Here is a 72,089-nt window from a genome sequence, read left to right on the forward strand (position 1 = left end):
TATACGCCCTCAGCTCTCAGGAGCAGTGAGGATGGATGGGGAATGCCAACACGATTCGATGTATTATGTTAGGGCCTGACACCCTGAGACCAATGCATAACTAAAGTCTCTCGGGGCTTCGCTGAAATTATAAACAATCTTCAGCACAGTAAGAGACTCTCGCAGCTCACAGTCAAGTGAACCATTTAACTGCTTTCCTGCAATGAATGCAGGCGTGGCTGCCTAACACCGAGGATTGCAGTTCACTGCCATTCCCCTTCACGTTGGACCAACATTTGTCTTCTTCTGGCAGGGAGTGACCATCAGGCTCTATTGCATTTGACCAACAACCAATACCTCCAGGGAGCAGTTGGTTACTAATGCATCTTTGGCCAGGCTCTCCTTCTATCCCATCAGCTCTAGAGGTTCAACAATTATGTTAGGTGGGACTTTCTCTCCCCACTGCGCCCTTCTGGGTAGCTTCTGTCAGTCTCCTGCCTGGGACTTAACCAGGTGTAGTTTGACCAGTTTCCTTACTACCCCCATCAGTGTCTGGGCTGTTAAAGAAGTTGATTGAGAATTAACAAGGTTGGCTCACCCCGAGTGCATCTCTTGCGGCTTTATTATCATCCCAGATCTGTTGAGGAATAGGTTGTCAAGTTGCAGTTGCCAAGAGAAACAGGACATAGAAGGACACAAGATATAAATGGAAGGGCACGAGCTGGTAGATCTCTAACAGTTTTTCAACCCACAGAAGACAGAGCATACATTCTATTCTAGGCTTCATCATATGTGTTCAAATATAGATATGTTCCTGATGGATAAACAATGTTTAGTTGGGGATGAATGTAATGGTTTGGGTATTCTGCTGTGCAAACTTTCTCCTTGGTGTGTTAGATTGGGTGGCCTCAACTTTGATGGAAGATGAACCCTAAGTTGTTAAGACAAGAGCAATTTATGGAAAAAATAATCTAATTTATGAAGGAATTAATTTAATTTGGTGAGGGGACTGTTGGGTAGTGCATTCTGTGTGATTCTTTAAAGGCACTCAGAAGGGGGCCCTTCTATATTACTGTACTAGGTACCACAGGAAGGCAAGCAATGTTAACCCGAGGATTCACTATATGTAAAAACTTCCTAGCAAGTGTGCGGTGAGTGTGTTGATCATCTTGGAACCCTTGAGGAGCTGCTGTGACTTGTTACCAGGAGTGTGTTTTCACCTTCTACTGTTAGAGGAGGAGGAGTCCGTCTAACAAAACACTGCCTACACACGCGAAGTGTCATGGAGTGCGGTGAGTGTGTTGATCGTGTTGCTTGGGGTGCGCCGGCGTACGCTGCATGAGTCCCCCTAAGCCCCCTAGACGCATGCTGGTTCAATACCAGCAGCCTTCTGAGAGCGAAATTACGCACTCAATGCGCTCCATGGACGCGATGGGCCCCAGCACCTAGGGCCTCGGCGCAAATGATGAGGTCTTTCATATTCAACATATGGGAGTGGATGGAGGAGCCCACCCGCTCAAACGGCGGCAACGTCGATTCCTGGCCGCAGGTGGCAGAGACCTGTCTGAGCCTTGTGTGGCTCCTTTGGTAAGTGCCCGTACCTCACGGAAACAAACTTGTCTGTCTACCATTTCCATAAACTCTGACATCTTTTTCGATCGTCTTTCCCCAACATTCTCCCGGTTAACCACTCCTATAGTAATGGAAGTGTTACACAGAGGGGCGGTCGGGGAGACTGATAATGGGATGTTGATCGGTAAACAAGCCCTTGAGTGTCCGAGCGTTAATAAAGTTACAGACGCTAGGAACTTAGAAGTGCCCGAAACGGACTTGCATGATGAACATATGCGCCCCGAAAATGTAGAGATGCGATCGATCGTCTTGACAAATTTCACAGTCTCAGACGATCTAGGAGATGATATATCGACCGTCAAGACCCTGCAATCTCTAGCTGCACAAACCTCACTAGCTTTGACACACACAAATGACCACCTAGAGACCCCAGTAGTTCATAGAAACAAGCTACCATGTGGAAAACTCACCCCAGGCCGTAGCAACCGGAATATAACCAGTCAAGGAACTGAAGCGAGCCATGAGTCAACTGACAATCCTCCACTTGAAGATGACGACAGCTCTTGTGTACCAAGGGGAAAACTAGCGACAGGCCCTGAAACAAACGCTAAAATAAGGGCTGACTGGGCAAGCCTGAACAGCTTACCTGTTAAGCCAACTAGCAGTGTGGTAAGCACAGGTAGGCGCAGCTCAATTGTGGCTGTAGATAAGGTCCTAATAGACCTAAGGGAACTGAATGCAAGATTTGGATATCAGCAAACCCCGGTTCACCTGGTCGAAACACCAGTGGATGAAGATCGACAAGAGCAGCCCCCATGGGCCTTCGGGTCTAAGCAAAAGAACTGGTCTCACCCACAGACCTCTGAAATATCGCATGATGATGCAAAAATGATTGTGTAATCTTGCACATAGCATCGAAAATCATTTGTGATTAATTATTGAATAGCGCTATGATCTTGAACTCCCTAGGGTTCGACATTAACGAAATTTGCGAAATCAAGTGGCAAGATAAGACCAAGAGTTGTGTTTTAACATCTGAACCTGAAGCAGTAACTCACATCGACACCCCCAATCAAGTGAGAGGAACCAGGGCTACCCGCAACTCAAGTACACGCAATGATCAGATCACTAGTAAAGGGCGGGTTCCTGAAACCGAACAGATTAAAATAACGATTGCCAAGGCTGACAGTGCAGTTCAGACGGAGATGACCAAGATTGGACTTGGGTTGCTCAAACCATCAACAGTCACAAAGAGAGCTAATGCCTAAAGCCCCGTGAACCAGGAATGAGTTGCATTGCCTCCTGCAACACAAGAGGTCATCTGATTTAGCGGACGTAGACATTTTATGTCTACAAGAGACATGGCTTATGAACACGCCAATAGCGGACGGCTTCGAAACCGCCTACAATCAAGCTATCAAAGGAACTAAAGGACGTCCAATATCCGGTTTTCTGACTCTTGTAAAAATTGGAAGTGGCTTACGTATTTTAGCAGCAAAAAACATATCGCCATACATACAAGTGTTAAAATCAAACTCTCGATACAGCCACCCAAAGTGGAGAACGTGTTAATGCTGATCAACATCTATTGGCATCATGCTGCAACACAACTTGGTAACTTTATGGAGCCAATCTCAGAAACAATATGTGATATCAAAGAAAATGAGAAGGAGGCTAATATTCTGATCTGTGGTGATCTCAATATAAACTGTCTTGAAAATGGGAAGAGCAGTAGCAACCCAGCAGCCATAACATGACTGAATGAAATGAAAGTGTGGAATCTAAAGATACTGAACGGCGATACTCCTGGTGACACCCCAGTGCATTTCACCTGGCAAAGAAACCAACAACAATCCATCATTGATTACATGTTCGTAACTGGAATAATGAAACAGGAGGTTGCATGCTTAAAAATCATTGAAATGAAAGCAAGTGACCATTGCATGCTAAAAATGTATCTGAACACACACCTACCAACACAGAAAGTAGTCATTGCATGTAATGATCTTGTTGTTGTACCAGGTCGCAACCGGTTACGGCTAAATCAAAACAAGATAAAAATCTCTGTTAACATCGATGGAAGAAAGACTGGTCAATGAAAAAATCGATTACACAACACTCTTAGAAACATATTGAGAGAAGCAAACTGCAAGGTCGAGATCTGATTTCATAAAAGCACACGCATGGGACTTCGAGATTACTGCTAAGAAGAAAGAAATGAACAAAGCCATAAGAAAATTGAAAAAAAAACCACCAATGTAACTGCGAAAAAGAGAATAAATTACTAAAACAAACATACAAAAACTGTCTGATCAGTCACAAACATGTAATGTTGCAACGAGATGCGGAAGCAATGATGATAACACTTGCAAAAAGAAATACTAATGCCTTCTGGGCCTACGTAAACAACGTATCGACACCGCAAGAGGCTGTGATAAAAAACATGGTTTCGGAGAAATCTTGGGTGGAACATTACTCAGATACATTCTATAACAAAAACACAAAGCCTAGTAAACCATCAAATCCGGGAAGTCAGTGGTCAATAATAATCGACAAAGTAGACATATATAAAAACATCTTAAGACTCAGCACGTCGAGAGCCCCAGAACCCGATGGGCTAACAAACCAAGTTCTAAAAGAGCAACCAGAGTTATGGACGGACTTTTGCCATTCTTTATTTCTTGCGCTTTTGCAAGAGATGAAGATCCCTACCACCTGGCGGAGGGCCATCATTGTGCCAATTTTTAAAAAGGGAAAACGCACAGACCCTAAGAACTTTCACCCGATAGCTCTACTTGATGTAGTAGGGAAAATCTTCGCCACTCAGCTTCATGGGAAACTGCTAAAATGGATTCAAGAATCAGGGCGATATGATCCTCGGCAAGCAGGCTTTGTTAAGGGTGTCGGTTGTGGCTTCAACCTTACAATCATAAACTTCCTAAAAATGGAAGCAATACGGCAAAATAAAACATCGCGCTTGTCGATTTATCAAGTGCATTCGACACAGTTGATCGCAAAATTCTCTGGGACAAAATGAGGAAATGGAACTCCCCGGAAAGCTTATTAGATCCCATCAAAGAACTTCACACTGACACCGAAATCCAGATCAGACTGGATGCCGGTGGAACTCTCAGCAAGCCAATCACGACAAATCAAGGTGTAAAGCAGGGATGCCCATTGGCAGCAACCCTGTTTGGCCTGCTCTTGTCTGACATTGAAGAATCCATAGAAGCAGTACATATTCATCCTCCACGAATAAATGGCATGAGTGTAAATTGGTTGCTATATGCGGATGACATCGCATTGCTTGACCTAACACCAATTGGTCTAGCAAGAAAGCTAAAGGCCCTGGAAGGATACATGCTAAAAAACAAACTGAGCATTAATCCTGCAAAATCCGAAGTAATGATCCTCCAAGACCTTGCCCGAACTAAACAACAAGCCAAAAAAAACAAGCCAACATGGAGACTGAATAACGAAAACCTTAGTTGTGTCAAAAAGATCAAATATCTCGGAATGTGGATGAACAGCAACATAAACGATGCCCCGAGGGCCGAGAATGCCAAACAAAAATGCAAACAACTAGCATGTCAGGGAATGATTATAAACAAAAGTATTGAAAGTTCTCCCTGCTACCTACTCTGGCCCACTATTATCAAAAATCAGTGCCAACTATAATTTATGGGGCAGAATGTGCTTTAGGAGTAGCTTGGAATCTCTGGAGTCAACTGGAAAACCAATATTGGAGAAGTGTTCTTCAGCTTCAAAAAGGCATTCCTAGTGCGTGTCTACGATACAAACTAAATATAATATCTATGAATGTGCGTGTGCTGTGGAACATGCTGTCTGAAATTTATCATCAAGGACTGTACACCCCAATTCGTCATACTCCGGGATGCGGTGAAAGGAAATCGGGAATCCCTTTTGATAAAATGGGCAAATGAATGCAAAAACCATCTTGCTGAGATATGTACTGATCTAGAAACCCTAAAAACCAACCAAAACTATGTCAAAAACAAGCTATGGGGACGAGATTGGTGTGCAACGGTAGACGATAGAAAGCGTTATAAGCTGATGGAAGATGCAGCAAGTGAAAGGAAAAACCGAAAAAAACAGCTGCAATATCTGGTGAAAACAGCGAATGACAGGCATCGAAGGATGCTTCTGAAATTCAGACTTAATCTGTTTGACACAAAAAAAAGCCTAGCCTTGAGACACCGCAGACCGACCGAGACAGATAACTGCCGATTCTGCAAGCAAACACCTTGAGACCTTAAAACATCTTGCGTTGTACTGCTCCGGTCTAAAAGACCTGAGAACTCTGCATTTGGGTCAAGTAGTCAGCCAATATGCCACCTTATCTGGAGAGGAGCTATAGCTAGAATTTGCCAATCCAAGAGAAAAGGATGACTTTGGTCTAACAAATTTCCTGCAGGAAATAGAAAATAAGTTAGCAATCTGAGATCTAATGAGGCCAGTTCAGGATACGGGATTTACCTGAGAGGAAGAGTCGTTGAACAAGCGAACTGCGAAGTGAAGCCAAGGGACACCATCCTGAAGAAATTCAAACGCCTGAGAGCCAACCCAAAACTGCCGGGACGACTGTGCTGGCGTTTGCATGCAGTGGTTCGCTTCGATGGGTGGTTTGATCACTTGTTAAGTGCTTCGCACCATTGCCTTTCTTCTTCTCTGCCTTTGTAAGATGATGTAAGATGTGTATAATGGGATCACAAAGTTTTTTCAAAAAGTTTGTATAAACTAAATGAAATAAAAATAAATAAAAAAAACAAAAACTTTCTAGCAAGAAAATTCATGTTTGGTGTGTGAAGCGAGCCATACTGAAGTAGTTATGACCAGGCTGGAGACAGAGAAAACAGAACTGTGATTTGTATTTATTCTTAGCTAGTGTTGAAGAAAGAGTATATGAGGTTGGTGAAAAAATTGGTACGTAATCTGTCGCAACAAAAAGCTGTATATAGTAAAGTTCCATTGGTAATGGGGACTGATGGGCAGTCAATCACATCTCCAGATGCAATTAGTCAATATCACCAGACGTAATTAGTCAGGAATGTATGTCTTGGCACCCTAGTTTTCTTTCAAAGGATCAGGCCTGGTCTGATGTAATTGATGACCAAGAATGCTACTGTAACTGAAGAGGTCCAGATTAGGCCCCCACCCACTTTTACTGTGAAGGAGAATTTGACAGCACTAGAAATGTTGACTACTGGTAAAAGTTCTGGAGAGGACCGCTTTGCCAGTGATTTTTATAAAAGTCTAGGGAGTATCCTTAGTCACTTTTTATTTAAGGTTATGGTGGAGGTGATGTTGCTTTGTCATGGTAACATTGTATTATGATCATCTTCAAGAAAAGGGGAAAGACCTGAGTCTTTTGCCTTCATTCCGATCAATCTCACTTTTGAATGGAGATAATACAATATTTTCAAAGATTATTGCTGCCCTCATATCACGAGTTATTGGCTCGATAATACATCAGGGTCAACATGGGTTCAACCCAGGGCAGCTTATGATGAATATAGCAACTTGACCCTCATGTTCATCGATGATACAGCCCAGAGCAGGTCCCCTCTATTGTCCATCTATCTCAATGCAAAAAAAAGCATTTCAAATGGTTAGATGGTGCTGTCTCTGATCTACTGTTGGAGCCCTGGGTTTTCCCTCAAATATGGCACATTTTTGAGAGTCCCTATACATATTTGTATATATTGGTGGTGGTTGATGGGCAGCAATCTACCTCATTCCCAGGTACAAAAGGCACTCATCAATGCTGTCTCATGACTCGGCTGCTTTTCATAGCCTAGATCAACCATTGTACACAGAAGATTCAATTAGATCAAAAAATCATGCCATATTGCTAATCTGGGGACTAGAGGTGAATCTAAAATTTGAAGCAGATAATATAGTAGTTAATTAATTGTTTAGTTTATTCATTGGATCCAGTCTGGTCTATATCCGTACTTTTGGAATTTGCAGAATAATTTGGGGTACATGGTTCACCATTTTTGAATATACGTGTTTCATAAAGCATTCGAAAACAGGATTTAGTGATCTGCCTGCACATGAGGTGAAAAGTTTGTCAAAGAAATCAAAATTACCATAGCAGGCATGGAGAGTTTTGAGACACAAGGATAAGTAGTATCGGAGATGGGAAGGATAGCTTCGATTCAAAATGGAAAGGAGCAGTGTGAAAGCCGTGGCCGGGTGAGGGGATACTGCCAGCCTAGAGCTGTAAGAGCCGGGTTGCAGAGATGGGGCATAGAGCAGGTAGATTATGGATTCCATGAAATGGAGCAGCGTGATGGACAGGAAGACAGGGCTGCAAGTAGGCACTCAGCTATGGTGTGCTAGGGGGAGAGTATCAGAGCTAAATACAGCTGCACTTATGATATAATGGAACGTGCCCTGGTGATAAATTTGATCAGGAAGCAATGTCTTAGAAAATAACAGACCCTAGTGGTATGTGAGGTTCACCTCACCTTGGCGGGCAGACTTGGGGATGCACATATCTGTATCCCGCTACCTAAGAACAGGGGGCAGGAAGTTCACTACGAGTGCCTTCCCGTTCAGGAATTCAAAGAAATGATGGTAATTAGACTTTAGATCTCATAAGAAGGCTTGACTGGGTGTAAACCCTCATTAGAGATCCCGAGCACGTGGTGGGCCTGAAATGAGGGGTGTACGTGAAGACACTGAGGATTGGTTTCCCAGCTGCATTACCCCTCCTTCTTACTAAAAAACAGTTTTCTGGTAAATACTGGCATTTGACCTCCCCTGGGGTGGCAGGTCAGGATTAACCCCCATTCTGACCTTTTCGTATTTGAAACTTTGAGTGCCTGTTGGGTGTCCAGGGAGAACATCATCTGTGCCTCTCTGATGGGACATTTAGATACCCTATGTGCTGATCATGGTACCCCCTGTTTTGTCTTACAAGAGTAGCTGACATTGGGACGTTGTAGGTGATTGACTAGGGTACTAACATTCTGGCAGATTTGCCCCCGCCTGTATTAATGTCTGTTTCATCTTCCCTGGTCGGCAGATCAGAGGTAAACCCTTCAATCTGCCCAGTGTAGGTAAAAGTGTGTATTTTGTTGGTGAGTTGGAAGGGCTTTTACTGGGCCGCCCGTTCCTCACCCACACTGGATCATTGCTGATATAGCGATAATGCCAGCTCTAGGCTGTAAAAGGAAAAGTGTCATCTTTCCAACACTGACTCACAAAGATCGAGCACTGTTCCAAATAGAGCAATGCCACAAAATTAAACATGTGTCTTTCCAGCTGGAGCTGAATGGAATAGCTCCAGCAAAGTTCTGGGGTGCTTTGGGGTTCAGCACACCACTGAAATCCTGACATCACCTGTCGAGTCGGCCTTGTCATGGAGTGGCAGTGTAAGGGATTTATGCTGACATGTCCAGGACTCTGCACGCACTCAAGGTTGAGCACTGTAAAAGCAAACTTTTTAACATGGAAGTTCACAAACCTAGCTGTTTGTTTGGCTGTTTATCCACAATATCTCGTCCAAACAGATCTCGTCCAACAAGCAATCCACTAAACTAACCTATCCTGGCTGGACTATAGTGGCCAGCACCCTGGCCTTGAATTAATTTCTTACATTCCACACATCCTAACACAACTTTGTAATACAACTATTGGTTTACTTGACAAACAAGCCCAAGCTATATAGGCCTTAAGGTTAGGAGACAATGCCCATAGCAGATGAGGGCTACACCCGCATTAACACCACACTCGCTAGTTTTTTAGGAAAACATTCATTTGTAATGTGTTGCGATCCCACAGTTGGTATGTTTCCGTTTTTTTAATTTATGTATGCATCTGTTTTATATTTTGGAGAATGTTAACTTGGTTTTACAACACTCCAATGACTTGTGGTTAAGTTCTGCACTTTAGAAAGTATACAAATACGCAAATATTAAGTACATTAGATAATAAGTAACATTTTTAAATGTATTTGTATTTTACTGTTTAAAGCACAGACTTAGCTTGAGAGCTAGCAGATCGCTGTCCAGGGTGTGTACAGCCAGTGTTTGCACTGGCATCATTAGCACCTTGTTGTGAGTTTCTGTCTCTGCGTGTCTGTCCGTCCATTGGGGGACACTTTCCGTTTTACTGATTTCACAGACATCAGCAAGCAAATGCTGCATACTGCCTCCCCAGGCCTGTCACCAAAGCCAAACCGATGTGATGGATGTCTGTTTAATGCCACCACATTGCCACAGATTTGTTGGAAAGCATAGAAAGCAAAAACAAATAAACAGGGTCAATTACAACAAACAAAAATCATTTGAACTGCTATGATTTTTCCAGCCTCTCTTTCAATTCCCAATTTGGAGCATGTTGTTAACCAGGCGGAAAACTAAAAGCAAACAAACTGGCATGCATTCAACTGGTGAGAAATGTGGCATCAGCTCTCGTTCGGATTATGTCCTGGATCCATGGCTTCATTTGTAGGGCTGCCCATTCCCAGCGCCCATCAATGAACATATTTTATAATTAAGGTTGCGTCGCTGCTGAATACTGATGTGCACAGGAGCTGAATGTTAATGCGCCCCCGAGGAGAGCGCCAGCATTTCCTGGCAATGCATTTCCTACTTATAACACATGGTCAACAATCTAGAAAAGTTAATTTAAAAAGTCAATTGAGTGCATGTAAAATGTAAATAACAAAAATGAAAAATCATCCAGCTGAAAAGCGCGCACTGAATTACAGGGCTGCACAGACTTTTATGTAGTGTAGTCGCAGCCATTCGCAGAGACCTTCGCATTTGCGCGCAGAAAGATTTTTTGGCCTGCTGGGAGAGATTTTCTGCTACAAGGACAATGGGCCTCATTACGACCGTGGTGGTAGCCGTGCCTGTATGGCAGGCACGGCTACCGCCATGCTCGCTACCGACACCGGTGCCCCCGATTGGCAAATAAAAGGCCCATTACTAGTTGAATGGGCCGGTACTTACCCATTCGCAGGTGGCGGTAATGCCGGGCTCCCGATCTCAATTCTGCCCCATGGGTCAGAATGTGGGTGGGGAGCATGGATTCGCCGGCAGCCTTGCTAACGGTGTCAGCGCAATTAGGAGTTATGGGCAAGGGTGCTGCACAGTCCGCCAGGTAAGACCTGCCGCGCTGTCAAGCACCCACGAGCATAACTCTTAATTCAGCGGGATGGTATGAATGGGGCCGGTGCCTTACCGGCACCGTTCATACCATCACCACCAGGGTCGTAATGAGGCCCAATGGCTTCATGCTGAGTTTGCCGGGCCGGAAATAAGGGTGCCGGTAAGCTCACTGGCCCCCTTGTTTCCAGACTGGAAAACTATGGGATTGTCTGCCGGAGCTTCTGTGCCCAACAGGTCTGACCCTGCTGGGCACAACGGTCATGGTAGACAAAGCCGTCACGGAAGCACCGGCACGTTAACAACAGTGCCTGTGCTTCTGTGCCCCACTCCCACAGAGTCCAATGGGACTCTATGAGAATTACCGGCACCTGAATTTCCGGCCGCCGGACTTGTACTAGGCAGTAATTTTTTACGGGTCTGGCGGCAACACGCCGGTAGCACCGGAAGGGTTACCACCTGACCCGTAATGATGCCCAATATGTCCCTTTGCTGCCGGAGAGTGCTTTTCCGTCACTCAGGAACACTATTCTGGGACTTCCCAGGAAGAGATGGAGGGGCCGCGTGACAACCTCCCCTGCTTACCTCCAGTTGCACCAGAAACACACATATATCCCTTATACTCTGTGCACGTTGACTTGGCCATAGTTTTATGTTATAATGCCACCATTTGAATGCCGCTGTCAACTTACACCATTGGCAGCATTTCCCTTTTTTCGCCCTCCCATCCCTTCCTCCTTAAATCTCTGTGTAGGATGCATTCCATGGGTGGCACATTTACCTAATACGGTTTGAGCCTGATACCTTCAGGCAAGACAGGGCTCCACTGAATTTGCAAGAGTTATATTGGGCCTTTGGGTAACCTGTGGGTCCTCAATCTTGCAAGTCTTTCCTGCCTTGAGATTACTAAAACTCATTCCAACACACGGACGTTTCTCACCACACATATCGATGTCTGGCGAGACTGGATGCTCCCAGAATGGCTGATTGCTTTCGGTCCACCGGTTCCATGTGGCAGGTGTGTTGGCCGCTCTTTTTTCAATCCCTGCAGCCAAACTGTAGAATTATCTTCCACCTACGCTCAGGGCTGAAGAAAACCATCTCCAGTTTAGGCATTTGTTAAAAACGTATTTATTCTAGCCTGCCTTCTTGTGGCTCCTGCTCTGTTTGTTTGTATTTTTAGCGCCAAGTTGCCTATGGTGTTTGTGCGCTCTATAAATGTATATAACATAACATAACACATATCCATGTAGAGAACGTGACACAGAGGGAAACTGTAAATACATAACATGCAAGCTAATGTATTGCACGGTGCAATTCCCGGATTGGTACTGTCTGGGTTGGTGCCGAGGTGCAAGGATACAAGCGAATGTGGTAGCTAAGTGCCTGGTGGGGAAGAGATGATAATAGAGGGAGAGGAGCTGGACATCAAAGAAGAGCGCGCTATAATCCCTGGCCAAGACCATGGTGATGAAATGGTGAACAACATAATGGATTCATTACTATTTTCCACACATTTTTTTATGAACGATAATTAATTCATTTTATTTATTGTATTTATTGTTTGCTTGTTAGGCGCTTATCCAATAAGAATATACTGTTTCAAAGCGCCCACAGGGCAGGGAGAGAGGGAGGGTACGTTATAGCACATAATTAAGAGCTGAGGGGAAGAGGAAGAGGGACAAACCTACTATGCCTTGTGAGCATTCAGAACGTGCAAGTGCAGAAAGGAAGAGGGAAGAGGGGGTAAGTGCTCATGGGAGAGCAATGGAGGAAGTGCTAGGAATGTTGGGTGCTACACGGCCAGAGCCGAGGGAGCTGTAAGTGCGAGTCTCCAAAGCGGAGGGTGTGCAGATGCAAAGTGCCGTGGACAGACAGGAGCTGGGAGTAATCAGTGAGGGAGGTCAAGGCCCCGAAGATGGATAAGGGCCAAGGACACTGATTGAGCAACTGTGGGACTAGCAGAGGAGAGAAGGTGGGAAGGAGGAGGAAAAGCAGAAAGTCTTAAGTAGCTTCTGGAATTTGAGAAGGCCCTGATAAAGGTGCAGTGGGAGGGGAAGGCTATTCCAAAGGAGGGAGCCCACAGGGAAAGTGAGCGACCCCCCGGCCCCCTTTTTAGCAAAACGCTTGACACACAAAGAGTTGGTGCCAGAGGAGTGAAGAGGTCAAGTGGAAGAGTATATAGTGAGATAGAGTTGAAGATAGTGTGGTCCCCGGGCCCAGACAGCCTTGTGGATGATGCAGAGGTACTTGAATTTAATCTGTGCAGCAACCAGGAACCAGTGAAGACGTTTTAGTCCAGGAGAGATGTGGTCCCTGGGTTTAAGGCCAAGGATAAGTCTTGCTGCTCTAATCTGGGTAAACTGAAGGGGTCACAGAGGGGAGGAAGAAAGATTCAGGAGAAGGCTATTACAGTAGTCAAGTCTAGAGAGAACTAGGGCTTGGGCCACATTGAGCATGTGCGGAAAAGTGAGAAAATGTAGAATTCCTTTGAGAATGAAGAGCTGGTAGTTGGACTTCTTGGCAATATCATGAGTGTGAGGGAGGACGGAGAGAGTGGAGTCGAGAGAGGAGTCGAAGATGACCCCAAGGTTTCTGGCTTCAGTTGAAGGGGCAGAGGGAGAACCCAAGGAGGAAGGCCAAAGTGAAGGCAAGAAAGAGGGAGCAGGTGTCACAATGAGAAGTATCTCAGATTTACAGGCGTTGAGGCAGAGTTTACTGGAGGCACACCAGGACTGGATGGCAGAAAAGCAGTCAGGGATGATGGAGAATACAAGAGGGTCAGCAGGGAGTCTGAAGATGAGCTGTGTGTCATCTGCGTAACACTGGAAGTTGGAGGAGAAGGAAGAAATGAGACATGCAAGGAAAGCAAGGTAGATGTTAAAGAGCCAGGGGGAGAGGATGGAACCCTGGGGGATGCCACAGGTGCAGATGGAAGTAGGAGAGGAGAATGGGCCCAGAATGATTTGGGAAGAGCGGTTAGTGAGGAAAGAAGACAGACAATCTTAGTGGATAAGGACCGCTGGGAAGTTTGAGTCAAGAAAGACAAGCAGTTCTTCACGGGTGTTCATAAGAGCAGTCTCTGTGCCTCTGGATGCTCAGAATCCAGATTGATAGTGATGGAAGCCACCAACAAGTTCAGTGTGAGAGTTAAGTTGGGGCAAGGCTAGCTTCTCGGGGGTGATGGAAATAGGTCGATAGCTGGCAGGGCAGGTAGGGACAGAGGAAGGTTTTTTCAGAAGTGGGCGCACAAGGGAGTGCTTTAGGGGAGCGGGGTAAGATCCTGTGATAAAAGAGTGATTGCAGATCTCAGCGAGAGCAGGGGCAAGAGAGACAATGTTATCCTTGATGGTCCTGGATGTGCAAGGGGAGACCTGTTTAGTAGAGACCGTCATGGAGCGGACAACTCAGGAGTGACAAGTGAGAAAGAAGGAAAGGAGGAAGCAGGGATGTGGGGGAGGGGTATGGATGGGTTGTGGGATGGGATGTGGGGGAGTGTAGAAAGGGAAGTCCGAATGTCCTGTGTTTTGGTGGCAAAGTGTGAGGTCAATGCATTGCAGAAGGCCTGTGAAGGAGAAGGAGAGGAGGAGAATGCAGAGGGGTTGGCTAGTTCCCTGCAGAGTTTGAAAAGTTCAGCCGAGTTATTGGATGTGCCGGAGACCCGTGCCTGAATGTGGGCTCTTTTCTTTGCACAGATGGAGAGTCTGTAGTGCCTTTGGAGCAGGCATCAGGCCAGATTGTCAGAAGATGAGCCTGAGGGTAGCAACTTCTGTTCTGCTGCCCTGAAATTTCGTTTCAGGGCTGCGAGTTCAGAGTCATACCAATCGTTACGCTTTGAGGCAGGTTTCAGATGACTCCTCATGACTGGGGCAAGCATGTAAAGGGTGTTGGTGATGGACAGGTGTAGGTTGCTGAGGGCAGAGTCTGATGTAGGGTCAGAGGTGGGAGGGTGAGGGGGTAGGTAGGTGGAGGCAAAGGCAGCCGCAGTCACTCGTTTTACCAGGCGGGTGTCACTGAACGAGGTTGGTGTGACATTTTGGGTGCAGTAAGGGGGCCAATGGGACCCAGGGGAGAGGAGAGAGTGGTCGGACCAGGATAGAGGGGTGACTAATGGAGGGAGAGAGAGAGGTCTGTGTGTATGAGGGCATCCAGAGTGTGTCCAGCTGTGTGGGTTGGCCCAGAAAGAAGAATGGAGAGGGAAAGCGAGAAGCAGAGATCAGTGACTAGCGTGGGCGAGGTGCCAGCTGAGTCCAATTGAATGTTGAAGTAACCCAGGAGGAGAAGGTTAGAAGTGGAAGCAAGTGAAGAAGTAATTCAACATTGGGTACTCCCAGTTTTTTGTTATCAGGGGGACGACACTATCAATGGGAGACTGATACACTGAAAGCAAAGGATAATAGGTCGACTACCCCTACCTTAAGACTCTGAGTCGCACAAGGTTAGATCCAAGGTAATCTCATGCAATTTTAAGATTACTTATACCACACATAATTAACAAAAATATTTTTCTTTTTATTGTTAAGACAACATATGCCTAAAAAGGCTTTCTAACGCTTAAATCTTTAAAAACAAACTGTGCTACTCACTTACAATCTAACTGGTGTGGACACACCAGACCTTTCAAGATGCCAAATTACATAGGGAAAGGAAGAACAGTGTACATTACTGCAAACATGGATGCATTTAATCTCGAGCAAGAATCAAATATATTAGAGCCTCCCAACTATAAATGTATGCCTCAAAGGTTTTTTAACGAGAGCGGACAATCTAGTTCTGTGTTTTATTTATTACCTACTCTATTCTAATTAACCTACGTTGTTGTAGGTTAACTGCGGGTTACTTAATACACACCAGCTACCCTTTCACAAATTACTGAAATGAGAGATAGGAATCAGAGAAGTGAAAAAGTTCCTATTAGCAAGTCGACATATGTTTCGGCCTTTCTGACTCATACCGGACTCTCTCTTCGTGGCGTTGGTTCTGATGAAACCCCCAACGCCTAGTTGGAAGCATTATTATTATCAACCACTGGGCCACCAATTTAATTCTACTGAGTCTTGATGTTGTCATTGACTACCTACGGCCAACCACTATGCTTGTTCCCACTCACTCCATGTCTCAATTGAAACAAAACAAAGTGACAAGCAACGTTCTAGTTGATGGAGTGGGGTGTGTTCCTGATGTAATATGGTTACCATGCAGACACAGAACATCTAACAGATAAGAGGGCTGAAACATTAGGTTTCACATCGGAGGAAGAAGACACTAATTAAAATCTGATTAGGGATGCCAATACATTTGTACCTAGTAGTGACTGCTTGAAGAAAATCAGCAAACTTGAATATTTGATTTGAAAAGATGTTAACAGAAAGCTGCATGCTGTTACTCTTATTACGTATTACAGAATCCAACATTTACCCAGAGGTCTACATATTCCTTTGAGACCCAAACTCTGAAAGAGTTTGTAAACAGTGGAAGCAGATTTCAAACAAATGTTCTATTTATCTAATATTGCTCACTATACAATATTTAACTAAAAACACTGATTCTATCAATCAAGACATTCAGAACAAATTGAGTACACTTCTTAGTAAAGAAGAATTAGATTGTACACTACAAGACATCAACTCTAAATTGGAACTATAAAGAAATGAGTTAGAGCAGAAAAAATAAGATTCAGAGGGGATCATTAAGATTATAGCAATGATGATGTTAGACCATGGATGGACAACTTAAAACCCTCCACAAAGACATGCTCAAATAGTACTTACTCTAATTTCTCTAGCTGGGACTCCGAGACTTACTCAAACATAGACACTCAAACACAACACAAATTAGAAAGGACAATTCACTTGAAATGCCTTCTCAGTACATACACAATAGCCACCCATCTACCTCATAAACTATTTTAGGAAAAGGAGGAGGAAGAAAAGAAAGTATTGCAGGGGGAGAAAATACTTGCAACCCAAGAATTGTAGCTCGGTTACAACACAAGAAAACTCAGTTGTCAATCTTTTAGACAGACATTTGAATCAGAAAGACTTAAATATGCTTCAAATGGGCTTTAATTTTGGTCCAACATTTAGCACCATGAAATACAGAACAGAACTAAACACATACACAAGGGGAATTATTTTGTTTATTCGCAAACTAAAGCTAAGAGGTTTTTTTTGCAGAAACGTCTAATGACCAGAGCGACCCTTCACCTCAACAGAGGAGAACATTATTGCATTTAGGTCTAGGAGCATTTTCATGCCACCGATCCATGTTTCTTTGATAGATATTTTTCAGAAGGCAAGCTTAAAGGATTTAAATCAGATATCCTGGAGACTGCCTAAATGAATCCATGCGTACAGAGACACGAACATCACTATCTATCCAGAAGATAAAGGAGAGCCCTTATCATCTAAATAGAGTTGTTTATGGCAAGGAATGTAACTGACAATTGATGATCATGGCATAAATGGTAAACCTAGTATAGACCCAACACACCAGATCTGACTGATTTTAAGGAATTGTTGCATTTGGATGAAGAACATGCGTGGATCAATTGCAACAGTAGAACATTTATTTACATAACACATCTGAGAATCCCAATGTTTTACCTCCTTCCTGAAATTCGTAAGAAGCCATCTAATCCTTCAGGCAGAATGTTTGTAGCAACCACTAACATCATGCATCTACTTCTTGGTATATACTTTGATTCCTTTTTGCAAATTCTGATAAAGATGACACACACAAATATCAAGGAAACTACAAACCTTCTACAAATATTAAAGGTGTAACATACCACAAGAACAATATACTGTTCACCATAGATGTTAGAAGTAGGTATGCATCTATATCCCATAACTTGGGAATAGAACCTGTTGAATGGTTACTCCTACAAGAAGGTCATGTATGGACATCAAAGGAATTCTTGCTAGCTTTACTTACTTTCAATACACAGAATTCTTATCTTTATCTTAGATTTGGTAAGAAATAGTGCTTACAAAGTCCTTACCACTAATATTTTTCACAAATCAACTGATAGGAACAACCTTTTGCACCGTCACAGTTTTCACCCTTATAGTCTTATCATCAATCTTGCTTACTACTTCAGAAAATGAAAAGAATTGTTAGCTACATAGTCAATGCAAGAAAGAGTTTATGTTGAAAAAATTCACAAATCGTAATTGGTCTATATACATAATGGATAAGTTACAGGACTTGGCAGAGGAAGATGTACTATACAATCAAAAAGAAAGAAACCAACCCTCATTGATCTACATTTCAAAATACTCTATTTAGCGTGAACATATCAAATCTTATAAACATTTGCACATTCTGAAATGTGATACACGAATAGAGAACCTATTTGTGAATTGCCAGTATTCTCTTACACACACAGCTTAAAGTTAACAGACTGGATTGTCAAAACAAGAAAGCAAAATCATAAACACGGTACCTTTCTGTGCATGCACTGCACTAATTATAGTTTTTTTTCACAAAGCAGAACACTGTATTTCATCCAACATCAGGGGAAAAATGACTTTGCATGATCTTACAACATGTGTTACATCTAATGTTTAGAAAAAAGAGGGGGTGAGGCGCGTACTCTAGTTCCCAGATTTGTGTACCTTCTGCAGTTCAGTTGCTCTTCTCCTCCAAGCACTTTCATGCCTCTTGCAATCTTCAGGGAGGCAGTCTGTTCAGGTGTTGCTGATTAGTACCAATTTTGGCCTCAGGGAATTCTGGTAGCTGTAGTCAATGCTGGTAGCCAGGAACCAACTCCCCTCCAATAGCACAATATAAATCCCACAGTGGGGACAGGGGGGAAAACCAACATTTTGGCTCTCCTAAGTGGGGCATGGGTCACCGCAGTGCTGTGCCTCTGGAGCCCGGGACTCCTGAATCAATATTTAGGAAAAAGAGGGGGTGAGGCACGCACTCTAGCTTTGTGTACCTTCTGCAGTGCAGTTGCTCTTCTCCTCCAAGCACTTTCATGCCTCTTGCAATTGTCAAGGTGCCAAGGGTGCCCAAGGTGCCCATACATGTGTGTGGGGGTTTGAGAGGGGTTAGGCCAGGAAAAAGACTGCCCAAAGTGCCCTTGAACTGTGTAAGGCCCTACAGAAGGCTTCTTTGCCCTTCTTTCAGGAAGAAGCCTTCCCGGACCACACTTCCCAGCAGCCCTAACGGGAAGAACTACACTTCACAAGCCACACGGGGTCTGGCAAGGCAACGCACATGCACAAAGCTCCGAGCACGGGGCTTGTGCTCAGAACTCCGGCGAGAGCGCTCACATTCTTTGGAACTCCAGCTTGAGGGGACAACGCGAGGGGCCACACCCCAAGGACCAGTTGATCCGGCCCCTCGTGAATTAAAGATAAGTAGCGCATGCTTTACACAGCTGGGGGAAAGAGCCACATGGGAATCATACGCAGGGGGTAATGCCCTAAACCCAAAAGCCACCCCTGTGCTCAGAAAAGATAAGTGAAGCAGTTTCTACTAGACTGGGGTTAACCCAGGAGGCTCCAACTAACTTTTAGTCCTCTATTAACCCGTGCGGGTTGTAAACTAACATTGCATGTGTAGACTACTAATTAGCCACATGCGGCTCCTGTATGTCACCTAAAAAACCAACATCCGCCCAGAAAACCAAAACATTACGGGCAGCGAGTGTAAACAACCAGTGCGGTTCTTTTAAACGCACGCCCTGACAACCAAAACATTACGGGCAGCGAGTGCAAACAACCACATGCGGTTTTATTCTACGTGCGCCTAAGGCGAGAATGTTATCGCCACATGTACCATTATTCACGTGTGAATCCGGGGAGAAACGCACGGCAGGAACCCCACGTGGCTTAGAGACTAATCACTGTGTTATTGGAGAGAGAGAGAGTGTGAATGACTGTGTGCATGTGAAGTGCTGTAAATTCAGAACCATGCAGAGCACTGCCTAATTGTTGCTCTTGTTGCAACGTTTGATCGCTTCTGAGGGCAACTGGACCTGGAGTGAGCAGGGAGGAGGCCAGCACTCAAACCCAAAGCTAAGTGCCTTGATATTTTGTTTGATTTGTTCGTAATGACACCCCCAATGGGTGTAACCATGCATGACTGAATGCAATGTTGAAATCTTGTTTTTGTTAATGTGTTTTCCCTAATTACCTATGTCCTATCCTCTACTGAACCCTGTAACCTCCATCCGGTGTTCCTACTTCCCCGTACCCATCCAACCAACGATCCCTAACCCTCTTTCCCCACTGGGGTTGCGGATGTCTGTGTAAGCTCTTGCTTGCAGGCGCCAAAACCTTAGAGGGGGTATTGGGTCGTGCCACTCCTGGACTCCTGGAGCCCTGACAGCAATCTTCAGGGAGGCAGTCTGTTCAGATGTTGCTGATTAGTACCAATTTTGGCCTCAAGAAATTCTGGTAGCTGTAGTCAATGCTGGTAGCCAGGAACCAACTCCCCTCCAATAGCACAATATAAATCTCACGATGGGGTGGGGGGAGAAAACCAACATTATGGCTCTCCTAAGTGGGGCATTGGTAACCCCGGTGCTGCGCCTCTGGAGCCCGGTACTCCCGAACCAATATTTAGAAAAAAGAGGGGGTGAGGCATGCACTCTAGTTCCCAGCTTTGTGTACCTTCTGAGGTTTAGTTGCTCTTCTCCTCCAAGCACTTTCATGCCTCTTGCAATCTGGAGGGAGGCAGTCTGTTCAGGTGTTGCTGATTAGTATCAATTTTGGCCTCAGGGAATTCTGGTAGCTGTAGTCCATGCTCGTAGCCAGGAACCAACTCCACTACAATAGCACAATATAAATCCAATGGTGGGGGGAGGGTGGAAAACCAACATTATGGCTCTCCTAAGTGGGGCATTGGTAACCCCGGTGCTGCGCCTCTGGAGCCCGGGACTCCTGAATCAATATTTAGGAAAAAGAGGGGGTGAGGCACGCACTCTAGTTCCCAGCTTTGTGTACCTTCTGCAGTTCAGTTGCTCTTCTCCTCCAAGCACTTTCATGCCTCTTGCAATTGTCAGGGTGCCAAGGGTGCCCAAGGTGCCCATACATGTGTGTGGGGGATTGAGAGGGGTTAGGCCAGGAAAAAGACTGCCCAAAATTGCCCTTGAACTGTGTAAGGCCCTACAGAAGGCTTCTTTGCCCTTCTTTCAGGAAGAAGCCTTCCCGGACCACACTTCCCAGCAGCCCTAACGGGAAGAACTACACTTCACAAGCCACACAGGGTCTGGCAAGGCAACGCACATGCACAAAGCTCCGAGCACGGGACTTGTGCTCAGAACTCCGGCGAGAGCGATCACATTCTTTGGAACTCCAGCCTGAGGGGACAACGCGAGGGGCCACACCCCAAGGACCAGTTGATCCGGCCCCTCGTGAATTAAAGATAAGTAGCGCATGCTTTACACAGCTGGGGGAAAGAGCCACAGGGGAATCATAGGCAGGGGGTAATGCCCTAAACCCAAAAGCCACCCCTGCGCTCAGAAAAGATAAGTGACGCAGTTTCTACTAGACGGGGGTTAACCCAGGAGGCTCCAACTAACTTTTAGTCCTCTATTAACCCGTGCGGGTTGTAAACTAACATTGCATGTGTAGACTACTAATTAGCCACGTGCGGTTCCTGCATGTCACCTAAAAAACCAACATCCGCCCAGAAAACCAAAACATTACGGGCAGCGAGTGTAAACAACCGGTGCGGTTCTTTTAAACGCACGCCCTGACAACCAAAACATTACGGGCAGCGAGTGCAAACAACCACAAGCGGTTTTATTCTACGTGCGCCTAAGGCGAGAATGTTATCGCCACATGTACCATTATTCACGTGTGAATCCGGGGAGAACCGCACGGCAGGAGCCCCACGTGGCTTAGAGACTAATCACTGTGTTATTGGAGAGAGAGAGAGTGTGAATGACTGTGTGCGTGTGAAGTGCTGTAAATTCAGAACCATGCAGAGCACTGCCTAATTGTTGCTCTTGTTGCAACGTTTGATCGCTTCTGAGGGGAACCGGACCTGGAGTGCGCAGGCAGGAGGTCAGCACTCAAACCCAAAGCTAAGTGCCTTGATATTTTGTTTGATTTGTTCGTAATGACACCCCCAATGGGTGTAACCATGCATGACTGAATGCAATGTTGGAATCTTGTTTTTGTTAATGTGTTTTCCCTAATTACCTGTGTCCTATCCTCTACTGAACCCTGTAACCTCCATCCGGTGTTCCTACTTCCCCGTACCCATCCAACCAACGATCCCTAACCCTCTTTCCCCACTGGGGTTTTGGATGTCTGCGTAAGCTCTTGCTTGCAGGCGCCAAAACCTTAGAGAGGGTATTGGTTCGTGCCACTCCTGGACTCCTGGAGCCCTGACAGCAATCTTCAGAGAGGCAGTCTGTTCAGATGTTGCTGATTAGTACCAATTTTGGCCTCAAGAAATTCTGGTAGCTGTAGTCAATGCTGGTAGCCAGGAACCAACTCCCCTCCAATAGCACAATATAAATCTCACGATGGGGGGGGGGAGAAAACCAACATTATGGCTCTCCTAAGTGGGGCATGGGTTACCCCGGTGCTGCGCCTCTGGAGCCCGGCACTCCCGAACCAATATTTAGAAAAAAGAGGGGGTGAGGCGTGCACTCTAGTTCCCAGCTTTGTGTACCTTCTGAGGTTTAGTTGCTCTTCTCCTCCAAGCACTTTCATGCCTCTTGCAATCTGGAGGGAGGCAGTCTGTTCAGGTGTTGCTGATTAGTATCAATTTTGGCCTCAGGGAATTCTGGTAGCTGTAGTCAATGCTCGTAGCCAGGAACCAACTCCCCTACAATAGCACAATATAAATCCCATGGTGGGGGGAGTGTGGAAAACCAACATTATGGCTCTCCTAAGTGGGGCATGGGTCACCCCGGTGCTGCGTCTCTGGAGCTCGGGACTCCCGAATCAATATTTAGAAAAAAGAGGGGGTGAGGCACACACTCTAGTTCCCAGCTTTGTGTACCTTCTGCAGTTCAGTTGCTCTTCTCCTCCAAGCACTTTCATGCCTCTTGCAATTGTCAGGGTGCCCAAGGTGCCCATACATGTGTGTGGGGGAATGAGAGGGATAAGGCAGGGAAAAAGACTGCCCAAAGTGCCCTTGAACTGTGTATGGCCCTACAGAAGGCTTCTTTGCCCTTCTTTCAGGAAGAAGCCTTCCCGGACCACACTTCCCAGCAGCCCTAACGGGAAGAACTACACTTCACAAGCCACACGGGGTCTGGCAAGGCAACGCACATGCACAAAGCTCCGAGCACAGGGCTTGTGCTCAGAATTCCGGCGCGAGCGGTCACATTCTTTGGAACTCCAGCCTGAGGGGACAACACGAGGGGCCACGCCCCAAGGACCAGTCGATCCAGCCCCTCGTGAATTGAAGATAAGTAGCGCATGCTTGACACAGCTGGGGGAAAGAGCCACAGGGGAATCAGACGCAGGGGGTAACGCCCTAAACCCAAAAGCCCCCCCTGCGCTCAGAAAAGATAAGTGAAGCAAACAGTTTCTACTAGACGGGGGTTAACCCAGGAGGCTCCAACTAACTTTTGGTCCTCTATTAACCTGTGCGGGTTGTAAACTAACATTGCATGCGTAGACTCCTAATTAGCCACGTGCGGCTCCTGCATGTCACCTAAAAAACCAACGTCCGCCCAGAAAACCAAAACATTACGGGCAGCGAGTGTAAACAACCAGTGCGGTTCTTTTAAACGCACGCAGTGACAACCAAAACATTACGGGCAGTGAGTGCAAACAACCACATGCAGTTTTATTCTACGTGCGCCTAAGGCGAGAATGTTATCGCCACATGTAACATTATTCACGTGTGAATCCGGGGAGAAGCGCACGGCAGGAGCCCCACGTGGCTTAGAGACTAATCACTGTGTTATTGGAGAGAGAGAGAGTGGGAATGACTGTGTGCATGTGAAGTGCTGTAATTCAGAACCATGCAGAGCACTGCCTTATTGTTGCTCTTGTTGCAGCGTTTGATCGCTTCTGAGGCCAACCGGACCTGAAGTGCGCAGGCAGGAGGTCAGCACTCAAACCCAAAGCTAAGTGCCTTGATATTTTGTTTGATATGTTCGTAATGACACCCCCAATGGGTGTAACCATGCATGATTGAATGCAATGTTGAAATCTTGTTTTTGTTAATGTGTTTTCCCTAATTACCCGTGTCCTATCCTCTACTGAATCCTGCAACCTCCATCCGGTGTTCCTACTTCCCCGTACCCATCCAACCAACGATCCCTAACCCTCTTTCACCACTGGGGTTGCGGATGTCTGCGTAAGCTCTTGCTTGCAGGCGCCAAAACCTTAGAAGGGTTGGTTGGTTCGTGCCACTCCTGGACTCCTGGAGCCCTGACAGCAATCTTCAGGGAGGCAGTCTGTTCAGGTGTTGCTGATTAGTACCAATTTTGGCCTCAGGAAATTCTGGTAGCTGTAGTCAATGCTGGTAGCCAGGAACCAACTCCCCTCCAATAGCACAATATAAATCTCACGGTGGGGGGGGTAGAAAACCAACATTATGGCTCTCCTAAGTGGGGCATGGGTTACCCCAGTGCTGCGCCTCTGGAGCCCGGCACTCCCGAATCAATATTTAGAAAAAAGAGGGGGTGAGGCGTGCACTCTAGTTCTCAGCTTTGTGTACCTTCTGAGGTTTAGTTGTTCTTCTCCTCCAAGCACTTTCATGCCTCTTGCAATCTGGAGGGAGGCAGTCTGTTCAGGTGTTGCTGATTAGTATCAATTTTGGCCTCAGGGAATTCTGGTAGCTGTAGTCAATGCCGGTAGCCAGGAACCAACTCCCCTACAATAGCACAATATAAATCCCATGGTGGTTGGAGGGTGGAAAACCAACATTATGGCTCTCCTAAGTGGGGCATGGTTCACCCCGGTGCTGCGCCTCTGGAGCTCGGGACTCCCGAATCAATATTTAGAAAAAAGAGGGGGTGAGGCGTGCACTCTAGTTCCTAGCTTTGTGTACCTTCTGAGGTTTAGTTGCTCTTCTCCTCCAAGCCCTATCATGCCTCTTGCAATCTGGAGGGAGGCAGTCTGTTCAGGTGTTGCTGATTAGTACCAATTTTGGCCTCAGGGAATTCTGGTAGCTGTAGTCAATGCTGGTAGCCAGGAACCAACTCCCCTCCAATAGCACAATATAAATCCCATGGTGGGGGGAGGGCGGAAAATCAACATTATGGCTCTCCTAAGTGGGGCATAGGTCACCTCGGTGCTGCGCCTCTGGAGCCCGGGACTCTCGAATCAATGTTTAGAAAAAAAGGCATGAAAGCGCTTGGAGAAGAGCAACTGAACTGCAGAAGGTACACAAAGCTGGTAACTAGAGCGCGCGCCTCACCCCTATTTTTTCTTACATCTAATGTTATCTATATGATATGGTGCCCCTGAGTCACTTACTACATGGGTTAATCTACTCAACCATTTAAACTTCGTTGGTATGATCTTAGGTCAAACATACAAACCAAAAACCTCGCTTTTTCAGTGACAGGGCATTTCAAGGAACACTGACATCAAATTTCACAAATTTGCTTTCAAGTTCTAGAAGTGATCATGAAGTATGTGTCACATGAAGTTCTTCACAAGAAGTTGGATAGCTTGGAGTCATTCCGGATAAAATGAATTGACCTGATGCCGTTGCACCAGGTGGCATGAATGAGGGCTGCAATGTTCTGTTATCTTTAACTAAACAATTCAAAGTGGGCACTATGTAAATTTGCTCTATTTATTTCAGTTTATAAATGTAACGGTTTGTATATATTTAGTATTTTCCTTTTATTAATACTTTTTGGTAATTAAATATGTTCGGTAACCTGTAATAAATTGCCACAAAAATTTGATTGATTTCAAAGGTAGACCTGCCCTGAATATTTTGCCTTGTTACTTTCTTTATGTTATTCATGATTATGATAATGTGGTGCTTGCCCCCACCATGTACATGTTCGGTTTATTTATTTACTTTTCATGCAATGACGTTGTCGCACGTTGTATGTCTACCATGACATCATTGAATCTTCCACACATTATTGCCATTACCTGACAGCTTTCTCGTTTGTTAAATGGAACTTTTCTGAATGCTGATTTTCCACACGGAACAGGGTTTAAGTTTTTGTTTCTTCTACATTGAATTGCTTGTATGATTATTTATTTTGCAGGTGCATACTTTTATGTATTATTTTGTTGAAAATAATTACAGTTATAATTTATTTTTTAAAATTCTATTGAAATGTGTTGGTTTATCCTTATTCTTATCATCATTACTTCTAGATGTTATTTATGTTGTTCAGGAACACAGATATGGAAAATGTATTTTAGCACATAAATAACACTGTGGTGCAAATGTTAGATTACCTATATGACTTACTATTTTTGACCTGCTTTTTTTCATTTTCTTGTACCTTTCCCTCTACTTTCTTTTGGATTGCCTTCTTTTCACATTTTGCCCTGACAACAGACTTTGTAGGCGAAGCATTGGCGTTTATTAAATCTGATCACATAAGCACTTGATTTTAATCACATTTGTTGTATTTTTGATGATTTCTGTAAGGATTGTGTTTGAACTGAAGTAGCATTTTCACACCATAGTGAGAGCACACAGTTCCCTGGAAGCTTCCCAGGATTAGTATGTATATATAGAATGAGGGGACTACTACTCCACAACATTAAAAGAGCTTAGACATTCCTGGCACCCCTGAACTCAGAAAGTTGTTCCAGCTTGTATTAGGCATTCAAAGGCTCAGTGATCACTTTCTGAAAATCTATTGTCTTTCCTGGTTGGAACCAGCAGAAGGATTTCATAGGTGGAGGTCAGAGAATGCAGTGATACAGTTGTGGGTTTCCTTGGGATCCAGCCCTCTTGAGTAGAAGGTGGTTGTTCAAATGATTTAACACTATTTTACCAAATAGGTTTCTGAGGGTTAAAGCAGGGCAACATGTCAAAAAATTCCTTTTCATGTGCATGAAGCCTCATCCCACGTTGATGCCTCGATAAGAATACCTCCATTATTTGAGCCCACCAACCCAGGAAATGCTGATTCGCAACATTTGGCAACCCTCAGGGACTGCTGTGTTACAGCTTTTACTGAATAGATCATATTATACAAGTAGTCTTGTTTAAAGATAGAACCCATGCCTTACAGCTCATCACTTCAAATGTATCTTGATAACTGAAAGAAATGTCATCTCAAAAACAACTCCTGATTTCCATCTAAGTCATTTACCATTCTGTAACCTCTCCTTGTGTTACGCCCCTTAACAATCTCATTCATGAGGCCTAAAACCTAAGGCCAAACATCTGCTTACTATATTTCAAATATTTTCTTGTTGATTGTTAACCAAGCTCATTCTAGCATGCATCTCCTCTCTTAACTTATTTGGTCAATCTAATTACGCTAGAACATGAAAAAACTCAGTCATAGTCATACCATCTTTCTGGATCATCTCCGGTTAAGAGGAATGTACTACTAGCCTATTTTTCTTTGATTGGTATTTCAAATAATTTCTCAAATACGAAAAGGCTTGCAAAAATGACACTTCGTCACTAGAAACAGAAAAAAGAATTTTGGAAAATGTAACCTGTGTTAAAATGTTCAGACTTGTCAAGAAATTTGCCAGAAGATTGCGGTTCTTATTGTGAAACAATTAGCATATTCAACACTAGGATTTCCAGATCTTTTACTTGTGAATCTACTCTTAAACACGCGTTAGATGTCTGAAATAAATTACTCTCCAACATTTACCTTTTCTTCTAAATAAATAATTCTTCATGTTCTGTGAAGTGTTAACACTGATCTCGTCAGTGATCTCAAATTCATTTATTAAACTTTAAACAAATAATAAATATGTTCAAATTATGAAAAAGACATACACGCCTATTAACAATACAAAAAATACTATCGTTATAAAGTTGTGAAACAATATTTTAGAGCAGTTGGACAATTCATATAAACAGTCAATACAACAATTCATAACATCTAGTATAACACAAAGACAAAGCAGAGAGCTTATGTGCATAAATGCAAACACCTTCCTGATTTCCTTGTGCTCTATTTCTGTATGCTCTACTCTACTCATTTTGATGACTGGCTAGACTCATTTCAGCCTCATCTTCTTCCAGACAAAACAGGACTTCACTACTTCAAAATGTATATAAATAAATATGTTAAATCACCTCAGGCACCTAGGGGGTCATTTTAATCACCACTGTAACGTTGATGAAAGGAGTAAAAACCTTGTGTAAGTCTTATACTCCCTCCATTAATGTCAGAGCTAATTTTAAAGCATTTGTATGACAGAGAGGAGGGGCTGAAGGTAACTTGCATTTCTGCCACCTCCTTACTCTCCACTATACAAATGCTCCAGCATGTGTGCTGGCATTGATTTTCATGCCGGAGCAAATGCTGGAGCATAAAGCATGCAGCCCCAATAGCGATTCATTGTATATGCTGACTGTAATGCATAGATGGTAGGCAGCATGCACAATTAGAATTAAAACCTGCCCAACAAGCATGATAATTGTTATTACGTGGCGAGACTGGCATTTCGATGCAGCCACTCTAGCTAATACTTTGACATTTCATTTTTTACTGTGCATTGCATTTATGATAAAGCAAGCAAGATGTTTTATTATGATGCTAAACTGGCATTTTGGTGCATCCAGTCTAGCTATTCTTTACTATGGCATTGCATTTTCTTACTGGACATTCCATGATAAAGCAAGCATGATTTGAGCTATTGTGTGGCTAGACTGGCATTTTGGTGCAGCCAGTTTGGGCATGTTTTCATACTGTGATATCGGAATACTACTATGTATTGGCAGAACCAGCATGGACATGTTTTCTTAAAGTATCATTACTGTTTCTATGCAAAAGCAAACATGAGTTTATTGTTATGTGGGAGCAATGGTGTACATTGGTGCAGCCAGCATGCCAATATATGGGGACAACCAGAAAGAAAATGTCTTTATACTGGCACATATTGTAGGCGCAGGCATCATGAAAATGTGCTTGGAAATGCTCCTTTGCACTGTTGTTGACTTGCATCTATTGAATTCTTTCATGAGGTGTACCCTACAAAACCAGCAAATGGTATGGGTTTTCACCAAATGTTTCACTTAAAATGTGCTGTAAAATGCACCATGCTAACTAATTATTCAAAACATTTTCTCTGGGGGAGAACCACCCCAAACTGGATAGGTTTAATATAATGCTGAGCCTCTATTGCAGAGATGTTTGGCATGGCATCTTTATAGCTGCAGCGCATTTGCACTTCTTCGCTTCTGCACCTAAAATAAATGTTGGCGAACCAACCCACAGAAGTAACCTTCTCTTGATACTCTATATCAATATTTCTCACAGATCCATCGTTTTTCTACCAACTCCCACACCTGGCGCAATCAACGCTTTAGAAATTGATATGGGATGTACGCAACTAATTATTTCTAGATGGATTGATGCAGGCAGAACGTTTCTGTAAGTCTCATCATTAATCCCCAAATCAGAAGTTAGAAAATTCAAGCTCCTAAGATTGAAAGGCCTGATTCGACATTACTCAAGGACAAATTCCAATTAGGCAATAGTCCCCTTATTAAGTTACCAAATTGTATTTCAAGCAACTCGAATGTGTCCTAGTAAAACATGCCTCTTTATATGAGAATTAAGAATTTCAATCATTTCAACAAGCAACGATAAAACGAGGTGAAGATTGTTTATAGGTAAAGTGCCAATATTTGCCACACCACCAACTTCCAATGACACATTTTTTTTCCAGGAATATATCTTCAGTGGAAGCCCACACATGTTAAGAGATCATTATTTCCCCAACTTTTTATATGTGGAAATCCATTTTCAAGTTGGTGAAATTCTTCTGAAGGGCTACCATTCCTTCTGATTCAGGATTATCTATGTTAGAGTCACCGAGAATCAAAGGCACCCCTTTCTCTTCTTCAGGAATAAGCACTATTTATCCACCACTGGAAGTGGTCAGACACAATAATACATTTATGTTTGTATTTGTTTGCTGGTGTGCAGGACATTTTGACCAAAATGAAATGCCGAACATAGACTACAGGGTAAGGTAGCAGAGACAGTCCCAAAGCAGGGTGACTTTTCAAGTTATTGGGCCTCATTCTGAGTATGGCGGTAAGGGATACCAGTCACCGTTAATGAGACCGGTGCCGGTAATCCCTTACCGCCACATTCCGAGTTCCCTTTGCGCCCTCGTCCTTAACGCCTGCTTTTAGCAGGCGTTAGGGACGAGGGCGCAAAGGGGCTTTTTAGACAATAACGGTGACCGTAAAGTACGGTCACCGTTATTTGCAATTTCCCCATTCCCATTGAGTCCTATGGGGGCCCATTTGGCAATGGGGAAGAGCCCTGGGGAATGGGAAATTACCGCCCTGGTCAACTCGCAATAGGGCGGTAATTTCCCATTCCACCAGGGCGGTGCCGGTACGGGTCCAGTGCCGACCAAGGCACTACTACCGCCATTGGTTAGCGCCGGACTCGAAATGAGGTCCATTGTGATCGTATGGATGCTATCATCCCAGTTAGTGAGGGGATAATGAATGGGGAATTGGACTATGGAACAGACATACATATGACAAACATGTGGACCTTCGGTCAGTAATGACACAGGTATAATCTACTATATACATATATATGTGTAACACTTCAAAGAGAGGTGGGTGGTCCAATCAGAAGAAGAGGGTGGAGTGCATTCAGTTGAGTGTGCCACTTTACTGGTTAGCAAGTGGATCTTCAGACAGGGGACATTGTAGGGGCCTGCAGTGTGAAGGGGAATAAGGAGTAAGAGGAGGCACTAAAGACCTGTGAGACACATGAGGCTTAGGCTGGATATGAAGAGTAGAGGGGGATGGAGGTAGCAAGGTAGTGGGGGTTAGGGGAGCAGGAACTTGAAGAGTGAGTGATTTTCAGACACATCCATCTGGGATGATAGTGGTGTGCTCCAATGGGAGGGTATCTTGGTAGGTGATAGAGAGTGCATGTAGATAAATTGATGAGAGTAAAAGAGTAGAGGGTATGGCATATCAGGCGGTTTAAATAATGGTTAGGTTTGCCAAGCCTCAGAGTACAGATCTGTTTTTTTTCTGACATGTGAGCGTAACTGCCTGATGTTTAGTAGTTTAGTCATGGCCATGGTAGCGATAGCTATAATGAAATTACTGAGTTTGAGATTGCTGTTGAAGAGGACCCCAATGTTTCAAACCACTGGTAATGAAGTAAGCAGGTCCGGAGGAAAGACTATATGGGATGGGAGGGTGGGATTGGAATTGGATGTTCTGAAAAAGGTGACTTCGGTCTTGAAGGATATTAGCATCAGACAGTGCAGAGCCATACTGAAATGGCCGAGAGCCTCCTGGTGACACATTCTAACATGTCAGGCCTGAAGGAAGAAAAGGAGAACAAGTTAAGGGTATTGTCATATAATATTTGGTACTGAACAGCAAACAACGAAATGTGTTTGCCCAGTGAGGATGTATTATGGGGGAAAAAAATGGGCCCAGGAATGATCCTTTAGAGGAGTCCACTGGAGGTTGCACAGAAGTCAGTATTCTAGGGTCCGGAGAACGATCAGACAGATATTCTGTTCTTGAAGCCAAAGTAGGAGATATTTTGGAGGTGGGAATGATCCACATTGTCAAAGGCGTAAGAGAGATCAAGTAGAATGAGCATAATGTAGAGGAGCAGTGAGAGTGGTGAACATTTTTCATACATTTGTAAACATTGATAGGAGCAGTTCCAGTGGTATGTGTACTCAGTGATCCAGATTGGATGTTTCCTAAACCATTTACCTGGTGGTAGTTGACAATGTAGTTGGAGACAACTTTCTTGAGGGTTTTCAGTGGTGGGGCAGAAAAATGAAGATTCTTGATAGGGTTTCTTACTCTCAGATCCAGCAACACATTGAGAACAATAATCTACTTGGCCCTCTCCAGTCTGGCTTTCAAGTTCTTCATGGCACTGATTGTCTTGCAGGCTAATTTATGCCATATTTTAGACTCGGGTCAGGTTGCGTTAGCGTTTGAGCTTGTGGACCACTCCCTGCTGCTTGAGAGGCTGGGCAACATCGCCAACTGCCAAAGTTGTGCCCTACATTGGTTGGCCTCTTTTTTAGGTCTTAGATCTGCCCGAGTTGCTTTTAATGGACTTAAATCCCCCCCGGAACTTCTCAATTGCAGTGTCCCTCAGGGAGCCTGCCTTTCCCCCACCCTTTTCAATTTGTATAAACGTCCCTTCTTCCAACTTCTCGACAGACTCTGCGTAGATTATACTAATTACGCTGGTGATACACAGATCACAATTAAACTTACCATTGACTACGAGAAGGACCTTAAGAAAATTACCTACATCTATGTTAAAATTAAATACTGAATTCCCTACCTCTCAATGGTAATAAAACCAAGCTCATGCTCGCTGGTGCTACTCAGCGTCTTCAGAAGCTGAATACCAGATCTGCAGCCATTGATATTGCTGGCTCCAATATTAAAACTAGTCATTGGGTTAAGACCATGAGAGTCTATTTTGATTCTACACTTACATGTAGAAATATGCCAGTCAAGTGAAGGCATCATGTGCTTATGCTGTACGCTTGATCAGACAAATAAAACCTTTTTTGTCTGCATCGAGCACTGCCTCCCTTGCAGTAACCCTGGTGAACCCTAAACTTGACCACGGTAAGAGCCTGTTGGCAGGCATGTCTAAGTCCAACATGAACATTCTTCAAGTTGCCCAAAATAAAGCAGTCTGTGCTGTATGTGGTCTTATCAGAATGAAGCACGTGACTGAGGCATGCATCTTCCAGCACTGGCTTCCCATCAAACATTGCATCATATATAAGGTTCTGAATCTCACTCATTCATGCCTTAATAATAAAGAGCCAATCTATCTAAAGGATTGGATTGAGCATTCGCAAACCATCCGCTCACTTTGCTCCAGCAACACTAAACAACTTGAGTCTACTAGATACAAGCTAGAACACTACAGTGGCATTCATTTTGATTCCATTGCCCCGCGTCTATGGAATCACCTCTCTCCCTCTCTCCTTCTCTGTCCTAACTACCCTCTTTTAAAATATCCCTTAAAAAGTTTCTCTTCAAATCAAATGAGGCGAGTTATACCCTACAAAAGTTATTTAACAATAACAATAACGATGATGAATGTCCTTGACATGCATACATTCTTCACGCAGAATTTTGGAGTGCAAGTTCTCAACATCCATATTTTGGGTTCATTTTGGGCCGCTATTGCTCTACCTGTTGGTTCCAAAATGTTGTTATGTGTTTTGGCGAACAATACAAAATTGGGGTAGTGGGGTGTTTGGTTAACAAATATTTCTTGGTCTCCTCTGAAATCTATTTTTAGCCACTTCCAAAATCCACATTTATTTTTAAAAGGTTGCTATTTTTGTGTGTTGAATTACGTTGTAAACTAAGTTTGCTTTCCTTTAGATATGTATTACTATGACTAGTTACTTGGAACACCCAAAAAGACTGAGGGCAAAAAGGCCGAAGCCAAAAAGCCCAGCACCATTTGTCCACATATGTATTGGAGGTGCGGGGGGTGAAGTTAATAAAAAATGTATAGGGCCAAGGTGAGGGCGTGTGGGGGGCTTGTGTGGGGCATCTCCCCCGCATTTATATATGCGGACAAATGTGGGGAAAAAAAAAATCGGGCTTTTTTCTTCAGTCTTTTCACACAGATCCAGTTACTTTAGGTCCACCCTTATCTGTGGGCTTGATATTAATAGCAGAATATTGTTACAACCTCTTCAATGCCTCTTTTTCAGGTATAGTGATATTTTCTCTTGATAATCAAAAACAGGTATTATGGCTTGAGGCATCTCTACCCTCATCTCATCAAGTGCCATGAATTGACCTTTACGAAACAATTGACCTGCCCTTTCTAACCCCATGTCAGACCACTGCTGGGAGTATTTGAAAATCGATTAGGTGACCCCACACAGAAGTTATTGGGCAAGGCCACGAGGACAGGCTGCAATTAACTGTACTCTTTTTCCAGGCTGGTCACAACACTTACAAGGTCAGGTGGGTCTTCAAGTGTAGAGGAATGTCCTTCTGCGGGGCCCATAATTAGTCTTGCACCTTTCGACGATGAGTCTCCAAATCCTCTAAATAGGACCAATATGGACTGAGACCCTCCCTCATGCCACCCGGTAAAAGCCAAAGAAATCAGGGTGGCCATATCCACCTTATTCCCTTATTCCCTCGGGAGGGTCAAAGTTGATTTTGAAAGCTATGGGGCCTCATTACACGGACAGCAGTAAGGGTTAACGGTCACCGTTAATGGTACCGGTGACCGTTAACCCTTAGCGCCTTACTACGAGGTCCCTTTGCGGGTTGGAGACTTTAACGCCTGCTTTTTGCAGGCGTTAAAAACCAACCCGCAAAGGGACCAGGCAATTTGCGGTGCCGTAATTAGCACCTTCCCCATTCCCATTATGCCCTATGGGGCAAAAATGGGAATGGGGAAGGGCAATGGGGGAAGGCGGAATTACCGCCCCACCAACCTTGGAATAGGGCGATAATTCCCCTTTCCTGCAATGCGGTGGTGGTATTTTACCGGCATGGACCAAGATGCTAATAGCACCTTGGTCCACCGCCGTCCGTGTAATGTGGCCCATGGTCTTTTATTCTGCCAGACAAATCAAGACACCAACGCACTTAACTTGTTAGGATAGTTGGGATGGCCATAAAAAGTTAAACTAGCATGGGCAGGACATTCATTTTCAACAAGGTCATGCGAGTGTACCAGGAGAGTACGACTGCATCCCATCTCTGAAAGTTTGATCAAATCCTTTCCATAATCGGGTCAAAGTTTGCCTTTGATTACTCAGAAGTGTCCCTAGAAAGCTGAATCTTGAGATATTTAATACTACATTGAGATATTTAATACTATATTTTTTTATTCTCGTGCCCTCTATGCACTCCTCCGAGTCAAGGGATGTGATTCTCACCCTCAACAGCATTAGACATGATTTTCCAGCATTCATTTTGAGTCTCAAAAACAGTCCAAAGCAAGGGATCTGCGAGAGCAACTCCGGGAGTGAAGTATCTATATCCGTCACATAAGCCAAGGTATCGTCTGCAAAAAGTGAGAGCTTAAAGTCTATTCAGCCAACAGTGATCTCTTTTATGTTTTGGTTTGACCAAATTGAAATTACCAGTGGTTCCATCACCAGAGCATACAATAGCTGGGATAGGGGGCAGCCCTGCCGTGATCCCCTTGACAGGCGGAATGGTTCAGTGAGGATCTGTTAACTTGCATGTGAAGTGTGGGCCTCTGTACAAAGCAGCAATCCATTTCTGAAAATTCTCCCCAAAGCCCATTTTTACTAGGACCTTTGTCATATATAGTCATTCAACCCTATCAAAGGCCTTCTCTAAGTCGATTATTACTAGACTTGCCTCCATATCTGCTTCCCTGGCCCAATCCATCAACTCTATAGTCTTACTGATGTATTGGTCCCCTGCCGACACCTAATACACCCAACCTGATCCCATGAACTAGTGACAGAAAAACCCCCTCCATTCTGTTACCCAATATATTGCCAGGACATTGACATCGACATTCAGCAGTGAAATTGGCCTATACTAAGAGCACGGAGAGGGGCTCTTGCCCTCTTTTTGCAGGACCACATTGATTGCCCCAACATCATTTCAGGGAGAGTCTCTCCCACTAAGGCCGAATTGAATACCCTAACTAAGTAGGGATCAAGAATAGATCTGTACTGCTTGTAAAATTTCACTGAGAAACAATCACTCCCTGGAGTTATACACCCCTTCATGTCTCTAATTGTCCTTTCAGCTTGATTGGTTTGTCTAACTCAACGGCCATTTTACTAGAGATTCCTGGGATCCGCAAACTATCAAGGTACTCTGAAATGAGCAAGACATATCACGAGTATTCCGAGGTGTAAAGGTGCTCATAGAATCTTTTAAATTCTTCCAAGATTCTCTATGTATCATACGCCATTGTACCCCCTGGGGTTTTAATATGAATCACCATTTTTTTCCTCTCCTTTCTTAATCTCCATTCCAGAATTATATTTGCTTTGTCCCCCCTACACGTGGTACTTCTGCTTGAGAAACATGCATTTCTTCTCAGTATCCTGAACCAACAGTGTCTTTAGCTGACCTTTGTACTGTTGAAGTTGGCTAGCTGCCACGAGGGAGAGAAAGGATCCTCTTCCTCTTTTTTTGGAAATGCAGCCAGATGAGGGCCCTTCTAAGAGTGTCCTTGAATCCCTCCCATAGTGATTGAACTACTATCATTGTGCTGGAAATATTCCTGGATTCCTTAATTTTGCTAAGAAGGGTCTGGTAAATGTCCCTGTGATTAGGGATACCATCATTACATATCCACCTACCTCTCTGTGTCCGGCCCACCCAGTTCCCCAGAACTATCCTCACTAAGTTGTAGTCTGACCACGGCACTGGGGCTACCTGGGAGTCCCTGACCTGTCCCTTCAACATGTCATTGACTAGTGTTATATCGATTCTCAAGTCGGAGTTATAAATCAGAGAACAAAATGTGAAGGGCCCATCCACCCTCTATGGTTCAATCAAGGAGTCTGAGATGCCCAGCTCCTCTTTTACCCTCCTAATCCCTATGGGTGTATCCTCCTTCACTGGATGCCCCGGGTTACCCGCCTTTTCTCAGACACAGTACCATATTAAACCCACTCCAACTATCAGGGGACCGTCTACAAGGAGCCTCAATTTTGACCTCACCCCTTTCCCACAAAGGCAGTTGACCTAAGTTAGGCGATAAACCAATCCCAGCATCCAAGGACTTCCCTGCAATTTCCCTCTCACAAAAACATATCTACCTCCCGGCTCAATCATTTTTGTTTCCACTTTAAACTCAGGCGGCTGGAAAGAATGATAACCACCCCCTTTTTTAGAAGCCTCTGAAGCTCTATAGACCCCCTTGCTCTAAAGCTCAGTTCTTTACCCAATATCAAGTGGGTTTTTGTACCGGCAGGACATTCAGTTCCACTCTCTTGAACTCGCTGAGTAATACCAACCTGGTCAGCGAACATCGATCAATGACCCCTGCACCTTGCCCTATGGCCTGTATGAATGGTGGGTTAATTGGTCACATTGACTTCGAATAAGAGCTAATCACCTCGTTCACAGTGTGAATGATGTCTCGCTCTGTCTCACCCTCTCTCTCTCTGGAAACCCAAAAAACCTAATATTGTTCCTCCTCTCTCTGTTCTCAAATCATCCATCCTGAGGGCCATCACCTCTCTCTTCATGCCTTTCCACCTCAGATAGCCTCTTGTCTATCTGCATGTCCAACACATCAACTGATATTTGATCGGTTTCCAAGCCCTGCAATCTATCCTCCTCACCATCCACTCACTGATCCAGCTTATCCAGCCTATGGTATATATGCAACCTGGTTCCTCTGATTTGCACAAGCAGTTCTGCAATGTCTCTCTTTATGGGCATCATATCTGTAGCCGACTCCACCATGGTGGGAAACCCATGCTGTTGGATTCCATAGGAACTGTATATTGAAATTGTTGGAATGCGACCTTCCAGCTCATGAAACAAAAATCTGGGAAAATCGGGTATTCTCACCTCCAAAACAAGCTTCCTGTGTACAACATGATCCAGTGGATTCATGTTGAAGGACCAGTTACCCCAAGGGGGACTGCCACCCCGCCCACAACCAGGAGCCCTTACACAGGGCTCTTACACAGTAGGGACAGAGGGGCTCCCAGGTCACCATCCAGGGGCTCACTCCACTGCCCACGAGTATAGGGGCCAGTGTACTCCCTTCATCCACTCCCATTGCACAGGGCCTGGCAGCCAATAGCCTTCTCTCCCCTTGCAGAGACCTCAAGTTCAAAGAATTCTAGTGAATGAGGATCATCCACGCTGAGGTACGGCCCTCAGCTCCTCTCTAACTTAGGAAAGCACATGGGTCCCTGGATGCGGGAGCAACCCCCCGCCCACCCTCTCTCACCTTAGGTTGTGCAGGGATTGATGTCCGGGCTAATCAGGGCACCTCCCGAGAGAACACTCTTGCAACTCCCTATTATTAGGAGCTTGTCTCTTGAGGCCCCACAATAGCTCTTATTTGACAATTTGGTAGAAAGTGTGGTTACCAGGAGGCTGGGCCACCAAACTCCCTCTGTGTGCCCCTCCAATAAGTCACTCTGTCACAACTCTGAAAATGGAGATGACGGGCTCCCCCCACAGCATCAGCCCAGCATGCCCGCACTTATCTTCTAGATTCCTTCTTTTCCGTGTGGGATCCTTGACCTCCTCCTTTTCACTGCACGGCAGCCTCCAAACCCATTAGCAAAGGGCTCTGCGCAATGCCCCATTACGGTCTCCCATCCGGGAGGTGAGATGCATGGAAGGGGCTGCACACCCCTGTGTCTGCAGCAGAGGTCATATTCAGCTGCTCCTGATTGGGCCAACTCCTACTTGCTCCCGTTGCCAAATCTCCTTTCCAAGGGCTACATGGCCAGGGAGAGGCAGGGTATGGAATGCCAGGGGTGGGCTCATCCCTGATCTACTCTGGCCCTCCCTCAGTAGCGCGGCCTTCCCTCAGCCGCTTGGTGGATCCCAGCCCACTGGTAAAAGCAGGTAAAAGCAGTGTGGGCCTCGGTACACCGGCTTAGGTTGTATCTATGGCACTCTTGGCTCAAAATGCCTAACACTTCAGCCAGAGGTGCAGGGGGCACTACTGATCAGGATGAGCTCATCCTCAACACCAACGTGGGGGTTCCAGCATGGCCTTGGGACCATCAAGAACCCAGTGGCTCAGTAGCAACATGCCGAGCTACCTCATCGACACACCCACTGGTGCCCTTCTCTGATTTCTATTTCTTTAGTAAAATAGCATTTCAAGCTATGAATCATAACATCAAACTGCCTTTGTTACAAAAAAGCATACTTCTTTTTCTAACACCATTTTTTTCTTTTTTCGTCAAAGAATATTTAGAAATGTTTGGAACCAGGGTTTATTCTGTCAGGTAATTCATTTATCTACACGTCCCTTTTCTCCCCCACATTCTGTTTTTATTTTGTTGTCAAAACATTTTCCTGACATTTGGCAAACCTTGATAAAACTTGGTCAGTCAATGTAGAAGGTTTCTCAGATTCTTTTTCCTCTTTTTCAGTTGAAGAATGTAATTGTTCACTCATGAACATATGTTGTTTTTGTTTTCAGACATTACCCCAGTCGAATCGATAGGCAAGGGTACTGTAAGTGAGGCATGGTATCACAATTATGATACTGACAGAAGAGGTACATGTTTCAAAACCTTCATTAGATTCCTGGGGTTTGGAAAAACTCCTACTTTGTCCTATAGCTATGATGGGAGTAGTCTTTACCATCAAATAATAAAGAAAACACAGTCCTTGTCAGTATCTGTGAAATCAAAATGGACTAACAAAACCTAATGCCTGCACTATCTCTTATACAAAAAGTGTGTAATGGGGAATGTGTATGCCAAGAAAGATCAGTGTTATAACATAAAGGATTAAGATGGCTGAGTCAGCTCTTCTCCCCACGTTGGATAGCACAGAGTAAGGCGCCCCCCGTAAACAGGATGACACGCTCTCGCTCAAGTTCTCAAAACAAAGGCAGTTCAAAACGTGGGTCGAGGCCCGCCTGGCCTTCCAAGTTAAAGTCACTTATTCCAGCATTCCAAAAGTACTTTCACAGTTAAACAAAATGTTCACATAGGTCTCCCTCTGTCGGGCTCGGACCTCTCAAAGCTTTAACAGTTCACATAGATCTACCTCAGCCGGGCTCCGACCGCTCAATCAAAAAGTTCTTGAAACAACGCAGATCCCCCTCAGCCGGGTTCAGACTTAGCCATCACAGCACTTGCAGGGGTTCCCTTCCCCAAGCTTAATTCACATTTGTTAGGGGTTCCCTTCCCCTAACTTATCACACTTCTGTTCTCCCTTAGTTGGGTTTGGACCTTAATGTGCAAGGCTTTTACCATACACCTCCGCAGGACCACTTTGACTTTCTCTTCAGCTCACACTCTTGTGTTATTTGCCCCAGTGTCTCTTGGTCTTGGTAGTTCAGTACACAAATATTCATAGAAATGTTTCTCTTAACGTAATCACCCTTTAACTTCCTCTTTCGCCCTCGGGTTCATCCTGACCATTGCGCATAGAGTGTGTTCCCTTTGCTGCTTTATAACAAGATACCAAACATTTTGTGGAAACTTTCCAGTGGCCTATTTCCTGTCGCCGGACTACTCCGCTCTCTGTATCACTGGCTTCACGGTTATCAGTAATTTAAAGTTCACCACAGTTTTTCCTTCTTTCGTGTCTCATTACACATGTGCAGCCTTCAACTGTGAGATACACTGTTGCAACTTCAATTTTTCCTTAACACAAACCAGCCTTTCATGGTGTTTGCTAACTAACTGGCTGTGTGCATTCCTTTCTTGTATTTGCGGCTTTAATTCATGAGTCAAGGTTGATACCACAGGCTTGACCTCACCTCCCCAACTCTGCTGTTCACCCAGGAGGGTCACTGGAAACACAATGTAGGTTTCTTCATGTCTCAGATTTGGCTTCCTCCGTCTATCCTTCACAGTTTCCCAAAAGTAACGACCTGCTGCAGGGATCTTTAGGGTTTCCCTACCCTTTTCTCTAGTCCCTCGATCGGTCGTCCTTCTTCAATAAGTTCACCTTCTCCCCAGAGGTTCTACTCCTTCTCGTGTTCCACCTTGCTCATAGTGTGTCTGTTTGTTCCAACATTTATCTGTGTGGGGAGAGCGAATGGGTATCAGATGTATAGTCAACAGCCTGACTTTGCCAGACCCGATTAGCGGGATGTGTCCAATGAGATATGTAAGTGTTAGCCTCTTTACTCTCAGTCCCCCTCTTCCTTGGCCAGTGTTTGTTTAGAAATGGGGGGGAGTTGGGACGCTGGAGTATCTTAAAAAAAAGGATGGGTTACGGGTACAGGAAAGGGGGGAATACCGCGTCTCACCATGGGTTGCCTGACCCCCACTCCCTGAGGATCCCCCACCCAGGCAGTCCTCCCGCACTGGTCCACCCCTGGGGTCTGCATCCAAAGGTGATGGCCAGGCCCTGGCCACCTGAGAGAGAGATTCCCGGGGACCAGTAAGTGAGATACCCTTTCATTTCTCATAGAACCCTGTGTTTTCTTAGTTTTGTTTTGACTAAATATTGGTATAATTCCTAGACGTTTCTTAGCATAAGTCAATGCCCTTTGTAAATAGTCTGGGTTAAGTATCTTTTCCAATAGCTGTTATCGTGACCCCTATCTGGTGAATATCTTGTTATACTTCTTTGAATGTTATTGCTAACATATCTCAAGAGAACTCATCAAGTATCATTCTCCAATTAATTCAAAATCCTTTACCATTTCTGATGAGCCTTGGCTGCTAATCACCAACAATAACTATTGAAAAAATGAAACAGTTTCTGCCGATTTCGAAATGTATAGCACAAAAGGGTCAACAGAGCACCATAGCACACTTTAAACACTTTCACAGAATACATTGAACGAATAACTACAGGAAAGGACTTGGTAGGAGTGGCACAGAAAAGCAAATAAAGGGACTGAAAACCAATCTAATTGCCCGTAATAGTACCTCCCTCTGATTCTCGGAAATGGTTATGTGCCACCTATCTAAGAAGTGGATAGAAACAAGAAAAAACCACACAGCCTCACATGCAGTGCGAGGATTGACAAACTCTCAACCAATCCACAAGAAAACCCAGTGAACATTTTGGCGGGTATTTATACAGTAAATTGCTGCAATATGGAAATAAATACAAACAGGTTTAAAAAGATGTCACTATCTCAGGACCTGTCGATTCTTATCTGAAGAATTGATTTTCAAGTTGTAAGCAAAAGAACTGCGAAGACGTAATTAGATCTATTGGCAGTGCTTAAACGATCTAAGTATCCAGGATCTCCCGCACTATTGAAACCATCTGCTGCCAGGCCTTAGCATTCAGCAGCTAATTATGCTGGATATGTGCCTAGAAGCCATTCCACCTTGTACTGACTAGGTGTCATCGAGGTGATTGACATATGGTTGAAGAATACATTAGACCATCCATAGTGAGGATGTCTCATTGCCAAATATCGCAATAATATAAATGATGGAATAATGTTTCTACAGACTCTATGGCTGAAACCATGCACTTTAAATTGTTTTACTGACTGTATGGCATATCTTCCAGTTTACGGACATGGGTTATGCAACTTCCAAGATGGCCGACCGCAAGGACACAAGCGTAGTCTGTTATGATGGCAATGACACGAACCCACAGACTATGGGCCTCATAACGAGTTTGGAGGCAGCCATGGAGCTAATAGCTATTAGCTCCATGGCTGCCTCCAAACCGGGCTCCATTACCGGGTTCCTGCAATGATGAATAACCGGGTCATTCCGACATAGGAGGACCCAGTGATTCCTCCTTGCAGGAACCATTCCCCATTCCCATTTGAGCCCCCATAGGGCTCAATGGGAATGGGGAGGGAGGTAATAACGGGCAGATTTCAACTGACCCTTTATTACCTTCCTCTTGCCCTCGCGGGACCCGGAAAGGACACCTGGTTTTACCAGGCATCTGATCCGGGTCCCGCAAAGGGAAGCTTGTAATCGGCACTCCCGTAATGAAGGGGGCCGGTCCTGGGTCGTAATGAGGCCCTATGTCTGCCAACAATGCTGCTGGCCTGGGAAGCGGTTTGAGTGCAGTTAAGCTGCGATACATGTTGCAATGCTAATGGAAATATCATTGAGATGGGCAGTTAAAGAAGCCATGAGGAGCGTAACATGAGATGGATTTTTAACCCAAAAGATCTTGTTCCCTTGCAGATCGAAGGTGGATCTTAGTGTTGTTATCAATGAGCAGAAAGACAGATCCTGGCAGCCGCTGTCTAAGGTCAGTACAGCGTGTTGGTGTTCTAAACAGTAATTTGAGTAGGACACAGTGTTTATGTTGAGGAAAACTTTCATAGACACTGAGACGAGTGTTTTTGCATAATTTATTTAGGTGCAGACAACGAGCACAAACCAGTTTGTGTTGAAATTAGCAACTGCCAGTAAGTATAAACATTGTTGCCTTTTTTATTGATTGTTAAGTCTACTGTGTATCATATAATGGCACCGGGAAACATATTTACCCGAAGACTGTCCTAAAGAAGGTAGCCACATTGGCATAAGGCCACTGAAGCCAGTCGACTTATACACTGGGAACGGTGCTAAAGTTCAGCAGATCCTGGATGTTTAGATTGTTTAAGCACTGTCAATGTACCTAATTACACCATCACAGTTCTAGAGCATTGTCTGCAGCATAATTCTAAATATAATGCAATATGTTTCAATTGATGATATTGTACCATCATCAGGGTGTGATTTGTTAGCTTAACATGGCCTCACATTGAATAGTCCAGTTGCCTAATGTGACTAGTCTTCGGGAGATAATTTAACTGTTTTTCTGTGCTGCTTCATCTTCTGTGAATCTCATGGCTTCTCATGTTTGTCATGTGTGCTATGCCTTCAAAGTTTCTTAGCATGATATGATATGATAGCTTATTTATAACGTGCGTAATACCCAGAGGTTTCTAAGCACGGACCGGGGATCGAACCTGTGGTGCTCCATGTCTTCTTGCTTCCAAGTCTACTTTAGGATTCGGGAAGATCCAGTTTATGGGAACACCACCCTCAGGGATCAGAAGGAACGTAAGAAGAGAACAAGGTGGGTGTGTTCATCATGCCACCTTTTGATGCTCGAGCATATGGACTTAGTCTTATGAATATTAAACGCAAACAAACAACTTTAAATACATTCGCAATTCTTTTGCGATTTGCACTAACAATCAGTTCTTCCTATCCATAGATCATTTTTGACTATTTGGATCAAAAGAACATTTGGCTTCTTGCTGTATCTTGTAAAGCATTTATCGGATCCTATCACCATTTAATACATAGGTGAGTTTACATTGAACAATTTTGCAATGGGACCTTCTGTCTCTTGCTGGAAAAAAGCTCCATAGCGACAGAGATAAAAACGCAAGCTATTTCAGACATATGCTGCTCTAGTTCTTTACATTTGCTGCATAGAGGGTTGAAATAAATGCGCCTATTTTAATAATGCATGAAAAATCAGGTACCTCATGCTTGTCTCTTGGCCACAATCAGTAATGATAGTAATGATGCGCACTATCAAAGAAGACTCTGCTTTTTTACCATTGTTATTGTCTTAACATGTATTTCTCTACAACCACTATGTGAAACTTGTATACATGTATGTGTTTATGTTTGTTTATTTTATAGTGGGTTCAATTTTTTACAAAAGTACTGTCATTAAGAAGTATTCAACACTATCAAGTTTCATATTGTTTTCTTCCTCCTGTCCTGAAGACGGCTACATTTGCATCAACAGAAAATTGTTTTGTGTATTGCCTGATTCTTTTTGGTGCTACTAGCGGAAACATATGTCGACTTTGACAAAAACAAACCTAAGATATCTAATAGGTTTTCTTTTGATAGAGCCAGTTCAATCAAGTAGTGCTCTACCTCTCTGTGCTTGATGTTGCACATTCAGTGTTGACTCAACACTAGACTCACGTACTAACCCCACCATACTTTTTATGTGTGCTATACCGAATATTTCTGACTTTGTTACATTTCTGCTGTGTTTATTCTTACACTTGTTGTGAAGATTGCTTTTTCTTTTTTAACAAAGTGTTTTGACATAGTTTTTAGTATGATTTTGTTATTATCTAGTGGTTGTTTCTTCAAATATCTTTCCAACTGTGTTTTCACTTTTGGATAGGTTGAGTGTTATTAACATACCCACAACCTTTGACCTAATGTGTCAGTGGCTTTGTCTTCCGACAGTAGGCACACCGATTACCTGATTGTGGCATTAAGAGATAGGGTCACCACCCCCCTTGTTCTCTTCTTACGTTCTTGCTTCCAAGGGAAGCACTTTGCCCCTGAGCTATCTTCCCGAGACAATGCAACATCAAATGAAAATCACTGTGAGAAAGAGAAAAACATTGTGTTGAAGCCTGCAACCTCTAGTATAGTGTATGTTATATCAAAGAATAATGTTTTAGGACCTATATCGTACACTTATCTCAATGTATATTTAAACAAAATATGACACAATACTTGAAGCTTCAACATATTTGTAGGGTTCCATAAATACAAATATATAAAAGTACAAGACATGTCTTTGCATACAATTAGTAGCCTGCAATAATGAGGATTTCAAGCATTAAACTATCTGGACCAGGGCAGTTGGTTGAGAAAGACCTGAGTAACACTGTATGTGATGTCATTCTGGTGGTCAGTATTTGCGGGTGTTTGATCAGGAACTGCAGACAGAGTGACAGAATCAGCAGCACTTTCACACACAAGCAGAGTGATTTCAATAGTGGAACCTGAGCGCAGAACTCCCTGCAAGTGTCTTACCTCTGCTCGCAGACAACACTGACATTAAGGCTTTATCCACACAGCCACAGTGGTTCAACAGTGATCCAATGTGCCAGCGCACCAGCACAGAGCGGCCTAGGAGGGAAAGTGAAGATGCAGAGGAGCATGAAGGCAAGCATTAGCAATAAGGTAAAACATGCAAGGATGCAATTAGCAATAAACCCAACCGGATGGGGGTATTGCCGAGTCTGGTAATGCCCAGAGCTAATGTTAAGGCCAGAGTGGCATTACCTGACCCAGTAATGTTCCAGTCCGTCTGGGAGTACTGCTTAATTACATACCTTACATCATCTGAGCTACTGAAAAATGTTCCCCATTGAGAGTATTCCCACCATTTGCCCCTCTCTTTTAACTTGCACCTTTCCCCTGATAATTGCTCTTTCATGAGGAGTATGCTATTAGAGGTGTAAGAATTCTGCTGGTCCACCAAACATCCCTCAACTTTCTAGTGGAGACTCACTGACTCAATCTGCCCTTGGCACCATCCATCTTCCAACTGTTTGAAAGTCTCCATGAAGCGTGAAGCACGTAATGTGCAATAAATACAGACACAAGGCCTTGGTCCTTTTTTTTCCGAGAGTGCCAAATGTTAACATTTCACAGATTATATTTATAACTAGCATGAAGTTGCTGCCTATGTTGATAGATCAATAAAGACAGATCAGTGATTGAAGAAGCATGTGTTCCAAAGAGTGTTTCATGTTTTTACTGCATTGGGAGTAAATCTGTCTACTGAGTTTTTGCCAACAGACCACTTTGCTTTAGTTTTGCCTTCTGATTACAAACAAAGGCAACCTAACAAGGCACACATTATTCACACTATTTCTGTGGTTACATAGAATCAGGAACGTATGGCAAATATGTGTTAATTGTGCCACAAAATAATTCTTATGGTCTGTATGGCCTACCTATTTCACAGGCTGTGCTGACACAGGAACCTTCCCCATGTTCCTTCCTGTCTTGCAGTGACACTGCGTATGCCTTTTCATGTAGAAGGGGCACTGTGGCTTTCAGCACTGAGGTTGGGTATCAGAAACACTGCAACAATGTGCGCCCTCTCGAAGGCCCTAGGTCTGGTAGTGCCTGTGAGTACACAACATCTTTCATACTGCATGAGACCACATGCAACCCCAGACATGTTTCAGCCTAATTGGGCTTCATCAGTGAGTTGTAGCTTGGGTTGCTAGGCCCAGCAGGATTGGGACCCATGTCTGGGCATACCAGTCCTACTCAGGGTGACTCAGACAAAAACAAAATAGGTGATGCTTGGAAGGGTTTGAATTAATGTTAACCTCTGGCAATTGCTCTGGGTATGGGCATCCCTCCATAGCATTGTCATTCAAACTGCCAAGCCACTACATTACTTATCCCCTTCTGTAATGGCTTGGCAGGCTGAAGAACAATGCTATGGAGGGATGCCCATACCCAGAGCAATTGCCAGAGGTTAGGATTCCTTCTAAACCTGCCAGACATCACCTCTTTTGTCCAAGTGACCCTGGGTGGGACAGGTATACCTGTCCTACTCAGAAGAATGATGGCTGGAAGGTTTTGAATGAATCTTATCCTGTGGTAATTGCACTGGGCAACCCCCCAGACCATTGTTCTACAGCCTGTCATGCCACTACATTACTTATCCCTTTCTGTAATGGCTTGGCAGGCTGAAGAACAATGGTCTGGAGGGTTGCCCAGAGCAATTGCCAGAGGTTAGGATTCCTTCTAAACCTGCCAGACATCACCTCTTTTGTCCAAGTGACCCTGGGTGGGACAGGTATACCTGTCCTACTCAGAAGAATGATGGCTGGAAGGTTTTGAATTAATCTTATCCTGTGGTAATTGCACTGGGCAACCCCCCAGACCATTGTTCTACAGCCTGCAATGCCATTACATTACTTTGCCTTTTCTGTAATTGCTTGGCAGGGTGAAGAACAATGGTTTGGAGGGTTGCTAAGAGCAATTGGCAGATTTTAAGATTATTCCGAAACCTTCCAACGATCACCTCTTTTTTCTGAGTGGGACGAGTGTGCAAAGATGTGGGTTCCGAGCATGCTGAGCCTACAGACTCGAGCTATACCTCACTGACAATGTCCAATGAGGCTGAATCTGTTTGGGGATGCTTGTGGTCACGTGCAGAAGTGATGTGACCAAGCAGTTTGGCTGGACTGCCCTTATTGGTTTGCATATTGCCTTGACTATGATTTGCACATGGTCTTTGCCTTTTTGTAATGGCTTGACAGGCTTACGATTGCTCAGAGCAAATGGCAGAGGTTACAATTAATGCTACACCTTCCAACAATCACCTCTTTTGTTTTGTCTAAATATGTATTTGCATGCATTTTATTTTTAAACAGGACTTTTCAAAGTAACTCGGATTACAACTCCATACATATGTCTCAAATTGAATATTGAATATATGTACACATCCCAGCTTTCAAACCAACTTCTACTTTTGAACTTTCTTCTCTGCAAATGAAGAAATAATTTTTTTGTAGTCAATTCTCAAAGCCAAAAATAAATGAATAAATAAATAAATACATTTTCAATTGGCAAAATAGATAGGCTATTTAATCTCTCGTTGCCCAGTGATGACCATAGGAAGTTTTTGATTAAAGGAATGGTTCGGTCATGAATATTATTGTCCTTATGGTTCAGCCATGTGTTTTTAACCATAAATTGATCGATCGTACAAACATTTCCTATGGACCTTACCGGAGTTTTCGTCTTTTGAACACAAGCGAAATCAGGCAGCAGGGCACAGCCATCTTGTGATAATCTTATCAGTTGACACATCACCCTGGGTGAACTGCCTTTGGAACTGCCTTTGCGGCACTAAATCATATCCCCCGCCCCTGAGCCTGACATCACTAGACGCGTTCCACCTGTTTCACAATGCCAAAGCACGTCTTGTGTCAACATTCTCTGCGCTTCAGCTAATGACGTGTCGCCATGGAAATGGCAGGACGCCTCTTTCTCAATAAGTATAAACAGACCGTTTCACAACACACAACAGCAGATTTTCTATTCCATTCCACTCACTGTATTTCCTTGAGTATTCTGTGACTCATTTCTGTGCTCTGGTCAGCTACCTTCGTTGCTTGTAGCCCGTGCGAACAGATACCAGTACCATCGCTATAAATGATTTTCGTAGGTTTACCACACAATGGCAACAATAATGCCCTACCAGTATGAGCCCGAGTATTCCGAGGAGGAATTACTGGAAAGAGAAAGATGCGAAAACGATGGGGCTCCGGGCAACAGTTGGGAGGACGATTCAACAGATCAAGAGCCTGAGCCTAGTCGCATGGACGGCGTCTCCACCTGGTGTACCTGCAATCCGTGCGTGCTAATGCCAACAGAGTTGGAGAACTGCTTCTACAGAGAAAACTCTGGATGCTTGTTCTACATATCGCAAGGCGAGCCTCGGCCGCAATGCGTTACCGAGCTGAAAGACTTCAGGGCAGCCTGCCTCACACGGTCCGTGTTGAGGATTTTGATGGTTCTTATGCACGAACTTCGTGCAACAGTTCACCCTTGTAATACAAGTAACAAGTAAGTATGCTCTGGTTGTGATGAGAGTTAGGGCACTACCATTTCACGGTTGTCTCCTATATTCTCTTACCTTCAATATATCATTGTCATATCAATTTAGTCTTCCAATTCTCTAGTAATAGTCGTACAAAAGTCATTCAATATTGTGCAGTGTCTATGGAGCATTTGTCCTGGCAAAAATGCCATTGGATACAAGAATTGTCATTGACAACTAAGGTTTAATACACTTATCTTGGTCATTTATAAACAGTTTGTATCTTTCTCTTTCACAGGTGGCACCGGCTGGTGGCCTATCGTTCTTTTACATGGTGGCTTCATGGGAGGCTTGGACACGGCGTTCAACGAGTAATATCCGCCTGTGTCGTTGGTGCCATTAGAGAAACTTTCCCCAGTGACAGCGGTCAGTACAGGGGATTTTACCTCACTGTACTGCAACAAGACCTTTACAATGTGTAGTAGTTTTGTGCCATCAAAATAAGAAACAAAATAAAACATAACATATTTTTTATCAATGGTTGTTTCAGTTTTTCAGTGAATCAAGTGTGTCTCCATTCAGCAGTGTTCCGGTGCCTTGTCTGCACGCCCTAGGCCCATCCATCCCCCCTCCACTATCAAAGGCAGTTGGCACCAGTGGATGTACGCTGCCAAGGGGTGCTGTCAGGGGCGCTAACGGCCAAGGTGCCAAACACCATGTACACTTCAAAGCTATCTTTTGCGCAGGGGTGATTGTTCACATGCCCTCCTCAGACCCTGTGTCTCCAAGCAGGCTCCCCTTGAAGCAGGCCCCGCCCCGCAATCCACATAAGTGTGTCTCCATTCAGCAGTGTTCCGGTGCCTTGTCTGCACGCCCCAGGCCCATCCATCCCCCCTCCACTATCAAAGGCAGTTGGCACCAGTGGATGTACGCTGCCAAGGGGTGCTGTCAGGGGCGCGAACGGCCAAGGTGCCAAACACCATGTACACTTCAAAACTATCTTTGGCGCAGGGGTCATTGTTCACATACTCTCCTCAGACCCCGTGTCTCCAGGCAGGCTCCCCTTGAAGCAGGCCACTCCCCCGCAATCCAAGTAATACCACGACATATACACGTCATTCATTCACATGCACACCCCTTTTTGTAATTCTTTATAAACCACTGGATATTTATCATGAGAACATCTTTGAGCACTGCAAGTCAACTCATGAACGTGCTACCTGAGAACCCCGGTGACCGATGCTAATCTGCTTGTCGTCGTGCTATCTGTGTACTTCTGTGACCGCTGCGAGTCAACTCGTCAGTGTGCTACCTGTGAACATCTCCCTGTTCTCCTGCCACTAACTACTCTGCTTGCTGAATCTAACTGTTTGTTGGTCAAGGTAAGGGCATGTATTCTAATCATATCTCCTTCATCTGTACATTTCTATCTATTTCGAACTAACGTACTCAGTAGTTCTATGTTCATTCTTCTCATTGCTATTGACTTGAGTTTCATTTGTAATGTTATCGATATATCAATTTTCATCAGTGTCAATTGCCATCTAATTGTATCCTTCGCGGACCGTGGGTCTGATCACGACTTTGGCGGTAACGCCGGTGGTATTACCGCCAGTGGTATTAGCCCTACTGCCGAACTCCCCAGCGCTAATAGCGCCGGATCACAAGTTCAGCGGTAATGTAATTCCCCATTCCCCATTGAGCCCATTCGGGAATGCCCCATTCCCCATTGGGCTCAATAGGGAAAATGTGTGCTCTTACCGCTGGCAGATTTACCGCTGGCTGTAATAGCGCGAATGTTCAGCGGATTTCCCCCCAGTCAAGAGCTGGGGCAAAATCCGCCGAAGTCCTGATTTGGCGCACCCTTAAATTCGGCGGTAATAGCGCGACCGCCGGGTTTAAGGGTTACCGCCAAAGTCGTGATGAGGCCCCGTGTCTAGAATATAAGCATGTTTCCTTTTCATGCACAATAGTTCATTCAAGGGACGAGTAACATGTTCTGCTTTTCATCACATCAATTAATTGTTTATGAAAGATTCTGTTACGCTCACTTGGTATCCACGAGGATGCCACCCAGCTCTGGTTGGATGATTTGCACTCTCAAACCCTCTCCCGGTCCCTTGGTAATGCCTCTGGTTAAAGATGGGTCTGCAATATAGGAGAGCTGGATTTAATACCAGATTGTCTTTATGTTTTTCCACCTCCCTTGGCCTCAACTCCTTCCTCCGCCTTGGGCCTTCTCCTCACCTTAATATTGTAATAGGTGGATTCTCCGGCCTGCTCCTCGTGACAGGGGCGTGTAGATGTGGGGGTGAGCAGTGACCAAGTTACTTCACTGGTGCAAGCCCCCCTGTGGAAATCCAGGACTGCTGCCACTCCGTAGGTTTGCTGCTTTGCAGTCTTTATATGCAGTTCTTATGTTCTGTTTAGTTCGAATAATAATGTCTTGCTTCTTTCCTTTTAAGTATGAAAAGGTATTTTGGTGTTGTCATGCAGTCTGAAGATGAGCATGGGCCGGTAGGCGAAAGCGCGGTGTGCGCGATGCTGTCCAGTGGGTAATGTGAGATGAGCAGCACTGTTTCGCCTTTTATATTGCTAACCTGTGTCTTTTCTCTCCTTGCAGGTTGCGATGTTCCTCGCCGAGCGCCGTAATGTTCCAGCAATGATACTGACCAGGAGATGACTACCCAGGTAAGAATTGTGTGGCTTTCTTCATTCGGGAGGAAACGTGAGTAAACGCTTACTAATGCTGTCTTTCTTTCTCCTCTTTCCAGGTTATGGTATTCCAGGATGCATGCGGTGCCGGATGATGGAGTTCGTACCTTCAGGTGAGTGGAAATGAAGTCAGTGATGGATTGAAGACAGGATACTGTTACAGGTAAGTTTCGTAGTGTTCTTTCTCTCTCTGCAGGTCCTTGGTTTCAGGTAAACTGGCATCAAAGAATTGGACAGGGTGAGCGTTATGCTGCCCACAGCAGAATAACGCAAAGCATGTTCTTCTGTTAGGGTGTGGTTTAAATAGTCTCAGGTAAAGCAGTCCAGGTAAAATAGTCCCAGGCCTGCCACACCCAAAGTAGTCCAGGTAAAGTAGGCCCAGGCCTGCCACACCCAAAAGACTAGACCGCATAGCTCAGTTCCTTGTAACTGAGCTATGTGTGTGCCTCCATGTTGGCTGAACCCCCCCAAGTTAAATAGTCCCAAGTAAATAGTCCCATTCTAATGTTGGTCTTCATGATGGTTAAGAGCCTGGCGCCAAAGGCGCCAGGACTGACTCCAAGAGAGTCTTGGATGTGGTTTTAAGGCCTTTGACCTGGCCCTAACTGGAAGGCTGACTTGCCGGTGAGGGCCAGGGGCAAGGGTCATGACAGATATCCTATAATACAGCCGCCCACGCTGCACTGGTTTTGCCTTGGTGACCAAAACAAAGCTTGCATTGAAGAATGTATGGTCCAATTCCTTCTTTCTCACATTTTTATGCAAAGTAAAATTCGAATAATGTTGAACTTTTTTTGCAGAATTTACAACAATGCCTGCATGTTCGATTTTCGGTTGCCCTTCTAAGACCCATGACAAATCTGAAGGCACTACAATGCATGTATTCCCTAAGACTGTGGATTGAATTAGAGAATGGATCAGATATTGCAGATATGTACCGGCAGAGCTTGAAAGTCGAGTAAAAAAAGTCTTGGAGGACAAGAGGGGTGATTGATACTGCTTCTGCAGCCTGCACTTTACCCCGAATATGTACGACACATCCTTGTACACAAAGAAGAATCAACTGAGAACGACTCGAAAATTGCTCCCAAACTCTATTCTGACTTTATTCGTTCACATGCCGCCACAGGTGAGTCACGCTTCCGGATTTAGCTTTAGGCATTGCGGTAGTGTGCAAGTAACCAAATGGATTGGTTGGTATTTTAGGTGTAAATGTCACTAATAACTATACTATAGTGTCCTATGAAATAAGCACAATGTTTTCGTAATCTGTCTACTTACATGCCAATTTTTAAGATTAGCATTTCTAAATCAAATAATATTTTCCCTTTACTTTGACTGTGCACTGAATATGAAGGAGCAAGATTCAGCATTCATGTCTTGCCTGGAGACAACAACCATTTGAGCGTGTATCAGGTAGTCTTACTTAGCTATTCAGTTCCGGAATTGTTTTATACATGGAATTTGAGATAATCTGATCATATTTACATACCGCGTCATTCGTTTACACAATGTTTCATTCGTGGTTTGCTATTGATATGTACCTTTGTCGTTGTCCCAATGTTTGTGTTCAATTTACAATATTTTCATCCATACTAATGCAAGTACTGAGTTTTGGGGAGATACTGGAGCGTCCTCTACAACTACAACATCCCTTGTAGTTGATCCAGATGTATGGGTACTGACAGTTACATCGAATGAGATAATCTGATAATATGTACATATTGTGTCATTCGTTTACACAACGTTTCATTCGTGGTTTGCTATTGATATGTACCTTTTTCGTCGTCCCAATGTGTGTGTTCAATTTCCAATATTTTCATCCTTACTAATGCAAGTACTGTGTTTCAGGGAAATGCGGAAGTGTCCACTACAATTACATCATCCCTTGTAGTTGATCCATGGCCAGAGGTATGCTTACTGACAGTTCCATAAAATGAAATAATCTGATCATATTTACATACCGTGTCATTCGTTTACACAATGTTTCATTCGTGGTTTGCTATTGATATGTACCTTTGTCGTCGTCCCAATGTGTGTGTTCAGTTTCCAATATTTTCATCCATACTAATGCAAGTACTGTGTTTCAGGGAGTTGCTGGAGCTTCCTCTACAATTACATCATCCCTTGTAGTCGATCCGGAGACCTAGGTATGCGTACTGACAGTACCCTCTAATGAAAGAAAGTCGGTCTAATTTTGTTTGTAATACAAATTACTTATTTTAAATGGACACTCTTTTCTAGGGATGTATACAAGATCCGTATATTGAACGGGAGGCACGTGGATCCGAGTCGTTGCACCAGCTTGCTGTTGGTGATGTTAGAGTAAAGAAGATTTCAAAGAAAAGAAAGAAAAATAAGGTTATTTATAAACAGTTTCTATTTTTAGCAATTGTTTTGTGCTGAGGCATTCATTATATGCTTTTTTTAATGTAAATTGTACGATACTGTATGTTGGATTTACATTGAACATCTTTTTTCCTATCTGTCCTGTAGTTGCCCGATGGAGTACGGACTATGCAGACACAGACAGCGACACAAATGAGAAATTCTGCTTGCCAAACTCTTTTTACCATGGAGGAAATATTAATTGCGGTATGGCGTGTTCAGACTCGAGATGCCTTTGTCCAATGGCCAGAAAATGAATTTAATGTGACCGGCGAATCCGGCAAAGGGTTTTTGGACCATTGCTACAATGCGACTGCACCACCAGAAGAAGATGAAACTGAATGTATTGAAGATACTTTTGAATTAGTCGCAGGGCACTTCACACAATCGACACCCGCCCAAGAAATGCCACCCAAAAAGCTGTCGACATTGATATTTTCTCCTATTCACGGTCAAGTAACAGATGTTGAAATGACAGAGACTGAAGCATCAACACAATTGACCGACCAACTAGCAAAGATCTCAACTATAGTATGTCCATTTTGGATGATATGTCCACAACGGTTCAGTCCGAAACAACAAAAATACCGGATGACAGTCTAATAAAGGAGGCCAAATACATAGTATTCGACAGCAGCTTGATGGAGATTATAAAGATGCTGAAATGTGTGCATTCAGTGAGAGGGGAAGTATGTGGGAAGCCATTGGTGAATGTGACTTGTCTAACACAAGGCAGTAACCTCAAAATACATGCCACCTGTGAAATGTTACATAAAACATTTTCATGGTCCACTCAACCATCAGCGGTCCATCAGAACCACTAGATCTTCCAACACCTTATGTCTCACGGTGCCCAGATTTACTTCTAAAAGAGCCGGAGGCTCGAGCTTCACTGTCCTCGCCTCCCAACTCTGGAACTCCCTGCCACTGAACATCAAGTCGGCCAAATCCTTCCAGTCGTTCAGGAAATTTGCCATTGGGTGGCTACTGACAAAAAGTTAACCTTAAGCTAGACCTAGCTTCAATCTGTATATTTTGTACATGCCTCATTTATGTCTTTACTGGATGCTTTTACCTCCACTGTCTGTATATTCTGTATATAACCTTTGCTAAAGTATCACTGCTAATTACCATGTACTGTGCCTTGTAACCTGTACTAGCGCCCTTTTACTCCCGGGTCTGGAGCGCTATATAAATAAAATAAATAAACAAACAAACAAACAAACCGATGCTGGGGAAACTGCCAACTGGCAATCTGCTGTGTGCAGCAACTTTACTTTTCAGTGGCTCTAGTTTTAGGAAGTTATCCAGTTTCTGTCAGTTTGTGGTACTCCAGTTCATTTCTAAAATGCAGTACTACGATTATCAATGTGATTATCTATTCCCTGCCATTAGTGAAGCTTGGAAAATTGAACAGTTGTCTATTCAAAGTACATTCTCCGACAAATGGTTCAGGCTAGCCAGCGATGGACAGTGTGACAGCCCCGGATTTTCTGCTAAGTACTGCACATACCTCTTACAGGACATGGAAAGTAAAAAAATTGTGAGTTTGGTGGTCGTGCAGGTGTCCGAATGTAAATCCTCAGTGGCCATGGAGAAACTTGGTTTTATAAAATCACTGGAAGATCCACAATCGAGGGGAATGCAAATCGACCTCATAGCCACGGACACGCTCGTTTCAATAGCCAAGACAATGAGAGAGCAGTTTCCAAATATTAAACATCAATTTGATGTATGGCATGTTGTCAAATCAATCAATAAATAAATCTCGGCTGCAGGGAAAGAAAAGGTTTGGAAAGTATTTCACAGTGGTCCCAGTCTTTCAGCAACCATCTTTGGTGGAGCTTCAAAACATGTGATGGGTCTGTGGAAATTCTACTGGAAAAATGGTGGTCACTAATGCACCACTGTTCCAGCGTTCACCACTGGACAGAAAAACAACATTTCCACCAATGTGAACATGGCCCTTTGTCCCCGGAGCAGGCACAGAAGAAGAAGTGGTTGAATGCATCTTCACCTCCACAAGAAGATTGTGTTTGATAAAACTCTATCAAGAGATCTGAAGAAACTCACAGAATTCTGTCACACAGGAGATTTGGAGGTGTTCCACAATATGTGCCTAAAGTACAGGCCAAAGAGATTTCATTTCGGCATCGGAGGGATGAAATATAGTACATTACTAGCGGTATTAGCGCATAACGCCAATGTAGTACGTGAACAATCTAAGACTGCAGGAAATTTAGGGATGCTTCGCTACACTATGGCATTTACGAAAAGAAGCAAAAAATGGGTGGTCAAACCAGTGTATGAGGAAATGGAATTCGATTTATCTTACTATTAATGTTGTAGAGATGCATAAGCATGGAATTGCATGCAAATCTGTTCAGAGCACACATACATTGCCACAAAACATTGCCAACGTGCCATGTCCACCGAAAGCAGAGCTCGTTGAACAGTTCAAATCCCGGTACAAATGATTACCATCTGTTTTTATTTTTGCCAAAAATGTTTTATAAAGTGTTCTAATAAAGTATGCAATTTTACTTTTGAAATCTATCCTCTTTGTCCTTTTTTAAAGAAAATAGTACAATTCTTACGATTGTCGTACAATTTAACACTGTGCTTTCACATTTCACAGTTTCGTCGAGCTACTGTGGGACCTTCATTTATCGTGGTAGGGCCCGGTGGATAACAGTGTGTAAGCGTCTTTGGGTTTAGGCAGTTGCCTTACCATCCAGTTCCCCAAACAGATGAATAACTGCTCATCACACAAAAGGGATGAGACTTAGGCTACATAAGATACTAGGCACGCAAGAAGTACTGACTGTGAAAACATGCCATGGGGTAGAAGGCCGTGAGATAAGCAGAGGTGGGGCTATTACTAGATACACTTTTACTCAATTTTTGTGTTTCCTCGACTACAATTTTGGAGTATTGCGCATTCTGTCATTGGCAAGTTTCCCCTACCGCTCAGCAGCACCACGAACAGTGAGCAGTGACAGACCCCAAATTTTTCCTCCAGTCCCTGTGCTTCACAAATCCAGTTCTCATGGAACAGTTGACACAAGGTGTTGCAAACTAAGAATGTATGTTCATTGTGAGTGAAGGTCACCAGCTTTGAATTTTTGCTTGGGAGCTGAGGAGGCCCATGCGTCGCATACAGAGTATAAAGTTCTATTGTTTTTTGACCTTGAGAGACAGGGACCATTCCAAAAGGGATTATATTGAAGGAGGGGTGTAATAACGTAAGATATGGTAAGGTTGTCCATTGCAAAAATGGACTTAGTTACATGTAAGTTCAGTTTATGAAAGATCGTTGACACGAACGGAGTCTGCGTTACGGTCTGCATTACGCCAAGAGAATGGAAATGCCAAATATAATGTAAGTTTCACTTTAGACGATTTCATACCAGAACTAGTACAAATATCAATAGCTGACCCTTACTGCTGGGTTACATTGTACTCGTTCTTTCTGTGTGGCATATTGCAATGAAGTGCAAGTACAACCTTTGTGTGCTGGTCTTTCTACCGGGCAAGTGGACAGTCCAGCATCGACACTCATGTAGACCACCACTCATTTCCCCCTGGTTCAACGCTAATAAATCATTACATTGTGCACCTCAAATTGTTGCCTCAGTTTATGCATTACGTTTAGAGCTGAACATACTCCATTGAACTATCCTCGGAAGGAGTACTTTCCATGTTGTGTTCTCTCGGTTCACATTGTGTCACATCTGTGCTAATAAGTAAAATGATTAATTGTAATAAAGGTCTGCTACTGAGACACATTTGTTTTTTTATGTTTTGCAAACAGGTGCATCCTGCCATTCTGCGATTGTCATCTATTCCAGACCCCAACCGATGGTTTCTTCAACCTCCACCTGCAGCTACATGTCAATCACTGGATTTATTTTACTGTTTTTTTGGACGATTGCCAAGGGCTGGTATGCTGTATCAGCGATTAGGAGCAACATAACAACCTTTACAGTGGTCTAGTGCCAAGTTGATGCACCAGCCTTGCAATTCACCGTGCTACCAAAGTGCTTCTTTTACCCAAAACTAACACCAGGTGTACCCAAAAGGAACAGCGCGTGGCTCACCATAAACATTTGCGGATGGAGAGCAAAGAAAAAAAATCCATTTTAATTGAATATGTCAATCGCTGAATGTTCTCGAAGCATTAAATGTGAAAGAAATGTACTTTAACAATTGTACCGTCTTGCTGTTTCCTTTTAAAGTAGTTTCATATTCCGAATTGTGACGCACTGTGTTGTGAGACCATGTGTGTTGTTTTCCGGGTTTTGCGTCAAGTTGCGTAGGTGACGACTGGGTGCATTTGGCTACACCGCCCAGTAACATCACGGAGAGAGGCAGAGAATATCAATTATTTGGTTATGTCAGGCCCACGGGCGGGGGATATGATTTAGTGCCGCAAAGGCATTTCACCCAGGGCGGTGCGTCAACTGATAAGATTATCACAAGATAACCGCACCCTGCTGCCTGATTTTGCTTGTGTTCAAAAGACGAAAACTCTGGTAAGGTCCATAAAAAATGTACGATCGAACAATTTATGGTTAAAAACACATGGCTGAAACATAGGGACAATAATATTCTGACCAAACCATTCCTTTAATGCCTGCTTGCTAAAGGGACATTCGAAAAAATGAATACCTGTGCAAACTTGTGTAACTGCATTTTCCATATTCTCCTTATAGACTGTATTCAATAAAAATAGAGGATCAGATTCTGTACAATCTTTGAGGTTATGAAGCATTTTCCCCACACTGCACAGATGGGTAAGTTCATCAATGGGCTTTCAGAAAAGCCCTCCTTCTAAAATTCTAGCAACTTGATGGCTTCATTGTGAACAGATTCTAGATTCATTTGGTAACAGTTTCATAATACACAAAATATGTTATACATCTTTTCTGCTGACTTTGAGCGTTTCCTCATTTCTGCGACCAAAATATCAACCACTCTGTAAAAGACATCTCTGCAGAAAGTGGCTTCTTTCTGTGCTTCTTGTTCATTTCCAGGAAGTAATAGCTCTTCTGGTGTTTCATCAAACATTGTTTTGCATTCCTTTATCCATCGAGCTGGAACTTCTGCTGGGATGACTACATTTTTTGTAATTAATATTGCTTCATTCAGTATTTCTGGCCATGAATCACAAAGATTTTGAAGATCAGGCACAAGTTGCTTACCTAGCTGCATTGTCTTGGAAAGTGAGAGGTGCTTTTGCTGTAATACTTTGTTCACACTATCTGCAGACAGAATACTTTTAAACCATAGACATGACATCAAGATTGAATGAAACATGCAAAAGTAAATGTGCAATGATTTTGCTTGAGCCTTTGCATCTTGTGGTAAATTGATTTCTGTTTGAATTCTCTTTAGTGTTTTAATAAAAGATGCCAATTGTTTGGAGACTGGTTTTACAGCATCAAGTCTTTCTCTCCGCCTAGTTGAGACTGTGACTTGAAGGTAATCTTCATCTCTTTTTTCACATTTTTCCATCTTGCTGGACTACACCTGAAAAGTGTATATAATGTTTGGATGCTTCTAAAATATGTCACACATTCAGAACATATTTCGACAGCATGGGCTCTGCAGAGGTTCAGACATTGGGCTGCACAAGGAGAAAAATGCAAATTTATTTTTACGAAGAATTTCAGACTGAACGCCTTTGTAAATTCCAGCCATGTTTGACCCATTGTCATACCCCTGTACCCTACAGTCTGCAAGACTTACTTTGAGTTTTTCTAAAACAGAGCCTAAGAAGGAGGCAATCTCAACACCAGACTTTTTTCATGTTCCAGAAACTCAATGAATCTTTCTTCAATTGTCCATCTTTTTGAGAGCATGACACATTCTGTGTATCTCAAAATTATGGTTGTCTACTCCATATGACTTATATCTGGTGAAGCATCACATATCAATACATAATACTTTGCTTTTGCTACTCTTTTCTGGATTTCTCTGCAGACCTGTTCACTGCATAGTGATACAAATTCATTTTGAGAAGTGCCTGAAAGATGTGTCATTTTTTCCAACTGCTTGAGTATGCATTTTTCTTTTTTTTAATGGTTAATGGTCTCCTAGTTAATTGTCATACTTGCCTAAAAGTTCCAGAACACAAAGAAAGTTTCCATTGTCCAGACTACCAATTAAAAAACTGCCTCTGAATGAAAAGAGAGTCACATAGAGGTAACGTGCCATCAAAAATGTCCATTTCTGGACCTCAGCAACTGCTGCAGTTTGCATAACATGTATCCACTATGAAGACACAAGCCAGATATTTGTGTAGGATGTTTGTTTGAGAACAAGGGACAAGTAAAACAAAATAAAGCGTGTTTCTTATCACTCCAGCAAAGATAATTTCAAAAACATTGTTCACTTTTGGGGAGAAGGCTAAAGACAACACTTTTAGGAAAACTTTGGCTATCACCATCTCTTTGTAAAGCGCTAGCTTCCATTATGTGTGAACCTTGTTTAACAAGAAAGTCAATTTCACCATCTGTAAGAATCCTGTTCCATATTCCTGGATCTGAAGAAATGCTTATGGCTCTTTTCCTTGGTTGTATGGCAGTGCCCATTACATTGATACATTCTACTGCGAGCTATCAAGTTGCAAGTGAGGCTTGAATTGAAATTCTGGTGATTTGGCCAATGGAAGGCCATGAGTTGAGCATGTTGGTTCTTTTGCTTCAAATGCATGTTCTATTACACTATCCTGGTGGATAATCTCTTCCTCATGAGATTGAATAGATTCTGGTATGTGCTCCTTTGCTTGGGAAATAGTTGCCTTCTTTGTGATCTTTGTGACAACACATTCAAGTAGAATTCTTCTTCTTTCTGTTAGGGCCTTTTCATGTTACAATCTCCTTCAACGTTCACGTTTTCATTCAATGCCGTGTGCACAACCCATGTCCTCCCAGGTAAACATTTCTACCTAAAAGGCAAGTGGAAGTAGATCTTTAATAGTAAAATATTCATCCAGACTTTGAGAAAGTGAGAAAGTACATCTTTTGTTATATGAACGCTGCATTATTTGCTAAGTGAGACCCACCATGAATACTATAGTTGCTCATTCATTAGTATGGTATTAGTCCTCAGCATTTTTTAATGCAGTTCTTTGATCCAAACAGACTGGTGTTTGGGTGTAATTGCAGTGGGGAGCACAGAATCACCCCCAAACATTATTTTGCATGTTAAGTACGTATTGCTTTGTTCATTAGTCAAATAGAAAAACATTTATGAAACAGTTTCTAAGAACTGCAATGATAAGTTTTACATTGACAATAAATTGGAACCCCCATAGTCAAGGCCAGAGGCGTTGCTAGGGGGGCTAAGGGGGCTATAGCCCTAGATCTTTTGGTTGTAGCCCCTGATAGAAGCTCAGTGGCTACAGCCTAAAGGCTAGCTAGCACCGAGTCCCAACAGACCTGACATTAGCATAGCCCCAGATGTTTTCCAAGCCTAGCAACACCCCTGGTCAAGGCATTTCCAAATGCTATGGTAAGCCCATTTAAGGCGAAATAGCTGGTAAAAACGCTTAGGTGCTCACTGCTGAAATCTGTGTGTGATCTGAAGGTTGCAAGTTTGAGTCCTGACAAGATCAACACAGCCTTTCATCATTCTGACGTTGAAAAAAAGAGCATTCATTCCGGTTCTTGTGTAGTAATAATTGTATATGAATGTATACGTTTTATGTAAAGTGCTTTATACGTAACAGGTTATTAATAATGCCTAAACGGTGGTCGGTCAAAATACCGAAAATAAAATCTCGAACTGCAAAAATCTCGAATACAAAATCCCGAAAAAAAAAATATCGAATTATTTATTTATTTATTTATATGTGTTTTTGGGGTCAGGTAAGTAAAAAAAAAGGGTTAAAATAAAAAAAAAAATAGAAAAAAAGGGGGGTTGGGGGGGAACCCCCCCATTTCGATAAAAAAACGTCATAAAAAAAATTCGATATTTTTTTTTTCAGCCTTTTGTTTTCGAGATTTTTGTTTTCGAGATTTTTGTTTTCGGTATTATCACTATAAACCTGCCTAAACATTAGCTTCAATTAAACAAAAGCTCAGAATAATGTGATGCTTTAAGAGTGGTTTCAGTGATTCTTATTCCACTTCAGTCATGCTGCATAAAAACAAGCCAGTTTTGAATAGTGCCAGACATAGGTCACTTTGGCTAAAGCCATTTCGAACTGGAAACTAGGGCCAAGCGATACCCTCACTTGAAAATCAAATAATCTCCTTGCTGTTAAGAGAAGTCCTAACTGAGGCAGAACCCTCACAGAAAGATAAAGTCTGATGATGGTCAAAGCCCTGTCTGCACTGCCCTAAAAGTCACTCATGAGCTGCCTCTCTCTCCAGAGTTCCCCTTGTCTCTGGAGGATAGCTCAGGGGCAATGTGCCTGTCTTGGAAGCAAGACGACACAGAGCAACACAGGTTCGTTCCCCGGGTCCATGCTAAGAAACCTCTGGGTACTAAGCGAGTTATAAATAACCTATCATATTATATCATATGGCCAACCCTGGTGAAGTGAAACTGGGTGAGGGGTGAGCACACCCTGCACAGATACAAGAGTGAACTTGGGATGGGCATCGGAGTGCCGCAGTTCCTCTTACAGGGTATCAGAGGGCTGTTTGCAAAGCCGCACTGAGGTGCATTGTAGTTGGCAGTACAAGATGGACATAATGACACGAGTTGCTTTTCCACAGCAGACTAAAGTGCCAATGCTGGCCTGGGTAACAGTGGGTTGACTTCAAGTCCCTAGTGAGGTCCTGCAGCACTACTGCACACTGGCATAGGAGATAGGACTACAACAGCAAGAGGTGCTGCAGGTCCAAATGTAAGTGTATTGAAAGAGCTATCCATAGCGGTCCACCACAGGATGGGCAGGATGAGTTACTGATCATCACAACCGAGGTGCATTGGCAAATCTGTGCACAGATCAGAAAATGTGCCACAAGTCAGAAATGGGCTTCATTGGCTGAGCTGTGATCTTAGCACTGAAACAGCAGATGGTGGTGACAGGATGCATTGATAGTGCTGTGTATGAGTCTCTCGACTGTGGTACAGAAGGGAGTGCTGAAGAGTGTGGATGGGGGTGAATTAAAGTCTAGGAAAGGAGGATATTTTTAGAGCTATTCATTCATTTTAGTGCTGGAACAGAAGAGGAATGGGTGCATTGGCAAAGCAGTATATGGATATCAGTACTGGAACAGAAGATGTGCTGGTTGGAGAGGGAAGGGGTGTACTTTCAGAGGAGCTGTGCATGGGTCTTAGTGCTGGAACAACGGGAGCTGAAAGGCATAGAAAGGGTGCATTGGGGTAGTTGAATATTCATCTCCATTTTAAGGTAGTGGGGATTTTCAGCAGGTGAGAACTAAGATGTGTGCATTGCTGAATTGAAATAGTAGCAGTTGCTTCATGTTAGACAAGACATGGTCCTACTGCTCAAATGTCAGAGAGTGCATCGCATCACAAAAGCAGAGTCTGTCTTCTACATTGGAGGGCTAGGAGAGCATGTCCTTCAGATGTTTTGTTCTCATATGTGCCCAGTTGTGCTTCAGTGTCACCTGTGTGCTCCTACCTCTTTCTTCTTCAAATGCTTTTGTGGCAGACCTGACGTGACAGGACATGCCTCTATGCCTCTGGTGCTTTAATTTCTTTATATTGTACAGTTGTTTGTTGTCATTTTTTGTGAATACCATTAATGAATTTACAATATGGCAATTCTGACTAGAAGACTCAATGAAAGAATGTGTGTTTAAAAAGTCTGTAAAACAATATTACCTGCACCCTGAAAGGGCTAAAATTACCAGTGAAGTGGCTAAAATAACCCTTCCCACACTGATGGAAATGATAGTTGCCCAGTTTGCAATGGGCATGACTCTGCTACATATGGCCAGTTCACCAGAAAGATACCGAGAGAGATGCTAACAAATACACATTTTATTTATGTATTTATTTATTTATTTATCAAATGCCATCACTACGTTTAACAAACACCACCAGCAAGACACAGAAGGGTCCCATTGGGATTTGCAACTGGACCCAGTAGAAACCATTTGCAACTAGGCTACAGGGACATTTTGCTGAAATATCTAAAATACCTACTCCCAACATTCATTTATTTGATTCATATATTAATATTGAGAAATACATTTTGGGTTGAATGCAAATCTCGTCCTTACAGATTTGTGCTCCCCATGTGTTTCCAAACTTGCAATAGCCAATTCTGTAAAAAGGCCATACATCTCCCTGGAATGGAATGGCTACAATAGCTGCACCCACGCTCAGAGATGGCCTACACGCTCCAACTCAAGACAAGCTTGTCTCAGAGACAGAGTACCTGTTGTCAGTCAACCCCCTCACAGCACAGAACCGAAACTCAACCGAGAGTTTTATATACCTTCCTAACCTCTTCTTGATGGAAGCAGCAGCAAGCTGCTGGGGTTCAAAGCCATATGCCATCCTCAGAACCCCAGCCCTACTATAGGTCCCTCCCTGCCTTCAAGCGGAGGAGCAACACAATTTAGAGGGAAAATGCCCTTGTTTAGTAAAAACGGCGACATCCTTCAACCTTGTGTACTTTTCCTAGAAAAGGAATTAAATACAATAAGTTGTCCCCCCTTTGATCAGTGACCAGAGACATTTTAGCGCATGATATTTTATGATGCTTGTTCACACATTGAACTACAAACAAACGTGCAAGGGCAATACATGAAAGGCTGCAGAATACAATGTGGGTCGAGCCACCCAAAAGTACTTTAAAAAAAAGAATAATAACTTTGGTCTGCACAGGTGCCGCATTTCAAAAACAAGTGCCAGACCAGGGCCGTTCTTCCTTTTGGGCAACAAACACTGATGAAATACTGGATGGGCTGGGGAAGAGACCTGACTACATTGCTGTGGTTGGTGCAAAGGCCTTTGGTGGTGAGGCTGCGTAGGCCGTCCCTTTCCATTCTCTGTATTGAGGAGCAGGGAAGAGCATGGCGAGATGGCAAGCAGGAAACACTTAAGTATTTGACTTGTTTCCTTCTTTCGGAGCTATTTTCTCTAGGCTTTCTGGGGCAGACCTGACGGAATTAACTCCCCTCTTTACCTTGTCTCTTCCCCAAACACATTATACCACAGCAACAAACAAGAGTGTGGTTTTCTATTACCTAAAGTACAGAGGCTGCTGCCCAGGAAAAAGTCCACTCTAGTGCGCACTGGTAGTGTCTACCAATCCCCACAAAGGGAAAGAAGGTGGCAGGGACGTCATTTCACCAAAATGCCAGGGGTAGCGGAAGTGACATCACACGACCCTTGCCCTGTGATGACATCACATGAAGTGATGTCATTTGATCCCACCCGAAGTGATCCATCGGTAAGCGATGGAACACGACCTTTCACCCCTTGACAAAACAGGAAGTGGCATCACATAGCATTGTTCCTAAGTACACTATGAAAATATGGTTACGATATCACTATAATGTGATGTACATTTCATACAAGAATGGATCGCCATATGTAGCGTTAAAATCAGTGTGTAGAGACCCATTTAAACAAATTACTGTAAATGCAAGCAGACGTCCAAGGCCAAATGATAATGATGTGTTATTATACAGCACTTATGCTTAAGCGCTTTATATAGAAAAAATATACACCCAATATCACACAACCTGTGTTGGTACTTATTTATCAACCTCAGAAGGATGAAAGGCTGTGTTGAGATGTTTAAGAACAGACTTTATCAGTGACTCACCCCCTGAATTGTGCCTGAAATAAACCTTTAATGAGTGTAGCAATTATTGTATAGAATTCCAAAAAGACAAATTATTTGGTATTCCTATTTGGTATTCCTATTGTTTCTTATTTAGGGTCAGTAAGGCCTGAAAAGAAAGCCTGTCACTCCAGAAGTAAAGAGCCACATGATGCTGGCCACAGGCTGGGAGCTTGCATTATCAAAAAAAGACACTTTTTCTTATTTTATTTTTTAGGAGTAGCAAGGGAGACCTCAGAGCGATTCATTCATCAGAACAGGAGGGTGCATGCAGGCTTCCTTCGGTTCACACTCTGCACCACAACAGTGAGTGACAGTCCAAAAACCACTCTGTTACTATTAACCACGTTTATAAAACAGTAAATAAAATTAAAATGTGTTTTTTTATAATTGTACTGCAATTGTACTCAATGTGGTGTGTTCACAGCATATTATGTCCTTTTAGTGAGGTGGGTGGCGCTTTACAAATTATGCACTTTTTTTTAATTACTTGTGTATAATCGTGTTACGATTTTTACAAGGTGCAGACGACATAACACTGTGTTTCCAGTGGACAGACAAATATGCAGACCGACATATAAACGAGGTGACAAAAAGTTCTTGTGTAGAACGAAACGAAAAACAGAACGAAGGATAAGAAAAAAAGTTTCTTCAGTCACAGAAATGTTCTTTGGTGGAAGTCCGAGACCTGAGGAGGCAGAGCACAGGGAAGAAGAAAGAGGAGAGAGAGAGAAAACAGCAAACGAAAAGAGAAAAATGGAGAAGAGCAGCAGAGGCGAAGATGTTGGGAACTCAGACCAGCAAATCTGGAGCTAGGTTTATCTTCTTGAGAGCTGTAACAAACAGTTTTGCCGAAGCAATTGTCCATTTTGTGTTTTCTCTGGACATCAGCCGGTTCCACCAAATTGTCTCTTCTGCCGTGGTAAGGTCTCCGCATAGCAGGGTCAAGTACGATGTTCTTTCTTGGCTCAGTTTGGAACAGTGGATGAGCAAGTGTCTTAGATTTTCTGTTTGATTTGGCATCTCGCACAGTCTGCATTCCATTATTTTTTTTCTATAGTCTGATCACTAGTATTTCACGAGTGGAAAGCAGATTCAGACGTGCTCTCATGAATGTTTTAATTAGTCGCTTGTCTGGAAATTTGGAATAGTAGGCCAAAGGAGTTTTTAGTTTGTTGAATGTTGGAGGCAGGTACTTTAGTAGTTTGTTGGCTTCTGCTTTGTCAGATGTTGCAATCCAGTCTTGGCATTCCATTTTAAATTTGACTCTTTGCGGGTTTGCTTTGAGGTTGTCTTCGGTACAAGCAGGTTCATTCAGTTTGACCTTTTGGTTCTCTGCCCAAGCGCTTAGAGCTTTGCAATGAAGACTTTCAATCTCTCTGGCAATTATCCCAAATATAGGCAAGGTGTCTGAGAGTAGAGTTTTTCTGAACAGCTGCATGGAGTTTTGCTCTACTGTTGATGCCAGGGACAGCAGACCTAGGTCACGCCTGAGGGTAGCCATTGAGACCGAGTTAGGCAAACCCAGCACAGATTTCCATATGAACCCTTCAAGTTTGGGCCCTTGTGATGCTGGAAATGCATCAGAGGGACAGGGCCTCCGTATCCTTGTCCTTTACTGCTTTTTATCGTGTTCTGTCGTGTTTTCCGTGCAGGAGTTCGTGTGGGACACCTGCCGGTGCAACTCCCTCTCTTGGTTTGGTGAACAGACCCATGGGATACCCTAATGGCAGCCATGGGTAGAGGTGCAACCCTGTTCCCCTAGTGTATGTTTTTGGGCACCTGTGGGTGGCCCACAGAGCAGGGTACGGGCTGGTGGCAGCTCTGTGCTGAAATGACTGGTGCCCTGAGCATCCTCCATTTTGGGATGTCCAGGCCCTGTCGCTGGAATCGGTAGATTCATGATGGAGACAAAATAGCCCCATGACCTCTTGCCTTCCATCGCCTGTTACCTTGATCTTCCCGAAGTCCCGGGAAGTCCTGCCTCTGTCCGTTCCCCCTTACTAGCTGTTGGGTGGAAGTTCCATATATGGTAGTGTGGGGAAGTGCTGACCAGACTGGCTGGAGCCTTCCCAACGACCGTGTTTTGTGGGTACGCCTGTGGGTGGGACCTGGGTGAATGGAGTGTGTGACGAATACGCATTCTATGTTGTGGGTGTCTAGTATCTGGTGGTTGACACAATGACTGAGACAGCCCTGCCCGAAACCGGTGTGAATGCACTATGAAGTGTTGAATGGCTCGGTACTTGTCCAAATAGACATAACTTGTTGTGAGTGTCTGGAGAGAAGTGAATGGCCTGAATGCACTGTGTGCCTGATTGGTTGCCTGCCTGCATGGATGCCCTTCGTAGTGATTGGATGCTTCAGTGTGACCCAGCGGCATGAATGGGAGATCAACAGTATATCTGGGGACCTCTTACTGCTAGCAATCGTATTCAGAAGTGTTCAGAGCTGAAGTCCAAACTACGAAGAGTAACTGGAGTGAAACTGACGCTTGACCTTGAAGCCCTGCTGGAAGAGAAGAATTGCTGTTGCTCTCCTTAACCATCTGAAAGCTGCTGTGCTTCAAGAACTGACCCAGAGAGGACCTGGTAAGGCACCCTCTTCCCGAGCTACAAAGGACCATTGTGCACAGCTGATCTTTGCCTAAGCTGCCTGGTATACAGACCTTAGACAGGGTGCCGACCCGATACGGGGATTGCTGCGGAACTCCAAGGAGAAGCGCCCAGACTGTCGTCCGCCACTGTCGACGACCGCCGTCGCCGACTGGAGCCGCCGTGCTCCCATTGCCTAAGAACTTCATTGATCCAAGGACGCTCTCGTCTGCATCGTCGCTGCTGTATCCTGCTGGAGAAGGCCTGACCGTCGACGCGCCGAGGAACATCCACCGGTGGGTTTCCCGCCACCCAAAGACCACAGACACGCCGATGACTTGACGCCCTTGCTGGGCCACAGTTCTTCAACTCTTTGTGGTCCAGAACTATCGACACCAAGGTGCCCCGCACGCCTCTTCCTTGCAGGACGTTTACGCTTCCCTGTCAACGAGCACCGCTAGGAACGACACGGCCACTTCACCGTCGTAGCTCAACCTGTTCTCCGTCGGACGTTCGATGACCCGTGACTCCTGCCTGAAAGGGAGGACACTCAAAAAAGGCTGTCAATTCCCCAACGCGGAACGCTACAATGCCAAGGTTCTTTGGGGTTGCAGAACTATTGGAAAGTCTAGTGTGAACATTATATGGACTGGGCTTGTATCTTTCTTCTACAGTTTGCCCCTCACTCTACTGCTGGTTTTCTCTTTATTCTGATCTGTGTGTCATTCTGACCGTATGCACTTTAATGAGATCAAATAACGTTAGTGATACCACTTTAGAAACTGTATATATTTACCATTGCTGATTTTCGGAGTACAGAGTGAGTTATCGTGATATTGTATATACCTTTGAACATTAATTATATAAAGACTGTGTTATAACCGATACATTGTGTGGACATTCCTTTATGGGTGCTTGGGGACTACACTGTACTTAAGAACCAGCTCGCATCACCTCCTGAGAAGCAAGGCCTTGATTGCTCGACCATAACTACCAATAATAGAGAATCTTGGCTGGGGTCCTCTGTGCCTCTTCTCTACCATATAGAGAGTGGAAGTGCAGACATCCCCCACCGGCGTCTTTACAGCCCTCCTTTCATTGCCACCTTGTATTTTAGCAGAAAAGGTAAGTAGTTAGGTCGTGCCAGTTCTGCAGAGGCAGGATTGTTTGATGTGTCTCTTCTGTATTTGTCAGTGATCTCTTTAATATTTGCCGCTGTCAGACGTAGCCTGGTTTGTCTGTTGTTAACTTACATGGGTTGCTTGTACGTTATACTGTTAGGGCGGACCAATGTCCACGATATTGAGAGGAGGTTGTGATTGCTTTCTTTGGTTCTCGTAACTTCGAAGGATTCTATGTGTAGTTGCAGGCTGTGTGAAATGAAAAAATAGTCGAGGGTTGCTCTGGAGTCATCGCGCTCCCATGTTGGTATCATTGGTTTCCAAGATTTCAGCCATGCCACGTTATGAAAGTTTCGAGAATTCATTAAAGTGAGCCACGCTGTTCCTCTTTCGTCTGCCGCGGTGTGGGTGTGCTGAGTGTTGGAGTCGCTGGAGGCGAGTGTGCACTTAGCGTTTAAATCTCTGCATATGTTTGTATGCGTGATGTTGAGGTCTACACAGATGTTATCAATGACGTCCGCCACTGAGTTGCAGAGGTTTACCATTGATGTTTTCTGTGGGTTCCAGGATAGGTTTATTTTAGCTAACTGTGACGTGGTCCAGGCTCGGGAGCTAGGGTCTTGATGGGTCCATGAGGTTTGGACTGCTAGGATTCCATAAGCTTCTACTAGTTTTTTGATGACCTTGATTCCTGATCCCATTCGAATCGCCAGGAGCAGGCTGGATGAGGGACGTCCAAACAAGCCTTTAGAGGCCGGTGATAACTCGATCTCGAAACCATCCAGTGTGGTCCTTTCCACTAGCCATGTTTCTTGGAGGCATAAGATGTCAAAAGCCCCCAATTCCTGGTTTTCTGGGTTGGTTAGATGGGCGTGACCTCTGTTGTTCCATGAGGCCATTGTCAGTGTGTTTTTGGCGGTGTCTTGTGGGTCGTGCTGGGTTGTCGCCCACTCTAGCAAGCGGTCGGGTTTGTGTTGCTATCTTCCCGAGTTTGTAGTTAGTGCTGCTTGCAGCCATTTCCATGGGCCCCTTAGGGTTTTTTTTTCTGTTTGATCCGGCGATTTGTCCCTATGCCTGGTGCTCTTTTTCTTGTCCTGTACCGTTGTTCTTGGTGGCTCTGAGGTAGTTCGATTTAGTGGGATTTCTTGTGAGCTTGTGAATCGGTTATGTTCGTAGGTCTTGTCTGATCTTTGTCTTTCACTTCTTTTTGGTTCCCGTCGCAGAATTTTGCGAGTGCCTGTCTTTCTTGGTGGTATCTGTGCAGTCTTTGTTATTTGTTCTCGTGGGTGATCCACATGGTCTCATTTCGCTTGTTGTTATATAGTTCTTGAATTTTTGATATGTAGTGAGGTTTTTGTTCCCGATTGTCTTTATTTGTGGTTTTGCGGTTTACTTAATATGACATCGCAATTTCTGTACGAAGGAAGCCGGTGCGTTTGAGGTCAATAAACACCTCCAGCGAGACATTTTATATTGCCTGTGCTTTGATGTGGAGATAAGCTTTTGCTTTTTGGTCTCTGTGGTACGGCTCGATTAGGGTGAAGTCCTCCATTCTCATAGAGTGAAGTGTTTCTATTTTACTTAGGATTTTCAGCACAGTTTTTCTATTTAGAATCATTTAGTTATCTCTACATGATGCTTGTTCGAGTTTAAAAACGCGAGAGCCCCTTGTTTGTTTTTCTGTCCGCTTTGTCTGCACCGGGTGGTGGTCAACCGATGGGACCTCCGGTTGTTGGTGGTTTCGCCTTTTCAGGAAATCTAATGGATTGCTTCCTATAGCACTGGTGGATGGCGAATCTGTTGTTTGTGTGCCAGCTGTTGGACCATTTTGGTTCTCGTGATGGTCGGAAGTCGGTTTGCACTTAACTGTTCTCTCTGGGGATTATTGTGTACTTGTCCTCTTGATAGTTGCCAGTATTGTGTCGTTTGCTTGTGTTTAAATTTTTTGATTCACTTTGCGCTGCAAGGTCTTCTACTACCGGGTCTGCTTCCCAGTGTTGTGATAGGTCCATTAAGCCACTCAATGTTCAAAACTCTGTGGTTGTCTTTGGCGATTTGGTAAGGTCTAGAGTAGGTACTACCTCCCTTGATGATGCATGTTTGTCGGCAGTAGGGATCGTGGTATGCTGGATCAAGTCTGCAGCCCGTCCTTGGTCTACAATCTTCTTTGTTTTTGTAATGGCTGGTTGGTTGGATCCTGCTAGATGCAGGCTGTGTTCTGTTGTTTGGTAGGACCTTGAATCTGACTGGATTGAGAGTCATTTGGGTCTTGGGTATGTACTTGGATTAATGCACGTGTCCCTTTCAGGGCTGGTTTGTTGAAAATTGAGGCAAGTCCAGAGGCGACGTTCTCCGAGACCGTCTTTGTGGTGTTGTCCCTACCTGTGATTCCTTCTGAATGGGTAAGTCTGGGTTCATTTAGCTTGAGTTCAAGGCTCGCCAGCTTTGCGTTCCATATTGCTTGGTGCTCAGCGTTTTTGCCTATAAGGCCCTTATGTAGCCCTCAACGAAGATGAGTTTTGAAACGATCATTGCCAACATCCTTGTGTGGTCTTTTGTCGAGTCCTTGATGGCTTCATATAGTTTGCCGAATGGGGCCAGCGCAATTGTTATTGCTGACATTATTGTTGTCATGTCTGATTTTTTTGGTTTGGCGATTCTTTGTCTGGTGCAGCAGAGAGTTAGCTTTGTCTTCTGTTTTTGAGTGGGGTCCGGATGGATTCTAGACAGTGGGTCGATGGATGCGAGGGCGTTG

Source organism: Ambystoma mexicanum, chromosome 8, assembly GCF_040938575.1.
Source record: "Ambystoma mexicanum isolate Mex_15411 chromosome 8, UKY_AmexF1_1, whole genome shotgun sequence".
Taxonomy (NCBI): domain Eukaryota; kingdom Metazoa; phylum Chordata; class Amphibia; order Caudata; family Ambystomatidae; genus Ambystoma; species Ambystoma mexicanum.